General features: G+C 45.9%; 3 protein-coding genes across 3 annotated transcripts in view; 1 reads left to right on the top strand and 2 right to left on the bottom strand.

Moving 5' to 3' along the window:
* Positions 1-18,090: 18,090 nt before the first annotated feature.
* On the top strand, positions 18,091-19,117 carry LOC119353217 (calmodulin-binding protein 25-like). The gene has a single exon (XM_037619814.1). It carries the CDS (start codon positions 18,227-18,229, stop codon positions 18,983-18,985), a length of 759 nt encoding a protein of 252 aa, XP_037475711.1. The 5' UTR covers positions 18,091-18,226; the 3' UTR covers positions 18,986-19,117.
* Positions 19,118-52,901: 33,784 nt separating this feature from the next.
* On the bottom strand, positions 52,902-54,555 carry LOC119353216 (probable serine/threonine-protein kinase PBL18). Its single transcript, XM_037619812.1, has 2 exons — positions 54,268-54,555; positions 52,902-54,151 (listed from the first exon to the last, which is right to left on the bottom strand). Exons 1-2 carry the CDS (start codon positions 54,335-54,337, stop codon positions 52,992-52,994), a joined length of 1,230 nt encoding a protein of 409 aa, XP_037475709.1. The 5' UTR covers positions 54,338-54,555; the 3' UTR covers positions 52,902-52,991.
* A 3,117-nt stretch (positions 54,556-57,672) lies between these two features.
* The window catches only part of LOC119353215 (RINT1-like protein MAG2L), a 4,265-nt gene continuing 152 nt past the window's right edge, over positions 57,673-61,785 (bottom strand). Inside the window, exons 1-4 of the mRNA XM_037619811.1 lie at positions 61,673-61,785; positions 61,454-61,561; positions 60,516-60,628; positions 57,673-60,388 (exon numbers count right to left, since the gene is read on the bottom strand). The exon at positions 61,673-61,785 is cut by the window's right edge and continues 152 nt beyond it. Of these exons, the coding sequence (XP_037475708.1) occupies positions 58,367-60,388; positions 60,516-60,628; positions 61,454-61,561; positions 61,673-61,785 (2,356 nt within the window). The 3' untranslated portion in view covers positions 57,673-58,366. The remainder of the gene's footprint in view (positions 60,389-60,515; positions 60,629-61,453; positions 61,562-61,672) is intronic.

The following is a 61,785-nucleotide window of genomic DNA, read 5'->3' as shown; positions in this document are numbered from 1 at the left end:
CGGGGCGGGGCGCGGCGACGGGGACAGGGACGGTTGGGGCGGCGACGACGGGGACGGGGACGGGGCGGTGACAGGGGCGCCGACGAGGGGTGGCGACGGGGGCGTCAAAGGGGGAAGCGACGGGGGCGGCGGGCGACGGGACAGAGCAGAAGAAGCAGATGAGAAACTGAATTTTTTGAAGTGTTTTTTTATATAGGATGGGCCTTTAGTACCGGTTGGAGCCACCAACCGATACTAAAGGCTAACTTTGGCCAGGCCAAGAGGCGGGAAGAGCACCCTTTAGTACCGGTTGGAGCCACCAAACGGTACTAAAGACCACCCTTTAGTACCGGTTGGAGCCACCAACCGGTACTAAAGGTTGTGCGCTGCCACCCGCGGTGCACAAAGTTTAGTCCCACCTCGCCGGGCGAAGGGCAGCCGCACTGGTTTATAAACCCAGCCGTGGCTGCCCTTTCGAACTCCTCTATAAAGCAGGCTTCTGGGCCTAACTACGGTGCGCTGCCCTGTGAGTCTGCTAGGCCTTGTGGGCCTGAAATTGCACGCTCGTGGTCTAGCAGGCCCATAGGACAGCGCCCCAAATTTTTTTATATAGTTTTTTCTTTCTTTTCTGCTTTATTTTTTCTTCTATTTATTTCTGAGTAGTTTTTCCTTTTGTGCTATATTTATTTTCTTCTATTTATTTCTGAGTAGTTTTTGTTGGAAATATGCCCTAGAGGCAATAATAAATTGGTTATTATTATATTTCCTTGTTCATGATAATCGTTTATTGTCCATGCTAGAATTGTATTGATAGGAAACTCGGATACATGTGTGGATACATAGACAACACCATGTCCCTAGTAAGCCTCTAGTTGACTAGCTCGTTAATCAATAGATGGTTACGGTTTCCTGACCATGGACATTAGATGTCGTTGATAACGGGATCACATCATTGGGAGAATGATGTGATGGACAAGACCCAATCCTAAGCCTAGCACAAAGATCGTGTAGTTCGTATGCTAAAGCTTTTCTAATGTCAAGTATCATTTCCTTAGACCATGAGATTGTGCAACTCCCGGATACCGTAGGAATGCTTTGGGTGTACCAAACGTCACAACGTAACTAGGTGGCTATAAAGGTACACTACAGGTATCTCCGAAAGTATCTGTTGGGTTGGCACGAATCGAGACTGGGATTTGTCACTTCGTGTAACGGAGAGGTATCTCTGGGCCCATTCGGTAGGACATCATCATAATGTGCACAATGTGACCAAGGATTTGATCACGGGATGATGTGTTATGGAACAAGTAAAGAGACTTGCCGGTAACAAGATTGAACAAGGTATCGGGATACCGACGATCGAATCTCGGGCAAGTACTATACCGGTAGACAAAGGGAATTGTATACGGGATTGATTGAATCCTTGACATCGTGGTTCATCCAATGAGATCATCGTGGAACATGTGGGAGCCAACATGGGTATCCAGATCCCGCTGTTGGTTATTGGCCGGAGAGGTGTCTCGGTCATGTCTACATGTCTCCCGAACCCGTAGGGTCTACACACTTAAGGTTTGATGACGCTAGGGTTATAGGGAATAGATATACGTGGTTACCCAATGTTGTTTGGAGTCCCGGATGAGATCCCGGACGTCACAAGGAGTTCTGGAATGGTCCGGAGGTAAAGATTTATATATGGGAAGTCCTGTTTTGGTCGCCGGAAAAGTTTTGGGTTTATCGGTAATGTACCGGGACCACCGGGAGGGTCCCGGTGGTCCACCAAGTGGGGCCACCAGCCCCGAAGGGCTGCATGGGCCAGGTGTAGGAGGGGACCAGCCCCAGGTGGGCTGGTGCGCCCCCCCCCCCCCCCCAAGGCCCAAGGCGCAAGGGAGAGTGGAAGGGGGTAAACCCTAGGCTCAGATGGGCCTAAGGCCCACCTAGTGGTGCGCCCCCCTCTCTCCCCCTTGGCCGCCCCCCTAGATGGGATCTAGGGCTGGCCGCCACCCCTAGGGGTGGAAACCTAGGTGGGGGCGCAGCCCCTCCCCTCCCCCTATATATACTTGAGGTTTTGGGCTGCCATACACACGAGAACATCTCCTTCTTGGCGCAGCCCTACCCCTCTCCCTCCTCGTCTCTTGCGGTGCTTGGCGAAGCCCTACTGGAGTATCACGCTCCTCCACCACCACCACGCCGTCATGCTGCTGCTGGATGGAGTCTTCCCCAACCTCTCCTTCTCCCCTTGCTGGATCAAGACATAGGAGACGTCACCGGGCTGCACGTGTGTTGAACACGAAGGTGCCGTCCGTTCGGCACTAGGATCATCGGTGATTTGGATCACGACGAGTACAACTCCATCAACCCCGTTCACTTGAACGCTTCCTCTTAGCGATCTAAAAGGGTATGTAGATGCACTCTTCTTCCCCTCATTGCTAGATTACTCCATAGGTTGATCTTGGTGATGCGTAGAAAATTTTGAATTTCTGCTACGTTCCCCAACAGTGGTATCAGAGCCAGGTTTATGCATAGTTTCTATGCACGAGTAGAACACAAAGCAGTTGTGGGCGTTGATTTTGTCAATTTACTTGCCGTTACTAGTCTTATCTTGATTCGGCGGCATCGTGGGATGAAACGGCCCGGACCGACCTTACACGTACTCTTACGTGAGACTGGTTCCACCGACTGACATGCACTAGTTGCATAAGGTGGCTAGCGGGTGTCTGTATCTCCCACTTTAGTCGGATCGGATTCGATGAAAAGGGTCCTTATGAAGGGTAAATAGAAATTGGCATATCACGTTGTGGTTTTCGCATAGGTAAGAAACGTTCTTGCTAGAAACCTATAGCAGCCACGTAGAAACTTGCAACAACAATTAGAGGACGTCTAACTTGTTTTTGCAGCATATGCCTTCTGATGTGATATGGCCAAAAGGATATGATGAATGATATATGTGATGTATGAGATTGATCATGTTCTTGTAATAGGAATCACGACTTGCATGTCGATGAGTATGACAACCGGCAGGAGCCATAGGAGTTGTCTTAATTTATTTATGACCTGCGTGTCAACATAAACGTCATGTAATTACTTTACTTTATTGCTAAAGCGTTAGCCATAGTAGTAGAAGTAATAGATGACGAGATAACTTCAAGAAGACACAATGATGGAGATCATGGTGTCATGCCGGTGACAACGATGATCATGGAGCCCCGAAGATGGAGATCAAAAGGAGCAAAATGATATATTGGCTATATCATGTCACTATTTGATTGCATGTGATGTTTATCATGTTTTACATCTTATTTGCTTAGAACGACGGTAGCTTAAATAAGATGATCCCTCACTAAAATTTCAAGAAAGACGTTCCCCCTAACTGTGCACCATTGCGAAGGTTCGTTGTTTCCAAGCACCACGTGATGATCGGGTGTGATAGATTCTAACGTTCGAATACAACGGGTGTAAGCCAGATTTACACAGCAAAAACACTTAGGTTGACTTGACGAGCCTAGCATGTATAGACATGGCCTCAGAACACGGAAGACCGAAAGGTCGAGCATGAGTCGTATAGAAGATACGATCAACATGAAGATGTTCACCGATGTTGACTAGTCCGTCTCACGTGATGATCGGACACGGCCTAGTTGACTCGCATCATGTTTCACTTAGATGACTAGAGGGATGTCTATCTGAGTGGGAGTTCATTAAATGAACTCAATTATCATGAACATAGTCTAAATTGTCTTTGCAAATATGTTGTAGATAAATAGCTCACGTTGTAGCTCCCTGTTTCAATATGTTCCTAGAGAAAGACCAAGTTGAAAGATATTGTAAGCACTAATGCGGACTAGGTCCGTAGTCCGAGGAGTGTCCTCACTGCTACACAGAAGTCTTACGTCTTTGATGCACCGCTCGATGTGCAAACCCCTACAACGTCGTCTGTGGATGTTGTGAACACCTGACAGACACATCCTGATGACTACTTGATAGTTTAGTGCACCATACTTTACGGCTTAGAATCGGGATTCGAATGACGTTTTGAACGCCATAAGACATATGAGATGTTCAAAGAGCTGAAATTGGGATTTCAGGCTCATGCCCGTGTTGAGAGGTATGAGACCTCTAACAAGTTCTTTTGCCAACAAGATGGAGGAGAATAGCTCAGCTAGTGAGCTTGTGCTCAGAATGTCTGGGTGCAACAATCACTTAAATCAAATGGGAGTTAAACTTCCAGATAAGATAGTGATTGATAGAGTTCTCTAGACACTATCACTAAGCTACTAGATCTTCGTGATGAACTATGACATGCAAGGGATGGAATTGATCCCGGAGCTGTTCGCGGTGCTTAAGACCGCAAAAGGTAGAAATCAAAGAAGGAGCATCAAGTGTTGATGGTTTAACAAGACCACTGGTTTCAAGAAGGGAAAGGGCTAGAAGGGAAACTTCATGGATGGCAAACCAGTTGCCGCTCCAGTGAAGGAACCCAAGGTTGAACCCAAACCCGAGACTAAGTGCTTCTATTGTAAGGGGAACGGTCACTGGTAGCGGAATTACCCCAAATGCATGGTAGATAAGAAGGCTGGTAACTTCAAAAAAGTATATATGTGTTATTAATGTGTACCTCGCTAGTACTCCTGGTAGCACCTGGGTATTGGATACCGGTTCAGTTGCTATTATTGGTGACTTGAAGCAAAAGCTATGGACTAAACGGAGACTGGCTAAGGGCGAGGTGACGATGTGTGTTGGAAGTGTTTCCAAAGTTGATGAGATCACCATCGCACGCTCCATCTGCCTTCGGGATTAGTATTGAACCTAGATACATGTTATCAGGTGTCTACGTTGAGCATGAATATGATTAGATCATGTTCATTTCAATACGGTCATTCATTTAAGTTAGAGAATAATGGTTATTTTGTTTTACATGAATGATACCTTTCATGGTCATGCACCCTATGTGAATGGTTCATTGAATCTCGGTCGTGGTAATACACATGTTCACGCCAAAAGATGTAGAGTTAATAATGATAGTACCACTTTCTTGTGGCACTGCCGCTTAGGTCATATTGGCGTAAGATGCATGAAGAAACTCCATATCGATGGATGTTTGGAGTCACTTGATTTTGAATCGCTTGACACATGCGAGCCATGCCTCATGGGCAGGATGACTAAGACCCCGTTTTCTGGTACCATGAAACGGGCAAGTGACTTGTTGGAAATCATACATGCTGATGCGTGTGATCCAATGAGAATTGAAGCGTGCGGTGGATACCGCTATTTTCTCATCTTCACTAACGATTTGAGTAGATATAGGTATATTTACTTAATGAAGCACAAGTCTAAAATGTTTGAAAAGTTCAAGCGATTTCAGAGTTAAGTTAAGAATCATCATAACAAGAAGATCAAATTCCTACGATCTGATCAATGAGAATATCTGAGTTATGAGTTTGGCAAACACTTAAGACATTGTGGAATTGTTTCACAGTTGAAGCCACCTGGAAGACCACTAGGTTATGGTGTGTCCGGACATCGTAATCGAATCTTATGAGATATGGTGCGATCTATGATGTCTCTTATCAATCTACCGTTTTCATTTTGAGGTTATGCGTTAGAGACAGCTGCATTCACTTTAGATAGGACACCATCTAAGTCCGTTGAGACGACGTCATAAGAACATTGGTTTGGCAAGAAACCAAAGTTGTCATTTCTTAACGTTTGGGGATGCGATGCTTAAGGCTTCAGCCAGAGAAGCTCGAACCCAAAGCGGACAAACACATCTTCATAGGATACCCAAAGGTGAAAGTAGGGTATACCTTCTATCTCAGATCCGAGGGCAAATTGTTTGTCGCTAAGAACGGGTCCTTTCTCGAGAAGGAGTTTCTCTCGAAAGAATTGAGTGGGAGGAAGATAGAACTTGATGAGGTTGTCGAACCTTTATTTCAACCAGAGAATGATGCAACACAGAAAGATGTTTTCTGTGGCACCTACGTCTGTTGAATAGGAAGTTAATGATAGTGATCATGAAGCTTCGGATCAAGTTGCTATCGAACATCGTAGGTCGACAAGGATATGTACTACTCCTGAGTGGTACGGTAATCCTGTCAAAGATATCATGTTGTTAGACAACAATGAACCTACGAGTTGTGGAGAAGCGATGGTGGGCCCGCATTCCGACAAATGGTTAGAAGCCATGAAAGCCGAGATAGGATCCATGTATGGACTCTGGTGGACTTGCCCGATGATCGTCAAGCCATTGAGATAAATGGATCTTTAAGAAGAAGACGGACGTGGGCGGTAATATTACCGTCTATGAAGCTCGACTTGTGGGAAAGAGTCTTTTTCACAAGTTCAAGGAGTTGACTACGATGAGAATTTCTCACCCGTAGCGATGCTTAAGTCCGTCGGAATCATGTTAGCATTAGATGTATTTTTCGATTATGAAATCTTACAATGGATGTCAAAACAAGTTTTCTTACCAGTTTTTGTAAGAAAAGTTGTATGGGATACAATAAAAGGTTTTGTCAATCCTAAGGATGCTAAAAGGTATGTTGGCTCCAGCAATCCTTCTATGGACTAGAGCAAGCATCTCGGAATCGGAATATATGTTTTGATGGAGTGATCAAAGCTTTTAGGTTTATACAATGTTTGCTAGAAACTTGTATTTACAAGAAAGTGAGTGGGAGCACTACAACATTTCTGATAAGTATATGTGGATGACATATTGTTGATCCGGAATAATGTAGAATTTCTGGAAAGCATAAACGGTTGTTTGAAGAATGATTTACAAAGGAAGACCTGGATAAAGCTGCTTACATATTGGGCATCAAGATCTATAGAAATAGATCAAGACGCCTGATGATACTTTCAAAGAACACACACCTTGACATGTTTTTGAAAGAGTTCAAAATAGATTAGTCGAAGAAGGGGTTCTTACCTGAGTTGTAAGGTGTGAAGTTGAGTAAGACTCAAAGCTTGACCATGGCAGAAGAAAGAGAAAGGACGAAGGTCGTCCCCTATGCTTTTGTCATAGGCTCTATACGGTATGCCATGCTGAGTACCGCACCTGATGTGTGCCTTGCCACATGTCTGGCAAGAGGGTACAAAGGTGATCTAGGAGTAGATCACTAGATAGCGGTCAAAATTATCCTTAGAGGAATAAGGAAATGTTTCTCGGTTATGGAGGTGATAAAGAGTTCAACATAAAGATTTACGTCGATGCAAGCTTAACACCTATCCGGATAGCTCTGAGTAGAGATACTGGATACGTATAATGGAGCAATAATTTGGAATAGCTCCAAGTAGAACGTGGTAGTAGCATCTACGATATAAAGTTTTGTGAAATACAGAGGGATCTGAATATGGCAAGACCCGTTGACTACAACCTCTCTCACAAGCATAACATGATCAAACCCAGAACTCTTTGAGTGTTTATCACATAGTGATGTGAACTAGATCATTGAGTCTAGTAGACTCTTGGATGTTGGTCACATGGCGATGTGACATGTGAGTGTTAATCACATGGCGATGTGAACTAGATTATTGACTCTAGTGCAAGTGGGAGACTGTTGGAAATATGCCCTAGAGGCAATAATAAATTGGTTATTATTATATTTCCTTGTTCATGATAATCGTTTATTATCCATGCTAGAATTGTATTGATAGGAAACTCAGATACATGTGTGGATACATAGACAACACCATGTCCCTAGTAAGCCTCTAGTTGACTAGCTCGTTAATCAATAGATGGTTACGGTTTCCTGACCATGGACATTAGATGTCGTTGATAACGCGATCACATCATTAGGAGAATGATGTGATGGACAAGACCCAATCCTAAGCCTAGCACAAAGATCGTGTAGTTCGCATGCTAAAGCTTTTCTAGTGTCAAGTATCATTTCCTTAGACCATGAGATTGTGCAACTCCCGGATACCGTAGGAATGCTTTGGGTGTACCAAACGTCACAACGTAACTGGGTGGCTATAATGGTACACTACAGGTATCTCCAAAAGTATCTGTTGGGTTGGCACGAATCGAGACTGGGATTTGTCACTTCGTGTAATGGAGAGGTATCTCTGGGCCCACTCGGTAGGACATCATCATAATGTGCACAATGTGATCAAGGAGTTGATCACGGGATGATGTGTTACGAAATGAGTAAAGAGACTTGCCGGTAACGAGATTGAACAAGGTATCAGGATACCGACGATCGAATCTCGGGCAAGTATCGTACCGCTAGACAAAGGGAATTGTATACGGGATTGATTAAGTCCTTAACATCGTGGTTCATCCGATGAGATCATCGTGGAACATGTGGGAGCCAACATGGGTATCCAGATCCCGTTGTTGGTTATTGACCGAAGAGTCATCTCGGTCATGTCTGCATGTCTCCCGAACCCGTAGGGTCTACACACTTAAGGTTCGGTGATGCTAGGGTTATAGGGAATAGATATATGTGGTTACCCAATGTTGTTCGGAGTCCCGGATGAGATCCCGGACGTCACGAGGAGTTCCGGAATGGTCTGGAGGTAAAGATTTATATATGGGAAGTCCTGTTTTGGTCGCCGGAAAAGTTTTGGGTTTATCGGTAATGTACCGGGACCACCGGGAGGGTCCCGGTGGTCCACCAAGTGGGGCCACCAGCCCCGGAGGGCTGCATGGGCCAAGTGTGGGAGGGGACCAGCCCCAGGTGGGCTGGTGCCCCCCCCCCCCACCAAGGCCCAAGGCGCAAGGGAGAGTGGAAGGGGGCAAACCCTAGGCTCAGATGGGCCTAAGGCCCACCTAGTGGTGCGCCCCCCTCTCTCCCCCCTTGGCCACCCCTCTAGATGGGATCTAGGGCTGGCCGCCACCCCTAGGGGTGGAAACCTAGGTGGGGGCGCTGCCCCTCCCCTCCCCCTATATATACTTGAGGTTTTGGGCTGCCATACACACGAGAACATCTCCTTCTTGGCGCAGCCCTACCCCTCTCCCTCCTCGTCTCTTGCGGTGCTTGGCGAAGCCCTGTTGGAGTACCACGCTCCTCCACCACCACCATGCCGCCGTGCTGCTGCTGGATAGAGTCTTCCCCAACCTCTCCTTCTCCCCTTGCTGGATCAAGGCGTAGGAGACGTCACCGGGCTGTACATATGTTGAACACAGAGGTGCCGTCCGTTCGGCACTAGGATCATCGGTGATTTGGATCACGACGAGTACGACTCCATCAACCCCGTTCACTTGAACGCTTCCGCTTAGCGATCTACAAGGGTATGTAGATGCACTCTCCTTCCCCTCGTTCCTAGATTACTCCATAGATTGATCTTGGTGATGCGTAGAAAATTTTGAATTTCTGCTACTTTCCCCAATAGTTTTTATATAGTTTTTTTTTCTTTTCTGCTATAGTTTTTTTCTTTTCTGCTATTTTTTTTCTTTTCTGCTTTTTTCTTTTCTGCTTTATTTATTTTCTTCTGTTCATTTATTTTTATATACCATGCCAAGTTGATGGTTGAAAGTTGATGGCGTGGATTTCAATGTTGCATACTGAATGCACAAAAAGTCTGGAGTTATAATAAGTTTAAAAAAATGAAGTGCTGCTGTAGCAGATGAGTTCTCGTCCGAAACCGTGATACTCCGAAAGAGATTGTCCAGTTTGTACACGAAGTGCGTCCAGTTTTTGTCGTGACCCTCTCTACTTTTTCACACATGCTATACGGGTGAAATGATGATACCATGCCAAGTTTCAACATTTTCACAGTTCATTTTGTAGTGATTTTCAATTTCACGGTCATTTAGCTCTCTAAACAATTAGGTAAATCACTGAAAAACAGCAAATGATGTCAGAACATGTTGGAAATTGATGATGTCACTTTGAATGCTGCATACTGAATGCAAAAGAAGTCCGGAGTTCAAATAAGTTTGAAAAACATTGAAGTGCCCGTGTAATAGATGAGTTCTCGTCCGAAACCCTGATACTCCGAAAGAGATTGTCCAGTTTGTACACGAAGTGCGTCCAGTTTTTTCCGTGACCCTCTCTACTCTTTCGCACATGCTATGCGGGTGAAATGATGATACCATGCCAAGTTTCAACATTTTCACAGTTTATTTTGTAGTGATTTTCAATTTCACGGTCATTTAGCTCTCTAAACAATTAGGTAAATGACTGAAAACAGCAAATGATGTCAGAACATGTTGGAAATTGATGATGTCGCTTTGAATGCTGCATACCGAATGCAAAAGAAGTGCGGAGTTCAAATAAGTTTAAAAAACATTGAAGTGCCCATGTAACAGATGAGTTCTTGTCCGAAACCCTGATACTCCGAAAGAGATTGTCCAGTTTGTACACGAAGTGCGTCCAGTTTTTGCCGTGACCCTCTCTACTCTTTCGCATATGCTATGCGGGTGAAATGATGATACCATGCCAAGTTTCAACATTTTCACAGTTCATTTTGTGGTGATTTTCAATTTCACGGTCATTTAGCTCTCTAAACAATTAGGTAAATGACTGAAAAACAGCAAATGATGTCAGAACATGTTGGAAATTGATGACGTTGCTTTGAATGTTTCATACTGAACACACAAGAAGTCCGGAGTCCAAATAAGTTTAAAAAACATTGAAGTGCCCATGTAACAGATGAGTTCTCATCCGAAACCCTGATACTCCGAAAGAGATTATCCAGTTTGTACACAAAGTGCGTCCAGTTTTTGCCGTGACCCTCTCTACTCTTTGGCACATGCTATGCGGGTGAAATGATGATACCATGCCAAGTTTCAACATTTTCACAGTTTATTTTGTAGTGATTTTCAATTTCACGGTCATTTAGCTCTCTAAACAATTAGGTAAATGACTGAAAAACATCAAATGATGTCAGAACATGTTGGAAATTGATGACGTCGCTTTGAATGCTGCATACTGAACACACAAGAAGTCTGGAGTTCAAATAAGTTATTAAAAATAAAAAAGAGGTGCAATGTTGGTTAATTTGCTTCAAGCCTTTCGGAATAGTGTAGACTGCACTGCACATAGCTCAGTGCAATCTATGCTATTCTGAAAGGCTTGAAACTAATCAACATGCAGATGAGCATTGCGCCTGTTCGTCATTGTCTCTGCACTCACGGCTTATAAACCGCTCATACTGCCTCTCCCTTGGCGAGGTGGGACTAAAAATCAGCTAACTAAGAAACTCTAGTATCGGTTCATGCCATGAACCGGTACTAAAGGTCTTCGTGGGGGCCCAGCCTGACCACAGCCGCACTGGCCTCATTGGTACCAGTTCGTGGCATGAACCGGTACTAAAGGTTGCCCACGAACAGGTACTAATGATGTCCGCCTGCCTAACCGTTGGAACCGGCACTAATGGTCACATTAGTGCCGGCTCAAATTCAAACCGGCACTAATGTGCTTCACATTTGACCCTTTTTCTACTAGTGAATCCTCCCGCAATACCTCGAGCACGTGTGTCCTTTGCTCTCGCCTTTTCTTCCACATCAAGAGTGCAATGAGATCCAGGACAGAAAACTCCTGTCTCTTATGCTTCAGTAAGGTAGCAAAGTTCCTCCACGAAGGAGGAAGCTTAATGATGATACCTCTGGCAACAAACTTGTCTGGTAGCATACAACTGAAGTGCTCATGTTCTCTAGCAAATGACTGTATCTCATGAGCTTGCTCAACCACGGAGCGCTCTTCAGTCATCATGTAATCATAGAACTGCTCCATGATGTACAGCTCAGTGCCAGCATCCGAGACCCCAAACTTGGCCTCGAGTGCATCCCACATATCTTTTCCATTATCAATTGACGCATAAGAATCATCTACGTTCTCACCAAGAACACTCAAGAGAGCAGGCTTAAACAGAGTATCCATTTTCTGAAAAGCTTGAGCCTGTTGAGTATCAAACTCTCCTTCAGGTTTGCCAAGAGTGGCGTCATAGCAACTCATGGTTTGAAACCATAAAACTGCTCTCACGCGCCACCTCTTATAGTGGATACCCTCAAACATAGGAGGTCTCATGGAAGCAGCAAAACCACTCAGGGTAAATTGCCTATAATAAGGTTTTTGGATTGTTGGAAATATGAGCAATTTACCGAATGATTTTATTGACAGAAATATTAGATAAAGCATGACTAATATAGCAGAGATAAAACAAGTCATGCAATTCGACAGAGAGAAGGTAAATAGCATCTGTATATATGAACTAGAACCGAACACATCTAGAACAGAAACTAGAGCAAGAAGTTGTGACAGAACCTCTAACAGAAAGAGTATGAGAACATACGGAACGGGAGCATATGCACCGGTCTTGGGGTCGGTCTCCTTGCCAGCGATGTCGTCGAGGAGGTTGTCGACGTTGGGGAAGAAGTCGTCGGAGTCTGGGGCGTCTGTGACAAAGAAGTCAGTAGTCGCGCTGAGCGCTCCCCAAAAACCTTATCACCCTTCTTCCGTACATGACTCAAAAGGTGCGGTTTCGGAGGCCTACTGTCCCGACCTGCGGTGCACGCCGCAAGTCTGGATGGGGAAGATCTTAGCAGCAACGTAGTGCTCCGGACTCTCTGGAGAGGAGCGAGGAGAAGGAGGCTAACAGGCTGCGACGGGAGGTGAAGCGAACAGACTTCAGCTGAAGAGGCGAGCCGTTAGACATCGGCTCTGCTCATTCCCGCAACCCGCGAGAGTCACAGTTAACAGGCTGCGTTTCTTTTTTTCTTTCGTGGAAGTCACAGTTTTTTTTCGCAAGAGGCACGGTTGTGCTTTAGCGAGAGTCACGGCCGTGCCTTTCAGAAACGAAAAAAGCGCATTTTTTGTTTTTTTCTTTCGCGAGAATCACTGTTTTGCTTCCGCGAGATGCACGGTTGTGCTTTCGCGAGAGTCACGGCCGTGCCTATCGGAAAGGGAAAAACAAAACGCGTTTTCTGTTTTTTTTTCTTTCGCGAGAGTCACGGTTTTGCTTCCGCGAGAGACACGGTTGTGCTTTCGTGAGAGTCACGGCCGTGCCTCTCAGAAAGGGAAAAAATACGCGTTTTCTGTTTTTTTTCTTTCGCGAGAGTCACGGTTTTGCTTCCGCGAGAGGCACGATTGTGCTTTCGCGAGAGTCACGGTCGTGCCTCTCGGAAACGAAAAAAACACGTTTTTTTGTTTTTTTTCCTTCTACGAGTGTTACGGTTTTGCTTCCACAAAAGGCACGGGTGTGATTTCGTGAAAGGCATGAACGTGCCTTTTTCGGAAAGAGAAAAAGCCGTGCTCCCGGTTCGGTTTTTTTTGCCAGGTTTTTTCGTCCGGTTTTTTTTATAAAAAAAAAGTTCGTCAAAACCCATCAACATGGGATCTAGTTTTGAAGATCTCGACCCGAGGAATCCAATGATGAAAACGGTTCGAGATTTAGACGCACGGTTTAAAAGATAAAACGTTTTGAATAAATGGATCTACGAAAAAAAGGAAAACTCACAGGTTGCGACAAGTGGCGCGCTGCATGTGCGCCACTTGTCGCAACCTGGGAAAGTGGAGTGTTCTTTGCAACGAGTACTCCTTAATTAGTGATTTCGTAAACTTTAGTAGTATCTCTTGCCTTGCATAAATGGGCTAAGTGGGTCTTTAAGATTTATTTAGGAATTTCTAAAATAATTATTGGGTTGGCCCATAAATAAATAAAATTCCCGCACTATCTGTTATGTTTTTCTAGAAGAATAAAAACTCGGCACCCTAAAAAAAAGAATAAAAACTCGGCACAAATGTTGTGCAGTGCAATCTTATCTCTTTGGGGATGGCGTGGCACACAGTATCCGTCAGATGGGGTAGGCTGAAACGTTCAACCCGTTGACACTTGACACTGACAGACTGACAGCACACGCATGCATGCATGCATAAAAGCAACCAAGCCTCGCCCTCACCCCCACCGTTTTGGTCCTTAGCTACGCTCGCGACTATTCTAATGGAACATACAGTAAAATTATGGGAGGAATCATCGGCACGCATCTGACCTCCGGGAAACCAACAAGCACGTCCAGCTACTAGCACCAGATTCCTGACGTGCACACACACACGCACACGCTGGCCCCTCCACGAGGTACGACAACCAGCCGTCCAGCTCCATGGCCAAAGTCAAAACCCATGGCAATATACTCTCACAAATACAGTATACCTTGTAGTATTCCATTGCACTCACCATGATGCACTCACCTGCCTTGACCTGTCGGCTGCATAGTTTATCATGGCCAAAGGAAGAAAAAAAAACCATGCTTCCCTCTACACAGTGGAGTGGATGCACATAATTTAATCGCCGTACCTTCGTATCAGAATTTGAAATTTGAACACTAGCTCAGACAGAAGGAATATAGAGAGGAGGGGGTTTGAAGTTTGAACACTGAATATAGACAGCGGCATCCATGAAAACTTGAGCTCTCGGACATACCCTACCCAGGCCCAGAGAGCGAGCATTGACCTGGCTATAGCTAGGGGCAGGGATCGATGGGGATGTTGTTCCCCGTGATGTCAAAGGGAATTACTGTAAGCGACAAGGAGACGGTCCAAGCTGATCAGCATGGTGCAGTGCATGCAGCTCATTAATCTATTCCATGAGCAGATAAATAATGTCCACTTAGTTAATTACAACGTACCTGCTTAGCTAATCTCAGCCCAACTGCGTCGTTGTCCTTGGACCTTAGCCAGACCGGTTCGTAGTATATCTATTCCGGGGTCGTGTACGACCGGTGCCATGCTAGTGGATGAGGGCGGAGCAGGTGAGGTAAGTCAAACGGCGTAGTATCACATGAAGAGTTCTATTATTATTGTATCATGGAGTCGATCTGGTGTTTCATGAGTCTGCAAGTGTTAAACAATGCACGGGGGCTGCTTACGGCGAGGTGAGATCAGCATGCCATCATAAATACGTTTGCATGCCAAACAAATTGCCACCTACTGTACATACTAGCTTGTATGTATGTATGTATATGTTGCGGCTGCGTGGCCAGCAGACTGACCTGAAGACGTACGTACAATTTCAGCTAGAGTACGTAGATGCTGCCAAAACCGTTGAAACGTCAGAAACAAAATTGTTATTCTGTGCATTAGCATAGTTGAAGTTTACTACTTTCTCCTCTGTGTGAAAAGTGCTGCTGACTGTCTACGTGATCAGAAACACGATCCAAGTGCTGCTTCATTATGCGGACTGCGTCCTGGGTGCATGACTGGGTTAGAAAGATCACTTCCCCTAAAACTGAAAGAAAGATCATTTGAATGAAGAGGCATAAACTTTCAAGCGCTTTTCAGCGTTTCAGTGGACCCTGACCTAGCCAGGCGAGAACAGTTCAAAGATCTACCTATCCATCAAATCCATGATCCATCCATACATGATCCATAGATTATTACTGCCCGTAGATAGATAGAGTAAGCAAAAGTAGTACGAGCGTTAGTGGAGGCAATTGAGTGGCGGCTGGACCCCATCCCCATGGGCGTCACGGGAAGTCGTCGCTCGCGGGTATACCTGGCCATACCTCGGGCCGGACCTAGCGAAGACCGACGCAAAAAAACCCAGACCCGGGCCCGGCCCGGCCATCGGGCCTGTTTTTGGGCCCGAGCCCGGCCTGAACATGTAAAAATCCGTTGGGCTTTGGGCCGGACCGATCTTCAAAAAAGTGCAAGAACAATGGGCCCGGGCCCGGCCTGGCCCGGCCATCAGGCCTAAAATCTAGTCTCGAGCCTGGCCCGGGAGCAGCGTCGGGCTGGGCTTTCCATGGCCAGGTGTACTCGCGGGCACTCGATTACTACGAGGGAATGCCTCATGGGATGTCGTCTCGTCCCGATTAAACAAAACCCCATGCCGAACTGCCGATGGTATATACACTATCATATGTGCATGTCGTCGTCTCGATCGCTGCCACTGCACGTACTAGTAGTTTAATCGATCGGTACAGTCAGTCAGTCGGCTTGCGTTCGATTTGCATAACCCAGTTGTAGCGAATAGCAATGCGGTTGGAGTTTAAATGGGGGTGGTTGGGTTGGCCCGGGTGTGGCAGCTGCTTGCTCGTGTATTTTTCAGCGCTGACAAACCGGCCGAATCCGTCAACCTCGCTCAGCTCTCGCGTGGCCATCGATCTGGTGGCAGGAGTATAGTATGATCGAGTCGCCGGATCGCTGCGTGCTCTCTGTCTCTGTGTACGACTGATGAGCCCGTGTAGATGGATCGACCGGTCGAGCGCAGCGGCGGCCACCGGAGCGGGCGGCGTGGAAGATCCGGATGCCGCGCGGTGGGTCGTGTTTGGAATACGCATTTGGACGGACCCGTGCTCGGGGTCAACGGGCGGTACGTCCGTCGTCGTCGTCGTCGAGGAGGGGGTGCGTTGGAGCGCAGCGTTGTCGCCTACGATCCGTACTGGCTCCGTGACAGCGAGAAGATATGTAGTGTGGAAATTAGTAGTACTACTACTGAAAGAATATGTTCTTACCCTTTTTTTTTCCCTTTTGCGGATAAAATATGTTCTTACCTCGTCGGTGAAAAGAGACCAGAAGACGGTGACGGTAAGAAAGTGTGTCGCCCGTTGTCTGAACAAAAACAAGGAACAAATCTCGAGGAGATCGATCGCTCGGTATCGCGAGCACTAATTAGGAACCGTTCGCCGGCCCGTCATTTTCGGTCCATCATCAGCCTCGGTGATAAAAAGATATATATTCGTAATTGCATTCCCTCGCGGTGAAGGAAGAGAAGCAGGATCACTTGCGATCGAAGCAGAATCTCCACTAGAGCAGAGGAATAAAACACAGAGGAGATAAATCACAAATCCGGGCCTAAAAAGCAGGCACCCGGCGACGAGCCGACGGCGATCTCTTCTAGATTTCCCTCCGATTAAACTAAACTAAGCCGCTAATCAGACTGCGCCGGTGACGGCAGCCACCGCGAAAACTACGAATTAAAGAGCGGTGCTAGTTAATTAGTCAGCTGATGTTGGCTTGAGTGCTTGGCGTGTGCTGCTGAGAGCATCAGAGCGAGCGAGCGAGCGAGCGAGCAAGCAGCGTAGGTGACTAGGCGTAGATTAGATGGACGGGACAGGTCGATGGGATCCTGCGCTCTGTTGCCCGTCCGTTTCAGGATCTTAGCCTCGGCTAATTCTGGCGGTGAGATCTTCGGCGAGAGCGACGGCGAGCCCACCCCGAGCGCGCCATTCCCGCGAGCTGCTCGTCTGATTGACCGCACAGCACACGGATGAAACGGATGGATGGATATCCGGGAGTAGTAATGACTTGGTTGGCTTTCCACTTTTGTTGGTGCCGGTCTGTTTGGGAGGGCAGGGCAGACCCCCGCTAATCACGCTAGCTTGCTCGTGCGTGCATTAATCTAGCACTCTCGCATTACACACAGTGGCACTGTACTGTGTGATTTGTTTACTTGTGTTGAAAAGTTCGTGATAGTGTTGAGCCAAGCAGTGGGCGGCGGCCTAGAGTGTGTACATCAGTCTGAGCGGCAGCCCGTCGGAATCTCAGGAGCGGCTGCCCGTGCCGTACGCGAGGGGAACGAGCTCGACCCGTCTCCTGTACGGCTGGGATGGGACGGGTTGGTGGCACCAGTCAGTCAGCGGAGGCATGGCCGTGGCGGGCCACCGCGTGCAGCGCACCGTCAAGCCCATCATTCGGTGTGCGAACCCAGATAGCTCCGTATGCACTGCGCGTACATACTGCACGACGTACGTACGGGCGTCCGTGCGGGGTTAGCGAAAAGCGCGGCATGGGCAGCCACCTGCATGCTTTGCGGCCGTTGGCCTTGCTCCGCGCCGAACGTGCGCGCCACTCGCCGGCGCCGATCGGTCGCCCCGTCTGTCTGTAGTACATGCGTGCGTGCCACCGCCGGGCTCGCACGCATGGCGCGTGCCGGCTCGCGGCGCTGGGAGCGCGCGGGCGCGCCACATGGGTCTGCTCGATGTCTGTGTGCGTGCCGGGGTTGGGTTGACTCCAGCTCGATGTGGTGCAGGGACGGGGGCCACGCGGGTGGCGGTGGAGTCCGACACCGGGGCATGCCGAGGCCGCGCGCGCGGCCCGGCCATCACTCGCGCACGCCGACACCGCCGATGCCGATGCCGATGCGCCCACGCGTTTTCCCGCGGGACCCCGTGCATCCACCACCCCCGTCCCCGCCTATATACACCTACCTCGCTACCCCATTCCCACTCCCCCAACAACACCCTTCCTTCCCAAACCGCTCAGACGCACCCTCCTCCTCCTCCCCGTGTACTAAACTCACGCTACCTGCACGGACGCCGGCGTTCAAACTTCCAAGGTGCTCCACTTCTCACCTGATCATCATCCTCATGGACGCCATGTCGTGCCTAGCGCCGCCGCCGGCGGCGGCGTCGTTCCTCTCGGCCTCCTCCTCGCTCGGCCCTGCCTACTACACCGACGCCGCCCTCGCGCGCGCGCTCAACTTCTCCGCCATGCCCGACTACGAGTACGACTACTCGCCGGCCGCATCCTCGCCCTCCAACTCCGCCTCCGCCTCCGCGCTCTCCTCGTCGTCCCTTCTCGCGGACTTCCCCTGCAGCGCGGGCGGCAGCAACTGGTTCACCTCCACGTCCGCGCCGCCCACGGGCTCGCTCTCCTGCGACTCCGTGCTGGTCGCGTCGGACGCGGCGCCGCGGCCGCCGTCCACCCCCGTGGGCGCCGCGACGAACAAGAGGCGGGCGGGCCTGGGGCCGAACACAGCGGGCGCCGGGCGGGCCGGGAAGCGGCGCGCGCGGGCGTCGAAGCGCGCGCCGACCACGTACATCAGCACCGACCCCGCCAACTTCCGGCTCATGGTGCAGCACGTGACCGGCGTCCAGGCCGAGCCGGGCACCGACGACGGCAGCGTCCTGCACGCCTCGTTCGACGCGTCCTCCGCCGCGGCGCTGCTGGACTGCCGCCCGTTCGACGGCGCGTCGTTCGGGGACGCGCTGCGGATGCCGGGCGACGCCGACGCGGCGGCGCTCCATCGCCACCACCAGCAACAGCAGCTGGCGCAGCAGCAGCAGCCGTGCTACCCGACGCTGGACTCGTGGAGCGTCATGTACGAGAGCAGCCAGCTGCTGTAGCTCCATGTCCTCCATGCATTATTAACCATGAGCAGTCCAGTCAGGACCTTCACTCGTAGATTTCTCATCACTTACACCTCTTGTAGTTCTTTTGCCCGGTCCCTAATTAATGTACGTATTTTTCCACTTTTTCGTCGCTCGCTCGATCTATCCATCTCTGCATCCAGCCAAAAAAACTGTCGGGATAACGTACAGCGCCGATCGACCGGCGTGCATGTCGCCGTCTGCACTCTGGACTGGAGCTACGTGTACGCAGTCGGACGACGACTACTGTGGGTAGACGGCGACCCGGCCTGGCTTCCGGTCCGTACGTTTTGGTGCTGAAAATGGTACGCAGGCAGAGCTGTCGGTCTCAGTCGTGCCGTTCCAGCGTCGTTCTAAAAAGCGGCCGGGCGAGACGGGCGACCCGGTCCGCCGTGCCGATTTATTCGGCTCGCACCGCACTCGCCGCCCGACGACACGTACGTACGTACGCACCGGCCCGGCCGGTCGCAGATGGTGATGCTGTGGGCTGCTCGCGGTGGACTGTCGAGATTTTGGTTTGGTTTCAGATCCGAAAACATCATGGCGGCTTTTGCCTTTTTTAGGCTTTCTTTTTGGTTGCTCGTTCACTGTGTGTGAAGATTTGATTTGAGCTCCACTGACGTACGTACCAATCTAAATAAACTTGGGGAGCTTGATGGCGGCCGGCCTCTTTCCCCTGCCCTTTTAGCTTTTCTTTCCATCGATAGGAAATGCGTTGGGCTCCACTGACGGTTACGGAGAGATCGAGATCGATGAGTACGTCAGTGGGCAAATTCACTTTCAGGCACCGATCAAAGAGCAAAACTGAATTCAGTTCCAGTTTCAGGCACCAGTCAAACTGGAAACTGCAAACTATTTGAACATCTTGTTTGATCGTCGCTTGATATTCAGTGCTCTGAGACGAAATGGTGATTAAAATACACCATGGTGGTATAACAGCCGCCAACATATTTTAGCTGTCAGGACATCTGGCTTACTTGCAGAGGTTCAGCACGTCTGGAGCTATATCTAATACTCCGTATAAGCCACTTACTACTGTACTTGCAAAAGTTATATGGGAGTACATACTAGAACTAGAGAAAACATCACGTTCGTCTCCCAACCAGAGAAAACATTGTACAGTGGTGCTCTACTCTTTCTGTATAGTTGGGATCAAGCTGCTGAGCTCAATATAGATGCATGAAACCCAAAGTTATCCCTGACACTCAACAATACAGGAGGCTGCTGGCTGTCCAATTGCCTGCTGAGAAATGCAGAAAAAATCGGGAAGCTCTCTTCTTAGCAAAACGCTCTCCAGAATCACCTAAAACACCAGTGTACAAGCATCTAGAGAAAGTTCTTGGTCCTTCAAATCTGCCAAAGAACTGAAGCTATTCGGTCCTAATGATAGGGAAGATCCAGCAGATCCTCCTGACTTTGTATTAGATGTAGCTAGAGAAAAGAAGATAACAAAGATATATATTGTAAAAACTTCACATGAAAGAGGGGCACTTCATTTTTGCCATGCTTCTCTAACGCGTAACGGTGTTCAATTCACCTTAGATAGCCATCCAAATTAAGAAATAAGCCTAACATAATGATTGCCTAACATTTAGTATATGGGAAATTTGAATTTCTGCCGCTGCCAAGATGACACTCTGAAAAATGCACATCCAAAGATTGTAACAAGATATTTGCCATTCTAATCCTGTAAATGTTCCTCAAAAGGATGCGCTAGCCATATTTGAATAATTTCCTCACATTGCGTCGCCTGAACTGTCTCATTAGTCTCTGGCTCTTGGGAATTACTTTCTCTTCATATACGTTCAACAATCACTGTTCCTGCATATTGACCCTGGCTTGTTAATTAAATGAGTGGCTAAATGCTTGGTTTGCTGATTCGGGCCAAATCCCAGGTTATGTTCGTACATGCAGTTACATGTGAGTGCATACATGGAATTAAACCAGGCCACGAGATGATAGTACTATATGATAATTATCCTGCATTTTCTGCTCAAAGCCTGAATGTTTGCAACAAGTGTTATTTGGCTGTAGGAGGGAAGGTAACCATATTACCGGTCTTCCGTTTAGGACTAATTTTATGAGTGTTACTGAAGTGTAGTTAAGTGGCAAGTCTCACAAATTCAACGGTGTCTTTCATGCTGCAATTGTGTTTTCTTTATGGAAACTTTGAAATGATATCTGCTATAACAAGCCTCTCTGGTCGGGGTTTCAGGTTGTATGGTTGGGCATCACCAAGACAATGAAGAACTGGACTGACTTTCCTAAATCCAACTGAAAGATAAGTCGTATTCTGCAGTATCCTACTGTGTGGTACTGCATAATACTAGCATTATAAACTACTAAACGGCATGCTTTTTGTCGCCCTTGAGAGAAAAATAATAAGAATGTTGGAAAGGTACACTTAATTTTGAAAAATACGGGAAGTTCGACCAAATAACTTAGAAAAAGTAACAAACAGAACTCTTCACAGAATAGTGAATTGAAGTTGTTTAATGGAATCACTCTAAAAGCAAAAAAAGTCGGATCCAGTTGCAAAACCAAAGAAACATCGAGAATCAAGAGAATCAAGAGAATCCTTTTTTGTGTTTTTTTTACTTTCTATTGAGAGAAGAAAGTCAGCAACGCGCCGCCTGAGACGTTTCCGCTGGTGGGTCGGCTCGGTAACGTGGTGATCACCTTTTTTTTGGTTCTCCTAATCCTAACTGGCGCTTTAAGCGCCGCCGAGGTAAACCGGCGCGCACGCGCGGTGCCTAGCGGGCCGGCCCACCACGAGGAATCTGTACTATTTAACCCTTGCTGGAAAAACAAACGCAAACAAAAAATTCCGTGCACACGAGGAATCGATCCCGGCACCCATAGAGTAATACTCCGCCATGGTAGCCAGTAGACCAGACACGACGTTTTATTTGCTACCAGGAATCTGTACTATTTAACCCATTCAATACTGCAGATAACATATATATGCTGTATAGATATTTTTAAAATATAAATTCCGAAAAAGAACTCATAAATAGTGCAGATTGAAAAAAGTTCATTGATGTGGAAAAAGGTTCATCCGTATAGAAAAAAGTTCACAAAATTGAAAATAGTTCATCGAATTTGAAAAAAGTTCATCAAAATTGAAAAAAGTTCATCATATTTTAAAAAAGTTCATTGAATTTGAAAAAAGTTCACCAAATTTAAAGAAAAAGTTCATTGAATTTGAAAAACGTTCACTGAATTTGAAAAAAGTTCATTGAATTTTAAAAAAAGTTCATTGAATTTGAAAAAGTTCATCAAAATTTTAAAAAGCCCATTGATTCTGACAAAAAAGTTCATCGGATTTGCAAAAAGTTCATCGATGGTGAAAAAAGTTCACGAATTCAAAAAAGGTTCACAAAAAAAAGTTCATCAATTTGGAAAAAAGTTGATCAATTTCAAAAAAAGTTCATCACATTTTGAAAGGAGTTCATTGATTTTCAAAAAAAGTTCATCGGATTTGAAAAAAGATTCACAAAAAAATGTTCGTGAACTCGAGAAAAGTTCGCGAAATTGAAAAAAGAAAAAATACAGAAGAAAACCGGCCAAAAAAACAGAATCACGTCAGTTAATTGAAGAACAATAAAAGATGCTATCAATCATAAAATGGACGCTGTCCCTGTTGGTTAGCGCGGTTGACGTATTGTACGGAACCTGTTTGGTGGAGGGTTCGAATCTCCTCGTTGCACTATTTTTGAAACATTTTACAAAAAAGGGAAGAAAAGAGTAAGGCGGGCCGGCCCAGGTACGAAACGTGGGTGTGCACCCGATTGCACATACAACAGTAACGGGCGCAGAGGGCGCCGTTTAGGAAATGCCAGCGTTGTGAGCGCCGTTGCCGATACTGGCGCTCACACGCGCATGATCATGGGCCGGCCCATGTAAAAAATCGCTCAATCGCATCTAGACTGATCGCGGTTGACCAGTTGACCGGTCAACCGTTAAATTTGGAAAACACGATAAAAATAATTGAACATATCATAAAAACTGAAAACAAATCATGATTTCATTTTTTACAAATTTCAGAAAAAATCAATGATTTTTAAAATTTTATCGAATTTGATTAAAAAGTTCACAAAAGTTGAAGAAAAGTTCATCCATTTGGAAAGAAAGTTCATTGAATTTGAAAAAAAAGGTTCATTGATTTTTTAAAAATGTCATCAAATTTAAAATAATTTGTGCGCTTAGAAAAAATAAGTAATGAACAAGGAAAAAGATTAAAGAAAAGAAAAAACCACATAAAATGGTCCAGGAAAAAAACCGCAATGAAAAAAAGAAAAGTAACCCCAGCTAGAAGCTTTGCAAAACCGGGGCTTCCGGGAACTGGTGAAAATATAAATAGAAAAAGGGAAGTTTCTATGCATGGGTGATTTGATGTCCTGGTGGTTAGCTTGTTTCTCTCTGAAGTCTGAACATAGAGATCACAAGTTTGAAACCTGCATGTGCACCTTTTTTTTGGTTCAAAACAGAAAAAAGGTTAATGGTCCAGCCCAGCTCGGAGAGGGGGTGTGCGCGTGTTGGGGAAACGTCTATAACTAGCGCATAAGGCGCCAAATAGGGTTTGCCCTCTTTCCCCCTATATACTTTTTTGGGGGTTTTTTTGCGGAAAGAGTTGGAAGCTCACAATTAATAATCCAGCATTACAATAGTACCCCTGACAAGAAGGAAAGAACAACAAGGATTAAGGGGAACAACACGAACACCACCTCTAGGATGGGTTGATGGCGCACCGCCAGTATCGTCTCTCTCCGCAATTGGAGCCAAACCAAGCATGTATGAACTGTTTGACGGTAAGTCGCAGGACGGGAAGTCATCAAGCCGGCGTTGAAGGACCAGCATCCCAAAGAAGGAGACGTCGCTGCATCTGGACCATCATGAACGCACACAAATCTGGAATGCTTCTGAGCGACAACAGAGCCCGAACCGGTGAAGCAGGGAAGAAGCCTTGGAATCAAAATACTCTAACATTGTGTTCTTTCCAAATGGACCAAGCGAATAGGACGACCAGTGGCGGACCTAGGAAAAAGTCGAGCCCCAGGCCGACCCAGGCATCCTTCGGAGCACTGTAGCTATAGTGCTGTACTGTAGCTACAGTCAACGAAGTAAGTCGCCGTCACGCCCCAGGCAGCCGCCTGGGGCCTAAATCCGCCTCTGAGGACGACCATACCGTTCAACTTGTTTTTCTTGACGACTAGGATGCCAATTCTAGCCAAGGACTACACTTCCAAGAGAGGTGCGTTAATGGCGAGGGAGACCGGCCCAGTCGAGTGGTTTGCTCCATATGATGTTAGAGATTGAGCATCCGACTAGCAGGTTGTTTACTGCGTCGAAAACTTTAGGATTTAGGGTTAGGATGGAGGCACACAAGGAAGGACCTGCATAGTCCCTCAAAGACACGTGGTTGCATTGGAAGGCGGCTGATGCACGTCATTGATCAGTTGGTTGATTTCAATGGTTTTCCTTTGCCTAAGGGAGGCATCGGCCTTTTTTCAAGAATTATAATATCTTTTTCCCTTTTCTTTTGTAAAAATATATTTTTCTTGAGAGAGAACGTTGGCCACGTGCCGCCTGAAACGTTTCCGCTGGTGGGTTGGCCAGGTAACATGGTGGTTACCTTCTTTTTTTGTTCTTTTTTTCGTGTCTTCTATTTTGCTTTGTTGTTTTCTTTATGTGTGGGTGGGTGCAGTGACGGACCCAGAAATAAAATCGAGGATGTACACACTTCAAAGAAACCACATATATTTTAATTGCCTTGAATGGACCTTGAAAATCAGATAGTTATTACATGGGAAAAAATATTTCTCAAAATTCTGGGTCTCCCATGGCACACCGTCAAGATACGCCAGTGGGTGGGTGGGGGTAAGCGTAAACCTTTAAAATCCCATTAATATGTATTACAGAATGACTAAAACTCAGTCGACTGATTTCTTACGAAGTCTCAGTCGATCCCTCAGTTGATTTTTTTATGCTAGTTGCTTATCACGTTTAATCGACCTGCTACGATGATGCGGCCGGCCGGCCTGTTTCTTCTTTTTTTTGTCTGTTGGGTTGTGGATGGAAATAGACCATGCAAAGTGCAAAGTGTGTTGTCTTGTTTTTTTAGTAGATCAACATGTCTGTCCTATCTTCCCCTATATCTTTTAGCATGTCTTAATAAATAAACATTTTTATTTTCCTCCATGATGTGGGTCAAGGTTTGCTTATATAATATTTGGTAATGCGATAAACCATTTAATCTATGTGCCAAGATTCGTGCAAATTTGTGTTGCATTTTCTTTTTCCCGGTCACAACATTGTGTAATATATTTTTCAAAATGGATTGAGCCAATTCATTTTGGATTTGCAGGTTAGTTTTCCTTTTGATTTTGTTTGTTCTTTTAAAATTATTAGCTATTTTCATTCTTCTCATTCTTTTCTTGTTCTCTTTTTCTCTCATAATTCCTTCCTTGAAATATGTTCGTGTGCTTTTTTCATTTTTTCTTTTTGGCTTTTATTAATTCTTAATTGTTCACATTTATTCTCGTCAATTTTGTAACCATACTATCAGCTACATGTACATCTATCCACATGCGACTGCACACATCATATCCACGTGTAACTATGTTTTTTATTTATTCGTTATTCTTTAGCCTCGAAGGAAAACTTTACAGTATGCATGTTGGTTAATCCATGCACAAGTAAACACGTCTTACTACACATGCAATTGGTGAAGGAGTGGCCTTTGCGTATATTTCTCTTTTTTTTTCCTTTTTTCGTCTGAAGAGGGGGTAGTTGCATGTTTGTCAATAGGCACACAACTGCAAGGGTCGTCCCCGACTACAATTGAATGTCTTCGACGCAACCGCAACTCAACGGTTTGTTTGTCGGAAGAGGGGGATAGCTGCATGTCTATCAACAGGCATGCAACTACAAGTGTCGTCCCCGAGTGCAATTGCATGCGTTTTAATGCGACTGCAACTTTGTGATGTTTTATCAGGAAGGGAGAAGTTGCATGTTTGCCACTAGGCACGTAACTGCAAGTGTCACTTCCGCTGCAACTCTCCGTTGTTTTGTTCAGGGAGGAAGTTGCATGTCTGTCATTAGGCACGCAACTCCATGCCCACACCCCCAATCGAAATGGACCTTTGTTTTTTCTTTTGTAAGTGGGTTATGCAAGAGGGGTACAGTTGCATGTCCGACACTAGGCTTTGCAGCTACAAGTGTCGCCCCATCTACAACTGCATGTCTCCCTCCTGGCTGCAATTGGTCTTGTGTTTTTGTTGGAGGACGGCGGGAGAGGGATGGCAGTTGCATGTCCGATACTAGGCGCCGGGAGATATGGGGCCCAATTGCATGTCCCATGTTAGGCATGCAACTGCATGTCTTCTACCTTGGTCGCAACTGCATGTCTTATAACTTGGTTGCAACTTGACTTCCATTTCTTGTTGTACGGAGAGAGACACCAGTTGCGTGTCCCACACTAGATATGCAATTGCATGTCTTCTAACTTGGTCGCAACTAGGGACCTTTATTTTCTAAAAGAGAGAGAGAGAGGCCCAGTTACATGGCCCACACCAGGCACACAACTGCATGTCTTCGAGCATGGTCGCAACTGCATGTCTTATAATTTGGCTACAACTTGATCTTTTTTGTTTATCGGATAAGGTGAGGGACCAGTTGCATGTCGCAGAATAGGCACATAACTACATGTCTTTTCTAACCTGGTTGCATTTTTGTAAGCGCCTTTATTTTGTTGGAGGTGGCGGCGGCAAGAGAGTGGGGGGGGGGGCAATTGTAGTCATGCAATTGCATGTCTTCCAACATGTTCGCAATTGCATGTCTTCAAACTTGGTTGCAACCCGTCTAGTTTTTGTCGGATCACGAGAGGGAGCAGTTTGCATGTCCCACTCTAGGCACGCAACTGCATATCTTCTGACTTGGTTGCAATTGGGGCCTTTGTTTGTCAGAGGGGCGGTATCAAGAGAGAGGGGAGGGCACTTGCATGCTCAAATGTAGTCATGAAATTGCATGTCTTCTAACTTTGGTCGCAACTTGACTTTTTCTTCTGTCGGGTAAGGAGAGGGGACAATCGCATGTGTAAGTGCATCTAGTGCTACCCCTAGTGGTTTTGGAGCATTAACGACAAACCTAGTTGAGGGACTAATGTGTTTGTGAGAATTGCAGGAAAACACAGGTAGAAGTCCCTCATTGATTCGGTTTTACTACCAGAGATGACCCCTAAAAATGTATGAAGACATTGAAGACAAATGTGGTTTATGAAGATATTCACATTGAAGACTATGACAAAAGAAGACACGTTATGAAGCCTATGGAACTCAAAGACTTAGATCTTTCGTAGTTCTTTTTCTTTTGTGTTGTGTCATAGGAACCACCGTACTGTTAAGTGGGGTCCAGGAGAACCAGTCAGAATGACTGAAGTGATGCCTAAATCAAAAACCTATGTCTTCGAACGAAGACAATGAGAGCGAATCTTGTCCAGAGCCGGACAAGTCAGCTTTGCTTGTAGCCCAAGCAAAGTTGCCATGAGAGTTTGAAATCTGACCGTTGAGACACGTGTCAGTTCCTTAGTGACCCAGGGTCATTTTGGACAAATCAGGTCGGGTTGCCAAGTGGTAATAAATAGCTCACCCCCACAACCATAAACGGTTGGCTGCTCAGATTTCAGTGCACGACTTTTGTCGTTTGAGAGCAACCCACCTCGAAGCCTTTGAGAGAAAATTTCTAGTGAGGAGAAAAGCCCTAACCACCCAGAGCCAGAGCAAATTGGGCATCACCTAAGTCTTCTTGTCTGTGTGATCTGAAGACTTATTACACTTGAGGACTGTGAATCCTCCAAACGGTTAGGTGTCGCGTTTAGAGCATCCAAGAGACATTGTGGATTGCCAGTGAATGAAGTTTGTGAAGGTTTGGGAGTCTACCTTGAAGACTTACCAGAGTGATTGGGCGAGGACTAAGTGACCTTAGCTCAAGGAGAATACGGTGAGGACTTGGTGTCCTGAACTGTGTGTTCAGGACTGGGTGTCCGGGACTGTGTGTCCTAAGGTTTAAATACCTAGCCGCTCCAACCAGACGTACAGTTGTCACAGCAACTGGAACTGGTCCAACATATCATTGTCTTCAACGAGTCACTGGTTTCATCTTCACTTCCTTTTCTTACTGTTACACATTGTGAAGCCATTGCATGCTTGCTTTATCTCTTGTCTTCACAACGTGTATGTTTAAACTGTTTGGCTTCATAACTTCTTCCTACCTGATCCTTATTACACTGCAGTTGTTTGTCATTGTACTTTCACTCTATTGAATACATGACCATGGCTGGCCTAGTGTAATCTAACTTCCGCTGCATAGTAAAAGGCATAATCTTTGCTGTTTGTCTTCATAACTCTCACGTTTTGAAGACTTTCATAAAAATCGCCTATTCACCCCCCCTCTAGTCGATATAACGCACTTTTAATTGGTATCAGAGCAAGGTGCTCCCTTGTTCTGTGTGATTCGGTTTAACCACCTGGAGTTTTAGCTATGTCGACTGCAGGGATAATCAAGGTCTCCGCTGCGTGCCCCATCTTCGATGGAACTGAATATCCCTACTGGAAGAATAAGATGCACATGCATCTTGAAGCCATTGACGTCGACCTATGGTATGTTGTCGAGAACGGCGTTCCCAAGGCTGGAGAAGGTGTCACTGCTGCTGATGTCAAGAAGTTCACTCAACTGGACTCTACCGCCAAAAATATCATCTGTGGCCATCTGATAAAAGGACAGTATGGCCGTGTGAGTGCCTTGAAGACATCCAAGCTGGTCTGGGACTGGCTCTCCAAGGTCAATGAAGGCGTCTCAACCCAGAGAGATCAAAGAATCAGTGTCCTTCGCAACCTCTTCAACCGCTTCAAGCGAAATGACAATGAGAATGTCCAACACACATTTGATCGGCTCACTGACATCACAAATGAGCTTCAAGCCCTCGGCGCCACTGAGATCATCAAACATGAAATCGTCAAGACGCTGCTGAGATCACTTGATAGTTCATTTGACATCCTAGCCCTGATGATTCAAGAACGTCCTGATTTCAAGACACTCGATCCATCTGACATACTTGAGAGGCTCAACACACATGAGTTTTAGCTTTATGAAAAAAGAGATATCTACGGTCCAAACTATGGGCGAACTCGTGCCTTGAAGGAAAAAGCTGTTTCCTCATCTGAAGAAGAATCTGACATCAGTTCTGATGATCCTGAAGACATTGGAAGGGAACTTGCAATGCTAGTGAAGAAGTTCCAAAAATTCACCAAGAAGAAAGGCTTCAGAAGATCTTCACGATCAAGCTCAAGGAATGATGAAACTTCTGCTCATGACTACAAGAAGAAAACATGTCACAAGTGCAAGAAAACTGGACACTTCATCTCTGAGTGTCCACAGTGGGACAATGAGAACAGAAGGAAGAAGAAGAGTAAGGAATATGATTCTGACGACAAAAAGAAGAAGAAATACTCAAAGTCTTCTTCCAAGTCTTCCTCAAAGTCTTCATCACACAAGAAGAGCTCATCTGGCAAGGCACGTGCGTTTGTTGGCAAGGAAATGGATTCAGAGGAGGAGTCCGCTTCTGAGGAGGCAGAGGTGGAGTCTGAGGAGGAGTCTGATTCTGGCATTGCGAGTCTGGCTACAGCATACGTCGCCAAGTCCATCTTCAACACTGAAGACAATGACTTCATCACCGACACCAATGCAAGTGACAAGAACGACTCCACTCCTACCTACTGCTTCGTGGCACGCGGTGCCAAGGTAAACACACGCACTACTCGCTATCAAACATCTAGTGACGATGACTCTGACTGTGATTCAAAACCCAGCTACAAAACACTTGCTAAAATTGCAACTGAACAACAGAAGGCTATGGAACATATTCAAAAACTATTAGACAGAAGCGATGATCTGTTGGGTGCTGAAATGACTCGATCTGAATCCTTAATTGAAGACATAAAAAATCTTCACGTTAAGTATCAGGAACTTGAAGATCATCTTGATACTCTCTCAACAACTCATGAGAAGCTTTCCTATGATTATCTTCAAAGAAAGCAAGAACTTGAGAAATTGAGAGTGGCTCATGAAGATCTTCAAAAGGAAAACGAGTCACTTCGCGCCGAACAGATCAGTTCCGCTCAAGAAGGATTTGAACCACCATGTCTTAAATGCATTGAGCGTGATAATGCTACTTCTGTTGCTGAATGTTCCACTGCTACTGCTGTTCCAATATCTTCAACTGTTGATGTGGTAACTAACCCCTCAGCTGAGGATACCACTGCTATTGCTGATGAGAATGCTAGGTTGAAGACATTGCTTGAAACAGGGATGTACAAAAGTCTTAAAGGACATCAGACATTATGTGATGTCCTCAAGAAGCAGATTCTGAATCGAAACCCTAGGAAAGAGGGTGTTGGGTTCGTGAGGAAAATAAATGCAGATGGCTCTTACTGGAAACCTGAGCAGTACCCCAAAACCACATGGGTTGCTGCAAAGGAACTTTCAGCAGATCCATTCAATTTATCTGGCTTCACTTGTGCTAAACCCATTATCATTGATGAATCCTTTGATGCAAACTATAAATTGTTTAAGAATCAGAACGGTGAAGTGTTTGCCAGGTACATTGGTACTAACTGCAGGAATGGACCACCTATGAAGAAGATCTGGGTTTCGAAAAAATGTCTGGAAAATCTTCCTGTGAATGTCTTCATAACACCTCACTTGAAGAAGACAAACCTCAGACCAAAGGCTTCATATGGTCCAAAGGCTTCACACCAACAGAGGACTCACCTGAGTCACACTAATGCAAATGTTTTGCAGGGAAACCATACTCAGGCATATGAATATGAGAGCAGTTCTTTGAATCGTCATGTTCATATGACCAAAAATTATTCTGCCTATTCCTATGAGTACTATTGTCCACCTGCTAGACTGTTTGCTAAGGCTTCAAAGCCAAAATTCTCAGATGCTGCACTTAGACTTATTGCTTCTAAGCCACCCTTGAAGATGTGGGTGGTTAAGAAAGCTTAACTCTCTCTTGCAGGGAAAGGTCTCCAGCACAAAAACAAAATCTTCTGATGCTATTGCTGGGGGCCTAAAAAAACTTGTAGGGCGCAAGATAAAATGCCCGAATGGCATCATTATGTACTTCGTTCCTGAATCGCATGCTACTCTCCCTATTAGTCCTAATCTGGATCTAAGTTTTCATAACCCACTGGTTCGTCAAATGTTTATGCTTCACAATTCTCTTCGTGAAGCCTATCCCCCTAACTGCACTGTAGGGTACGACACCAGCGACTTCAAAGTCTTCAGAATGGATTATTGACAGTGGGTGTACAAATCACATGACTGGCAAAAGAAGCCTTCTTATGGACTCAACATTACGTCCATCCGACAAGAGCCACATCACATTTGCTGACACTGGTAAAAGTAAGGTATTGGGTCTAGGTAGAGTTGCAATCTCAAAGGATCAACACATGGATAAAGTCATGCTTGTTGAATCCCTTGGCTTCAACTTAATGTCTGTCTCAATGCTTTGCGATTTGAATATGATCTTAATGTTTGGAAAATATCGTTGCCTGGTACTGATGGAATCTGACAAGTCTCTAGTGTTTGAAGGGTATCGGAAAGGTGATCTATACGTGGTAGATTTCTCAGCAGGACCACAACTTGCAGTATGTCTTCTTGCAAAAGCTTCAGAATGCTGGCTTTGGCATCGGAGGCTTGGGCATGCTGGCATGAGGAACCTCCACACCCTTGCGAAGAAGAAGCATGTCATAGGCATCGAGGGCGTCAAGTTCAAGAAAGATCACTTATGCGGTGCCTGTGAAGCAGGGAAGATGACAAGGGCAAAACATCCTTCGAAGACAATCATGACTACTACACAACCCTTCGAACTGCTCCACATGGATCTTTTCGGTCCCACTCACTACTCAACTTTTACTACTTCTGCTTGCCTCTATGGCTTCGTGATTGTTGATGATTACTCTAGATATACTTGGGTGCACATAATCCTTTACAAGACTGAAGTGCAGGATGTCTTCAGACGCTTCGCCAATCGAGCTATGAACAATTTTGGCGCCAAGATAAAGCACATCAGAAGTGACAATGGCACTAAATTCAAGAACACTGGCCTTGATACATATCTTGATACCTTGGGCATCACACATGAATTCTCAGCATCGTACACGCCATAGCAGAATGGCGTCGTCGAACGCAAGAACAGAACACTCATTGAGATGGCCAGAACGATGCTAGATGAATACAAGACTCCAAGAAAATTCTGGACTGAAGCCATTGACACTGCATGCCATACAATCAATCGTGTTTATCTTCACAAGCTTCTGAACAAGACATCTTATGAAATCCTAACTGGCAAGAAGCCAAATGTCAGTTACTTCAGAGTATTTGGCTCAAGGTGCTCGATCAAGGACCCACATCACACTTCAAAATTTGCACCTAAAGCACATGAGGGCTTTATGCTTGGATATGGAAAGGACTCGCACTCCTACAGAGTCTTCAATCTCTTTCATTACAAAGTGGTTGAAACAGTGGATGTGCGGTTCGATGAGACAAATGGTTCACAAAGAGAGCAACTGCCAAATGTGCTAGATGAAGTTCCAGCTAGTGAATCAATCAAGCTTATGGAAACTGGAGAGATTATACCTTCTGAGGCTCATCCTGAAGAAGAACTTATCATCTCAGCACCTGATCAACATGAAGACAATGCTCAGCCTGGAGACATTCCTCCCTACAACAACACAGATCAGCAAGAGCAAAGTCTTCGCCCTATACATCCTCGTGTTGCAAATGAAGTGCAGATTGACAGAATAATTGACAGCATCAATGCACCTGGTCCACTCACTCGTTTAAGGGCAACTCAGCTAGCAAATTTCTGTGGGCACTTCGCATTCATATCAATATCAGAACCCAAGAAAGTTGAAGAAGCCTTCATGGAACCTGAATGGATTCAAGCTATGCAAGAAGAGCTTCAACAATTTGAGCTGAATAATGTATGGGAACTAATTAAGCGTCCTGATCCACGGAAGCACAACATAATAGGCACCAAATGGATATACCGCAACAAGCAAGATGAGCATGGTCAAGTTGTCAGAAACAAAGCTCGTCTCGTTGCTCAAGGATATACTCAAGTGGAGGGCATTGACTTCGATGAAATATTTGCTCCTGTGGCAAGGCTTGAAGCTATACGCATACTGCTGGCCTATGCAAATCATCATAACATACTTCTATATCAAATGGATGTGAAAAGTGCCTTTCTCAATGGCAAGATTGAAGAAGAAGTGTATGTTGCACAGCCACCTGGCTTTGAAAATCCAAAACATCCTAACATGGTATACAAGCTCAACAAGGCACTGTATGGCCTCAAACAAGCCCCTAGGGCCTGGTATGACACACTCAAATACATCCTGAAGAGCAAAGGCTTCATACCTGGTTCCCTGGATCCCACTCTTTTCACGAAGACATATGATGGTGAACTGTTTGTGTGCCAAATATATGTGGATGACATTATCTTCGGCTGCACCAATCAGAAGTACAGTGAAGAGTTTGGATATATGATGCAAGAGCAATATCAGATGTCCATGATGGGGGAACTGAAGTTCTTCCTTGGTCTTCAAATACGACAACAACGCAATGGCATCTTCATATCTCAAGAGAAGTATCTCAAAGATTGCCTGAAGAAGTTCGGTATGCAAGACTGCAAAGGCTTCACAACACCAATGCCAGCCAAACATCATCTAGGTCCTAACGACAATGGTAAAGAGTTCGATCAAAAGGTATACCGCTCCATGATTGGTTCTTTGCTTTATTTATGTGCATCTAGGCCAGATATCATGCTTAGTGTTTGCATGTGTGCTCGATTTCAAGCAGCACCAAAGGAGTCGCATCACTTAGCTGTGAAGCGAATCCTTCGATATTTGGCTCACACCCCAACTCTAGGATTATGGTATCCAAAGGGCTCAGAGTTTGATTTGGTTGGATTTTCGGATGCTGATTATGCCAGTGACAAGGTTGATCGGAAGTCTACATCAGGCACATGTCACTTTCTGGGACGATCACTTGTATGTTGGTCTTCAAAGAAGCAGAACTGTGTATCTCTCTCCACTATTGAATCTGAATACATTGCTGCTGGATCTTGCTGCGCTCAGCTTCTGTGGATGAAGCAAACACTCAAGGACTATGGCATTCATCTGAAGCAAGTGCCACTTTACTGCGATAACGAAAGCGCCATCAAGATTGCCAACAACCCAGTTCAGCACTCGAAGACAAAGCACATTGAAATTCGTCATCACTTTCTCAGAGATCATGTTGTGAAGGAAGACATTGATATTATACACATCAACACTGAAGAGCAATTGGCGGATATCTTCACCAAGCCCTTGGATGAGAAGAGATTTTGCAAGTTACGATGTGAGCTAAATATCTTGGAATCCTCAAATGTCCTGTGATCAGGCACACATCCTAACACTTATGCATATTGATGACTTAGATGTGCGACACACAAAGTAAAGTATATCTTTAATCAATGAAGACATACATTCTAAGTGTGAATACATTAATGTGGAATTTGACTTCGGAGCGCCACGATAATTATGCGCCGTGTCTGGGTCTAATACTTCCTATACGGTGGGTAACGCCACCACCAAACATTCCATTTGAAGTGTTTCACTCATGGCGTTACCTTGCAATATCTTCACATTTGGTTTGGCTTCGAACTCAACATGTCTTCATGATTATCTTCACTACGTTGATTATATAGATATATACTCTAGTGTTCTGTCCTCTACAGCATTCACTTATAGCTATGTCTTCTTGGTTGAATCTTTTGAACTAAGTGAATATGATCGGACCCTAATCTCTCTATGCTTTCTATCTCAAATTCTATCTCTCCAAGTCATATGCATTCTATTGAAACTGTCGAATGTCTTCGCTGTGTCCTTGTCAGCTGAAGATATAGAGACAACCATAAAGTCCGTTTTTAATGCTCATTCCTCCACATAAAATCCGTAGAAGCAGGAACGACCGCCCGACAATTTAGGCGTGCGTGGGACGTGGAACAAACCCCAAACTTCCGCTAACTGGCCACGCGTTCCTCAAATGCGAACCGCCAGAGGCACCTGTGTAATAGCACAGTGCCGCCCCTGAGCCTATAAATTCACACTTACCGCAGTCATTATCTCCTTCTTCCACCCTCGCAAGAACCCTAGCGCCACCGCTAGCACTCGGCGACGCCGGAGACGAAGCGCTTCGCTGCCACAACCTCTCCAACGCCATCCTCACGCCGACCACGGACATCGTCCTCTCCGCCGTCGCTGTAGGTGTTTTCCGTCGCTAAGTTAGGGCACGGAGGACTGAACTGCTCGGCATCAACTCCCTTCCGTCTAGCAGTTCCAGTGTGGTAAATAAAACTTCTTTTTACAGCCTCTTTTGATCTCACGGTTCTGTCACTTTCTACCATAAGAAGTTTCTCTTCACTCTAGTTAGATCTCTCGCTGCATCTCATAACATGCTTAGTATATTCACTTGTGCTTCATAAAGTAGTTAGATTCCTCACTTGTACTGATCTGTGGGTTCGTACAAATCTGGAACCAACTTCTTATCTATGAGTGAATGTCTTCGCACGATAAGGTCAATGTCTTCTAAACTAATTAATCTTCAAAACCTTCTGAGAATGCATATGACCTCTTCCCCTTCCCTCGCACCTTAATGCTGTCACAGGTACATGTCCGTGGGAGAATCCTTCGGTTCTCATAGTCTGCATTCATTTGCAGAATTCCTACAGCATCACATAAACTCTCCTGAAGCCAGTTCCTGTTGGTCTAGAAAAAGAAAGCCTTTGAAGCCTTTGAAAGCTTTGAAGCCTTTCAAGTTAAAATTTATGGCTTCAGAAGCAGCAGCAAGAAAGGGGGGCAGACAGAGACGTGAGGGAACTTCCAAGGATCTGCCTGAAGACTTGGCAGAAATGTACAAAACAGATCCAGAAGAGAGCTATGGGCAGCGCAAGACACGAATCCAATGGATTCGACGCTATTGGGCAGAACAGTGGTTCAAAAACCGCTTCGTCACCGAGGAGTATGCTAAGAAAAGTGCCATCAGGAGACCATGGGGGGACATCCGCTTCAAGAATCTCTTACCCAGGACCAGAGATGAAGCCATTGCTCAAGGCTTCTACCCATGCATGGTCCGAGGACCACAGCCTGATGATGCGCATCCGTCGTCACTCCTCTGGTGTCGTGACGACAGTCTATTAAAGAGAAACTACCAGTTTGCCCAACAGTCAGCTAAGCAGGACAAGAAGAAATATGGGTTAGACTTCAACCCTGGCCCCGCCGCACCAAGGGCAGATGGCACACGCGACGCGGAACCCAATGTCATCGGTCCGTTTGCCAATCTTGAGGGCCTGATCACTCACATCTTAGTCCAAGGGACTGCCGTAAATGACCCTCCAGCTGACTCTGAGTTTGATGAAGCTCCTGCTGTGCCGAAGCCAAAGCAGACGAAGAAACCAAAAGCTTCAAAACCGGCCCCTGCCTCAAAAATCTCAAGGGCGAAGCCATTGAAAACTGCACCTCCTGAAGTCAGTGTGCAGTCTGAAGACGTATCCCGCGTCTCCAAGCCCCGGAAGGAAAAGGAGCCCCAACAACAAACAGGTAAAGAGCTCACTGCTGCTTCCATTCTGCGGAGCGAAGCCATTGATCTATCAAGCGATGAAGATCTGGGAGATGACGCTCTCGAGCAGCTTATCAAAAGCAAAGAAGAAGCTGAAATCTTCAATAATTTACCTCTCTTTGATGTCGCCATCATCCACAACTTCATCGATGAATGGTTTGCCTCTCCAGACATCAGCTTCGACGATCTGCAGCTGCCTGTCGGTCTCAGCGTCGCCTTCCAAGGCGCAATTGCTTCAGAACTTGCCATAGTTGAGCTGAAGCAGAAAATTGATCATGAAAAGGCTCAGTTCAAGAAGCACATGGCCAGGCTCAGCGTGCAGGAAGTGAAGAGCTTCAAAACCATGTTGCATGAGCTCAAGGAAAATTTCCTGAAGAAGCATGCTGAAGCTCAGGGCTCGCGTGAGCGGATGAAGTCTCTGGCAGAACGATGTGTGCAGGCCTACAATGAGGCCGAGAAGCGCAAGGCACTTGGGCGTCCTGGCATCGACCCCAAGATGGCCTCGAAGAAGAAGAAGCAGCCTGCTGTGACTGAACCAGAGGCACCAAGACAAGAAGCTATTCCGATTGTCTTCCCAACCGCCACGACTGGCTCGAAGCCAAAGAGCCGATCAATCGCTTCAGAGCTTAAGAAGACACGGAATGCAGAGGCTGAAGCCAGGAAAAGGAAAAGCTCTGAAGCCTCTCCTACTGCCCCCAGCAAAAAGAAATGCAAGATCAAGAAATCTCGGGCTGCTCCCACAGAGCCCTTGATAGTTGAACCTCTCTCTGTCCTTCACCCCAATACAGAAAGAAGACTGACAGTTCATGAGCCTGCTCCCACAGAGGCTCCTGAAGCTGAAGATATTCCAGCAGCCGAACCCATCGCTGCTGAAGACATTGGTCATCAAGACAATGTACAAGATGATGCAGCCCTTCCTCAGCTTGAAACAAGCGAACTCATCAGTATTGGTCGTCCTCTGACGCCAATGGCACAAGATGAGTCATGGGCGGATCGCCCTCAGGAGGAAGAAGACTTTGAGGTCCAGCCCACTCTGACCCCACAAGCGTCGTCTGCATTCCGTAGGCTTCGCAAAGGTCCACGGCCTCAAGTCCATACTGCAGAAATTCCGGCTGCATCAGCCGAAGACAATGAAGAAGCACCACCAGAACCCACTTCCCCGCTCCATCAAGATGCAGTTCTCCATGAGAACGTGCCTGAGGTTGTCCCTCCAACTACACAAGTGGAGGAAGAAAATGTTGCGGCTGCCACCACAAACACTGAAGCCAATGTGGAGCCCGCCCCACCAAATGCTTCAGCGGACAGCGAAGCTACCGAGCCAGACACTTATGTTCCTGAGTCTGCTGCAGGTCCTCAATTCGATTATCGTATTGAGCACAGGCCTCATGTTCAGAAGCCAGTCCCAAGGCTGCCAAGGTTCCCAGGTCCTGCATCAGCACCTGGTTCCTTTGACATCAACAGCTTCAAGGCAGACAATACATTTTTCAATAGCTCCAAGAACCCCTATTCAAGGGAAAGGATTGTATCAGACAGGTTCTGGAGCTATTCTCAACACAACTATTATTCATGCATCTTATACAATCAAGGCCACATCTTTCCGCACAAGCGCCTTGAGGTTGAAGCCATTGCTGGTTTGCCATGTCTTGAGGAAGCTTTGGATTGCTTCAAGCAAGTGGGTCTGCTGCCGTTTGTGACTGATGAAGAGCACTGGAATGAAGAGCTTCTTCTTCAGTTCTATGCCACTCTCCATATAAAAGGATACAACAGAGATCCGAAGATTTGGGTCCTGGAGTGGATGACCGGCAATGTCCATCATGAAGCCAATGCATTTGATATCATTGAGCTCACCGGCCTGCCCACTCCTGGCGAATTCTTCGAGGAAGGTTGTCAATTACATTCTGAAGCTATTGAAAGCATATTCCAAAGACCTGAACCAAACATGAGTCAGATGCTCTCAATGATGAAGCCATTGCCTCAGGATGCACCCTATCCAACTGAGTTCTTCATTGAAGACCTAGAGTACCTGCCCAGGACCATATATCACATCATCCGGCGGACTCTCTGTCCCATTAAGGGACACTCACCACATGCCAAGATCGAGGGTGCAATGAAGACTCTCATATTCTATATCCTGCATGGCAAATGCTTCAACGCACAGGATCTCTTCATATGCCAACTTGCAGCGTCAGGCTCAGAATTATTTGGTTTGAAGTTCTATGCTCCTTGGGTGATGAGGCTAATCAAACTGCACTCTACGATCTCGTATCAGCCCTCTGCCCGAAACCATCGGATCTTCTTGCCAGATGTGGATACCTCTGCTGAAGCAATATACCCTGAGCCTGCCAAGCAACTGATAAGTCTTCAGAATGCAGAACACCAGAGCTTCACGCAGAATGTTGAAGGTGTTGAAGCCATATCCAGAGTATATCCGTTGGCTGGCACTACACGTGCACCAGCATCTACTGAAGCCACAGACAGCACAAATGCTCCAAGACCCAAGAAGAGTGCTCATGTCCTCACTGACCGAGAGCTTCTTGTGGCCCTTCACCGAAAGCAAGATAGGCATCACGACTGGCTAAAACGTCAGATGAAGAGCCTCTTGGTGGATGTCAATCGTCTTCGAAACCTTGCCACCAAGAATGCCTTCGTTACACACGAAACCTGCCGTCGTACATGGAAAGGGCTCTCAATGATATGTACTGAAGCTGAACTTGAAGAGGATGGCTTCACAGAGCGTTTCAAGTTTGACACCACACCTCCTAGAAGGGCTGTGATGCGCAACACACCATCACTAGAAGACTCTGAGTTCTCTTCATCTGCTGCCACAGTTACTGCAAGGATCATTGATGAAGACGACGATGCTACATCACCGCCACCTGCTTCAACACATCCCAGCTCTGCACCACCAAACAACTCCACCGACCCTGCTGCGCCTGGGAACGCATAGCAAACTCTATGTCTTCAAACCTTTTTGGTCATTACTGATAAAAGGGGGAGAAGCGTATGATGTTTATAGTCTTCAAGCGGGTCAATATGGGCGGGTGCCTTATGTTTTGTCATATTTTGCTTCGTGTTTACAACTCTTGTTTTTGCTTCATTGGGCTCTTTAAGTTGTAAACACTAAAACTTGATGGTCGTCTGCTACTTGTTTGCCACTCTGTTTGCGAAGATAAATTCCGCACTTATCTCATTCTGCAGACGTCCATTTTCCATTATGCATGTCATTATCTTCATATACTTTCACATGCATAGTGTATTGTCATCATAAGCTGAAGAGGATCTCCACAAGTACAACCTGCCATGTGCATTTGCATTCCAAAAGCAAATTAACTTATATGCACATCTTCAGGGGGAGCCTTTGCAACTTATGAAGACAATTCCCTGTCCTTTACAAACTTCACACATTATATTCCCCGTTGAAAACCTCAACTAGTTTGTCATCAATCACCAAAAAGGGGGAGATTGTAAGTGCATCTAGTGCCACCCCTAGTGGTTTTGGAGCATTGACGACAAACCTAGTTGAGGGACTAATGTGTTTGTGAGAATTGCAGGAAAACACAGGTAGAAGTCCCTCATTGATTCGGTTTTACTACCAGAGATGACCCCTAAAAATGTATGAAGACATTGAAGACAAAGGTGGTTTATGAAGATATTCACATTGAAGACTATGACAAAAGAAGACACGTTATGAAGCCTATGGAACTCGAAGACTTAGATCTTGTTGGAAATATGCCCTAGAGGCAATAATAAATTGACCATTATTAAATTTCCTTGTTCATAATAATCGTTTATTATCCATGCTAGAATTGTATTGATAAGAAACTCAGATACATGTGTGGATACATAGACAACACCATGTCCCTAGTAAGCCTCTAGTTGACTAGCTCGTTGATCAATAGATGGTTACGGTTTCCTGACCATGGACATTGGATGTCGTTGATAACGGGATCACATCATTATGAGAATGATGTGATGGACAAGACCCAATCCTAAGCATAGCACTAGATCGTGTAGTTCGTATGCTAAAGCTTTTCTAGTGTCAAGTATCATTTACTTAGACCATGAGATTGTGCAACTCCCGGATACCGTAGGAGTGCTTTGGGTGTGCCAAAAGTCACAACGTAACTGGGTGGCTATAAAGGTACACTACGGGTATCTCTGAAAGTGTCTGTTGGGTTGGCACGAATCGAGACTGGGATTTGTCACTCCGTGTAAACGGAGAGGTACCTCTGGGCCCACTCGATAGGACATCATCATAATGTGCACAATGTGATCAAGGAGTTTATCACGGGATGATGTGTTACGGAACGAGTAAAGAGACTTGCCGGTAACGAGATTGAACAAGGTATCGGGATACCGACGATCGAATCTCGGGCAAGTGTCGTACCGATAGACAAAGGGAATTGTATACGGGATTGATTAAGTCCTTGACATCGTGGTTCATCCAATGAGATCATCGTGGAACATGTGGGAGCCAACATGGGTATCCAGATCCCGCTGTTGGTTATTGACCGGAGAGTCATCTCGGTCATGTCTGCATGTCTCCCGAACCTGTAGGGTCTACACACTTAAGGTTCGGTGACGCTAGGGTTATAGAGATATTAGTATGCGGTAACCCGAAAGTTGTTCGGAGTCCCAGATGAGATCCCGGACGTCACGAAGAGTTACGGAATGGTCTGGAGGTAAAGAATTATATATAGTAAGTGCTATTTCGGCCATCGGGACAAGTTTCGGGGTCACCGGTATTGTACCGGGACCACCGGAAGGGTCCCGGGGGTCCACCGGGTGGGGCCACCTGCCCCGGGGGCCACATGGGCTGTAGGGGGTGCACCTTGGCTTACATGGGCCAAGGGTACCAGCCCCTAGAGGCCCATGCGCCAAAGGGACAAGAGGAGGGGAGAGTCCTAAAGGGGGAAGGCACCTCCGAGGTGCCTTGGGGAGGATGGACTCCTCCCCCCCTTGGCCGCACCCTTCCTTGGAGGAAGGGGCAAGGCTGCGCCCTCCCCCTCTCCCTTGGCCCTATATATAGTGGGGGGAAGGGAAGGCAACCATACCTAAGCCCTGGCGCCTCCCTCTCCCTCCCATGACACATCTCCCTCCTCCCGCAGTGCTTGGCGAAGCCCTGTTGGAATCCCGCTACTTCCACCACCACGTCGTCGTGCTGCTGGATCTTCATCAACCTCTCCTCCCCCCTTGCTGGATCAAGAAGGAGGAGACGTCGCTGATCCGTACGTGTGTTGAACGCGGAGGTGCCGTCCGTTCGGCGCTAGGATCATCGGTGATTTGAATCACGACGAGTACGACTCCATCAACCCCGTTCTCTTGAACGCTTCCGCGCGCGATCTACAAGGGTATGTAGATCCACTCCTCCCTCGTTGCTAGATGACTCCATAGATTGATCTTGGTGACACGTAGGAAAATTTTGATTTTATGCTACGTTCCCCAACAGTGGCATCATGAGCTAGGTCTATGCGTAGTTTCTATGCACGAGTAGAAGACAAAGTAGTTGTGGGCGTTGATTTTGTTCAATATGCTTGCCGTTACTAGTCTTATCTTGATTCGGCGGCATCGTGGGATGAAGCGGCCCGGACCGACCTTACACGTACTCTTACGTGAGACTGGTTCCACCGACTGATATGCACTAGTTGCATAAGGTGGCTAGCGGGTGTCTGTCTCTCCCACTTTAGTCGGATCGGATTCGATGAAAAGGGTCCTTATGAAGGGTAAATAGCAATTGGCATATCACGTTGTGGTTTTTGCGTAGGTAAGAAACGTTCTTGCTAGAAACCCATAGCAGCCACGTAAAACATGCAACAACAATTAGAGGACGTCTAACTTGTTTTTGCAGGGTATGCTATGTGATGTGATATGGCCAAAGGATATGATGAATGATATATGTGATGTATGAGATTGAACATGTTCTTGTAATAGGAATCACGACTTGCATGTCGATGAGTATGACAACCGGCAGGAGCCATAGGAGTTGTCTTAATTCATTTATGACCTGCGTGTCAACATAAATGTCATGTAATTACTTTACTTTATTGCTAACCGTTAGCTGTAGTAGTAGAAGTAATAGTTGGCGAGACAACTTCATGGAGACACAATGATGGAGATCATGATGATGGAGATCATGGTGTCATGCCGGTGACGATGATGATCATGGAGCCCCGAAGATGGAGATCAAAAGGACCAATATGATATTGGCCATATCATGTCACTATTTGATTGCATGTGATGTTTATCATGTTTATACATCTTATTTGCTTAGAACGACGGTAGTAAATAAGATGATCTCTCATTAAAATTTCAAGAAAGTGTTCCCCCTAACTGTGCACCGTTGCGACAGTTCGTAGTTTCAAAGCACCACGTGATGATCGGGTGTATAGATTCTTACGTTCGAATACAACGGGTGTTGACGAGCCTAGCATGTACAGACATGGCCTCGGAACACATGCAAACACTTAGGTTGACTTGACGAGCCTAGCATGTACAGACATGGCCTCGGAACACAGAAGACCGAAAGGTCGAGCATGAGTCGTATGGTAGATACGATCAACATGAAGATGTTCACCGATGTTGACTAGTCCGTCTCACGTGATGATCGGACACGGCCTAGTTGACTCGGATCATGTAATCACTTAGACGACTAGAGGGATGTCTATCTGAGTGGGAGTTCATAAGATGAACTTGATTATCCTGAACATAGTCAAAAAGGATTTTGCAAATTATGTCGTAGCTCGTGCTTTAGTTCTACTGTTTAGATATGTTCCTAGAGAAAATTTAGTTGAAAGTTGATAGTAGCAATTATGCGGACTAGGTCCGTAAACTAAGGATTGTCCTCATTGCTTCATAGAAGGCTTATGTCCTTAATGCAACGCTCAGTGTGCTGAACCTCGAACGTCGTTTGTGGATGTTGCGAACATCTGACATACACATTTTGATAACTACGTGATAGTTCAATTAAACGGTTTAGAGTTGAGGCACCGAAGACGGTTTTGAAACGTCGCAAAACATATGAGATGTTTTGAGGGTTGAAATTGGGATTTCAGGCTCGTGCCCACGTCAAGAGGTATAAGACCTCCGACGATTTTCTTAGCCTGCAAACTAAGGGAGGAAAGCTCAATTGTTGAGCTTGTGCTCAGACTGTCTGAATACAACAATCATTTGAATCAAGTGGGAGTTGATCTTCCAGATGAAATAGTGATGGTTCTCCGAAGTCATTACCACCAGGCTGCTTGAGCTTCGTGTTGAACTATAATATATCGGGGACATATATGATGATCCTTGAGCTATTCGCGACACCGGGAAAGTAGAAATCAAAAGGGAGCATCAATCATTGATGATTGGTGAAACCACTAGTTTCAAGAAGGGCAAGAGCAAGAAGGGATACTTCATGAAACGGCAAATCAGTTGCTGCTCTAGTGAAGAAACCCAAGGTTGAACCCAAACCCAAGACTAAGTGCTTCTGTAATAAAGGGAACAGCCACTGGAGCAGAATTACCCTAGATACTTGGTAGATGAGAAGGCTGGCAAGGTCGATAGAAGTATATTGGATATACATTGTGTTGATGTGTACTTTACTAGTACTCCTAGTAGCACTAGGGTATTAGATACCGGTTCGGTTGCTAAGTGTTAGTAACTCGAAATAAAAGCTACGGAATAAACGGAGACTAGCTAAAGGTGAGCTGACGATATGTGTTGGAAGTGTTTCCAATGTTGATATGATCAAGCATCGCACGCTCCCTCTACCATCGAGATTGGTGTTTGCGTTGAGCATAGACATGATTGGATTATGTCTATCGCAATACGGTTATTCATTTAAGGAGAATAATGGTTACTCTGTTTATTTGAATAATACCTTCAATGGTCTTGCACCTAAAATGAATGGTTCATTGAATCTCGATCATAGTGATACACATGTTCATGCCAAAAGATATAAGATAGTAATGATAGTACCACCTACTTGTGGCACTGCCACTTAAGTCATATCGGTATAAAACACATGAAGAGGCTCCATGTTGATGGATCTTTGGACTCACTCGTTTTTGAAAAGTTTGAGGCATGCGAACCATGTCTATTGGTGTATATGCATGAAGAAACTCCATGCAAATGGACCGTTTGGACACACTAGATTTTGAATCACTTGAGACATGCAAATCATACCACATGGGCAAGATGACTGAAAGCCTCGTTTTCAGTAAAATGGAACTAGAAAGCAACTTGTTGGAAGTAATACATTTTGATGTGTGCAGTCCAATGAGTGCTGAGGCATGTAGTGGATATCGTTATGTTCTTACTTCACAGATGATTTGAGTAGATGTTGAGTATATTTACTTGATGAATCACGAGTCTGAATTATTGAAAGGTTCAAGTAATTTTAGGGTGAAGTTGAAAGATCGTCGTGACAAGAGGATAAGATATCTATGATATGATCATAGAGATGAATATCTGAATTACGAGTTTGGCATAGAATTAAGACATTGTGGAAATTGTTTCACAACTAATACAGCCTGGAACACCATAGTGTGATGGTGTGTCCGAACATCATAACTGCACCCTATTGGATATGATGCATACCATGATGTCTCTTATTGAATTACCACAATAGTTTATGGGTTAGGCATTAGAGACAACCACATTCACTTTAAATAAGGCACCACGTAATTCCGATGAGATGACACCGTATGAACTATGGTTTAGAGAAACCTAAGCTGTCATTTCTTAAAAGTTTGGGGCTGCGACGCTTATGCGAAAAAGTTTCAGGCTGATAAGCTCGAACCCAAAGCGGATAAATGCATCTTCATAGGACACCCAAAACAGTTGGGTATACCTCCTGTCTCAGAACCGAAAGCAATAAGGGATTGTTTCTAGAATCGGGTCCTTTCTCGAGGAAAAGTTTCTCTCGAAAGAATTGAGTGGGAGGATGGTGGAGACTTGATGAGGTTATTGAACCGTCTCTTCAACTAGTGTGTGGCAGGGCACAGGAAGTTGTTCCTGTGGCACCTACACCAATTGAAGTGGAAGCTTATGATAGTGATCATGAAACTTCAGATCAAGTCACTACCAAACCTCATAGGATGACAAGGATGCGTACTACTTCAGAGTGGTACGTAATCCTATCTTGGAAGTCATGTTGCTAGACAACAATGAACCTACGAGCTATGGAGAAGCGATGGTGGGCCCAGATTCCAATAAATGGCTCGAGGCCATATAATCCGAGAGAGGATCCATATATGAAAACAAAGTGTAGACTTTGGAAGAACTACTTGATGGTCGTAAGGCTGTTAGGTACATATGGATTTTAAAAGGAAGACGGACAATGATGGTAAATATCACCATTAAGAAAGCTCGACTTGTCGTTAAGAAGTTTCCCGACAAGTTCAAGGAGTTGACTATGGTGAGACTTTCTCACTCGTAGCGATGCTAAGAGTCTGTTGGAATTATATTAGCAATTACTGCATTATTTATGAAATCTTGCAGATAGGATGTCAAAACATTGTTTCCTCGACGATTTTCTTGAGGAAAGGTTGTATGTGATACAACCGGAAGGTTTTGTTAATCCTGAAAGATGCTAATAAGTATGCAAAGCTCCAGCAATCCTTCTAAGGACTGGAGTAAGCACCTCGGAGTTGGAATGTATGCTTTGATAAGATGATCAAAGTTTTGGGTGTATACAAAGTTTATAAGAAACTTGTATTTCCAAAGAAGTGAGTGGGAGCACTATAGAATTTCTGATAAATATATGTTGACATATTGTTGATCAGAAATGACGTAGAATTTCTGGAAAGCTATAGGGTTATTTGGAAAGTATTTTTCAATGGAAATCCTGGATTAAGCTACTTGAACATTGAGCATCAAGATCTATAAGGATAGATCAAAACGCTTAATGGTACTTTCAAATGAGCACATACCTTGACATGATCTTGAAGGTGTTCAAGATGGATCAGTCAAAGGAGTTTTTGCCTGAGTTGTAAGGTATGAAGTTAAGACTTAAAACTCGACCACGACAGAATAGAGAGAAAGGACGAAGGTCGTCCCCTATGCTTAAGACATAGGCTCTACAGTATGCTATGCTATGTACCGCACCTGAAATGTGCCTTGCCATGAGTCAGTCAAGGGGTACAAGAGTGATCTAAGAATGGATCACAGGACAGCGGTCAAAGTTATCCTTAGTAACTAGTGGACTAAGGAATTTTCTCGATTATGGAGGTGGTAAAAGAGTTCATCATAAAGGGTTATGCCAATGCAAACTTTGACACTAATCCAGATTATTCTGAGTAATAAACTAGATTCGTATAGTCGAACAGTTATTTGGAATAGCTCCAAATGTAGCGTAGTAGTTGCATCTACAAGATGACATAAGAAATTTGCGAAGTACATACGGATCTGAAAGATTCAGACCCTTGACTATAACATCTCTCACAAGCATAACATGATCAAACCCAGAACTCATCGAGTGTTAATCACATGGTAATGTGAACTAGATTATTGACTCTAGTAAACTCTTTGGGTGTTAGTCATATGGGGATGTGACCTTGAGTGTTAATCACATATCGATGTGAACTAGATTATTGACTCTAGTGCAAGTGGGAGACTGTTGGAAATATGCCCTAGAGGCAATAATAAATTGATTATTATTATATTTCCTTGTTCATAATAATCGTTTATTATCCATGCTACAATTGTATTGATAAGAAACTCAGATACATGTGTGGATACATAGACAACACCATGTCCCTAGTAAGCCTCTAGTTGACTAGCTCGTTGATCAATAGATGGTTACGCCTGACCATGGACATTGGATGTCGTTGATAACGGGATCACATCATTAGGAGAATGATGTGATGGACAAGACCCAATCCTAAGCATAGCACTAGATCGTGTAGTTCGTATGCTAAAGCTTTTCTAATGTCAAGTATCATTTCCTTAGACCATGAGATTGTGCAACTCCCGGATACCGTAGGAGTGCTTTGGGTGTGCCAAACGTCACAACGTAACTGGGTGGCTATAAAGGTACACTACGGGTATCTCCGAAAGTGTCTTTTGGGTTGGCACGAATCGAGACTGGGATTTGTCACTCCGTGTAAACGGAGAGGTATCTCTGGGCCCACTCGGTAGGACATCATCATAATATGCACAATGTGATCAAGGAGTTTATCACGGGATGATGTGTTACGGAACGAGTAAAGAGACTTGCCAGTAACGAGATTGAACAAGGTATCGGGATACCGACGATCGAATCTCGGGCAAGTGTCGTACCGATAGACAAAGGGAATTGTATACGGGATTGATTAAGTCCTTGACATCGTGGTTCATCTGATGAGATCATCGTGGAACATGTGGGAGCCAACATGGGTATCCAGATCCCGCTGTTGGTTATTGACCGGAGAGTCATCTCGGTCATGTCTGCATGTCTCCCGAACCCGTAGGGTCTACACACTTAAGGTTCGGTGATGCTAGGGTTATAGAGATATTAGTATGCGGTAACCCAAAAGTTGTTCGGAGTCCCGGATGAGATCCCGGACGTCACGAGGAGTTCCGGAATGGTCCGGAGGTAAAGAATTATATATAAGAAGTGCTATTTCGGCCATCGGGACAAGTTTCGGGGTCACCGGTATTGTACCGGGACCACCGGAAGGGTCCCGGGGGTCCACCGGGTGGGGCCACCTGCCCCGGGGGCCACATGGGCTGTAGGGGGTGCGCCTTGGCTTACATGGGCCAAGGGCACCAGCCCCTAGAGGCCCATGCGCCAAAGGGACAAGAGGAGGGGAGAGTCCTAAAGGGGGAAGGCACCTCCAAGGTGCCTTGGGGAGGATGGACTCCTCCCCCCTTGTCCGCACCCTTCCTTGGAGGAAGGGGCAAGGCTGCGCCCTCCCCCTCTCCCTTGGCCCTATATATAGTGGGGGGGAGGGAAGGCAACCATACCTAAGCCCTGGCGCCTCCCTCTCCCTCCCATGACACATCTCCCTCCTCCCGCAGCGCTTGGCGAAGCCCTGTTGGAATCCCGCTACTTCCACCACCACGCCGTCGTGCTGCTGGATCTCCATCAACCTCTCCTCCCCCCCCCCTTGCTGGATCAAGAAGGAGGAGACGTCGCTGCTGCGTACGTGTGTTGAACGCGAAGGTGCCGTCCGTTCGGCGCTAGGATCATCGGTGATTTGAATCACGACGAGTACGACTCCATCAACCCCGTTCTCTTGAACGCTTCCGCGCGCGATCTACAAGGGTATGTAGATCCACTCCTCCCTCGTTGCTAGATGACTCCATAGATTGATCTTGGTGACACGTAGGAAAATTTTGATTTTATGCTACGTTCCCCAACAGATCTTTCGTAGTTCTTTTTCTTTTGTGTTGTGTCATAGGAACCACCGTACTGTTAAGTGGGGTCCAGGAGAACCAGTCAGAATGACTGAAGTGATGCCTAAATCAAAAACCTATGTCTTCGAACGAAGACAATGAGAGCGAATCTTGTCCAGAGCCGGACAAGTCAGCTTTGCTTGTAGCCCAAGCAAAGTTGCCATGAGAGTTTGAAATCTGACCGTTGAGACACGTGTCAGTTCCTTAGTGACCCAGGGTCATTTCGGGCAAATCAGGTCGGGTTGCCAAGTGGCTATAAATAGCTCACCCCCACAACCATAAACGGTTGGCTGCTCAGATTTCAGTGCACGGCTTTTGTCGTTTGAGAGCAACCCACCTCGAAGCCTTTGAGAGAAAATTTCTAGTGAGGAGAAAAGCCCTAACCACCCAGAGCCAGAGCAAATTGGGCATCACCTAAGTCTTCTTGTCCGTGTGATCTGAAGACTTATTACACTTGAGGACTGTGAATCCTCCAGACGGTTAGGCGTCGCGTTCAGAGCATCCAAGAGACATTGTGGATTGCCAGTGAACGAAGTTTGTGAAGGTTTGGGAGTCTACCTTGAAGACTTACAAGAGTGATTGGGCGAGGACTAAGTGACCTTAGCTCAAGGAGAATACGGTGAGGACTTGGTGTCCTGAACTGTGTGTTCAGGACTGGGTGTCCGGGACTGTGTGCCCTAAGGTTTAAATACCTAGCCGCTCCAACCAGACGTACAGTTGTCACAGCAACTGGAACTGGTCCAACATATCATTGTCTTCAACGAGTCACTGGTTTCATCTTCACTTCCTTTTCTTACTGTTACACATTGTGAAGCCATTGCATGCTTGCTTTATCTCTTGTCTTCACAACGTGTATGTTTGAACTGTTTGGCTTCATAACTTCTTCCTACCTGATCCTTATTACACTGCAGTTGTTTGTCATTGTACTTTCACTCTATTGAATACATGACCATGGCTGGCCTAGTGTAATCTAACTTCCGCTGCATAGTAAAAGGCATAATCTTCGCTGTTTGTCTTCATAACTCTCACGTTTTGAAGACTTTCATAAAAATCGCCTATTCACCCCCCCCCCTCTAGTTGATATAACGCACTTTCAGCATGTCTTTCAACATGGTCGCAACTTGACATTTTTTATTTTTATTTTTGTCGGATGAGGAGATGGGTCAGCTGCATGTCCCGCGCTAGGCACGCAACTGCATGTCTTCTAACTTGGTTCCAACTGTAAGCGGCTTCCATTGTTTTGTCGGAGGGGGCGATAACAAGTGGCAGGGGGCACTTGCATGCTTAAATGTAGTCATGCAACTGCATGTCTTCCAATATGGTCGCAACTACGTGTCTTCTAACTTGGTTGCAACATGACCTTTTTTGTTTTTTTATCGGATGAGGTGAGAGGCCAGTTGCATGTCGCATAATAGGCACGCAACTGCATGTCTTCTAACCTGGTTGCATTTGGTAAGCGCCTTTGTTTTGTCGGAGAGGGCGGAGACAAGAGAGAAGCATGCCCAACTATAGCCACACAACTAATCTCACAACTAGCTTTGTTATTTTCTCACAGTGGGGAGTGGGCATTTTTCAAGATATATTGGTCATTTTGTTATTTTTTAAAAATCATATACACATTTTTTTTGCATTGAATTTTTTCCCAAGGAACCAGAACAAAAAATTAATTTGTTTTTGTGGAAAAAGAGCATATTAAAGCTGAAATAGTTACTTTTGTCTAGATCCAGGGACACATAAATGTTTGTTGTGGTGGAATGGAGTATCTATAGACGGTGTCTTGTTCTTTTTTCTGTTTGAAGTCTCTGGAACGTGGACCGAGCCTCAACATCTTTCTAGAGGCCACCCCAACGGTATTGTTTGAACTGAGAGATGAGCGGGGACAGCGGAATAGCTGCACAGACGACCTTTTATGCACGACAGGTGGACGATGGTAGGATCTGACGTTGCTTAGGTATGGAGTGATTCAATCCAACGATTATTAGCCTGTGTCGTCCATGCATCGTCCGCAAAATCATCGGTTGTGTAGCATTGCTCCGGGAACAGAGAGAGAACGGGCGAGGAAGGAAGCCGCATCACCGAGGTGGGCACATCGAAGGTTTCCGCGGCGAAAGTCGCCGGTGACAAGATGCTCAGCGACGCGAGCGCCCCTCCAGACTCCAGTATGTGAATTTATTTTCAATTTTCAATTTTTATTTTTTATTTTGTAGTTTCTGTTTTTATTTCTATTTATATTTTATGTTTTAGATTTGTGTTATTGTTTCTTTTCTAATTTAGTGATGTTTTGGATATTTATCTAAAAAATAATGCCACTCAATTTTGTGCACACATGGACCACACATTTTTTTCTTAATTTATTTTTCTTCTTTTTTGTGGCAACAATATGTGCTCAAAGAAATACAAACACAATACATTTTTTTTAGAACAACTACACTTTTTGTATGCATTATGTTTGTTTGAGACACACTACAGTGCAAATCGACTGGGAGAGCTGACACAAACACCCATATATTTGACAGCCCAAATACAAACAAAGAAAATAAATAAATAAACCAATCTAAAAGAAAGAGAACAAAAAACAATAGGAAGGCTGCCCACGTACAAGCAAGAAAAAAAAAAGCCCAACACAAGACAAGCAATTTGGAAGAACAAAACAAAGGACAAAAGCAGTCCACCTAAGAAGACAAGAAAAAAAAGAACAAAAAAAAAAGCCCTGTACACATTAAACAAGCCCAAAGGGAAACGAAGGAATGACAAGGAAATCGAACGGGGCATCGCTGACTTCAGTGTCGACTGAGTTCTAGACAGACCCTATGTATTATGACATGCATGAACAGATCTTCTAAAATTGACTAAGTTTCTAAAGAATATATTAGTATTCATTTCTATATGCGGGGACTTCTTTCAAATATAAGATGAACTTTTGTGGAATCATGTAGGCGAGTTGCATGTGATCATAACAGAAGAAGAGAAAACCAAAGTGCAAAGTCCGAGGGGTACAAGGGCTAGAACCCAACAAGCAGAAACAACACCCCACAAGCATAAGCAAAACAAACCCTAGCGACCAGCGACTCGGGACACTTAACCCCAACGGTGTACTAGTAAATAGCACCACAGTTTACCTGGTGTATAACAAGATCGAGCTAATTGAACCTATTCTTAAACACTTTGCGCCAGTGGCGGAGACAGGGGGGACCAGCAGGGGCCCTGGCCCCCCCTAACACTACTGATTTGAGTCTAGTATTAGTGTAAACTTTGATGTTTTTGCTGCTAAAATGATGTATTTTTATGAACTGGCCCTCTCTAACAAGACATAACAATACTTGGCCCTCCTCATTCGAATTCCCTGGCTCCGCCACTGCTTTGCGCTGTGTTCTTTCCAGATGGACCAAGACAACCATACCAGTCAGCTTGTTAATGGCGAGGGAGATCGACCCGGCCGCCGAGCGATTTTAGAGATTGAGCACCCGAGGTGTGTGGTCAGCATCTTCAGCACGTCAGAGCAAAGGACGTAGCGCTCGTTATGGGGAAGCCCGCGTTTGGCAAAACGAACGGCAGTCCAGATCCTCTTGCGCACCACAAGATGAACTTTTATATTCATGCATGTATATCATTTTTTTTTTTGACGGTGTATATGGGGCTAGGAAGTGTTCACAGGTCAGTTAACCTGTAAACGTTGATAAAAATACGCAACTTGCAAGCCAGTCAATGGATAGTCGCCGTCAGCAATCTCTGTGCAATCCGGAGCTACTTCTATAATAATAATACTCCAATATTCCAAACGGCTGAAACGAGAGAGAAAATGATGTCCAATTTCCAATCTACAAATTCCATTCTACTGCACAGACGAACACACTAATTGAACACAGTAATTAAATGAACCGAGTCTCCTAGCTAGCTAGGCTTTGTTTCGACGGTGGCCTCTGTGCACCGGTGCCGCCGACGCGGCCGGCGATCTGGATGACGTCGTTGTCGAGGAGGAGGAGGAGGACTTGGCGGCGCTTGGCTGCAGCAGGAGCTCGAGGGAGGGGAGGACGTCGTCGGCCATGGAGGGGCGGGACTTGGGGTCGTTCTGCAGGCAGCGGAGCGCGAGCGCGGCCATGTCCTCCGCCTGCCTCTTAGGGTACTGCCCGCCGAGCCTGGTGTCCATGACCCGTATCACCTTGCGCCGCTCCCCTTGCAGCATCGGCATCGCCCAGTCCACCAGCAGCTCCGACGCCACCCCGCGGGCCTCGTCCAGCGCACGCCGCCCGGTCATCAGCTCCAGGAGCACCACGCCGAAGCCGTAGACGTCGCTCTTGGCCGAGAGGTGGCCGGTGGCGACGTACTCGGGCGCGGCGTAGCCGCGCGTGCCGACGACGCGGGTGGAGACGTGGCTCTTGCCGCCGGTGGGGCCGGCGCGGGCGAGGCCGAAGTCGGAGAGCTTGGCGCGGTGGTCGGGGCCGAGGAGCACGTTGGAGGACTTGAGGTCCCGGAAGATGACGTCGCGGGAGTGGAGGAAGGCGAGCCCGCGGGCGACGTCGACGGCGACGGACACGCGCGTGGACCACGGCAGCGGCGGCTGGCTGCCCCGCCGGAAGAGGTGGTTCTCGAGGCTGCCGCGCGGCATGTACTCGTACACCAGCAGCTTGTTGCTGTCGGCGTCGGAGCAGTAGCCCACCAGCTTGACGAGGTTGTCGTGGTGGAGGTCGCCGAGGTAGGTGACCTCGGTGAGCCACTCCCGGTGGCCCTGGAAGCTCTCCTTCTTGAGCTTCTTGATGGCCACCATCATGGCGTTGGTGGCGCCGGGCCTGGCGGGGGCGAGCGTGGTCTCGTCGATCCACCCCTTGTATACGCACCCGAACCCGCCCTCCCCCAGGTAGGACGTGGAGCCGAAGTTCTTGGTGGCCGCCCGCAGGTCCGCCATGGTGAACGACTTGAGCGACGCCGGCGGCACCGCCTGCGCCTCCCCCGCCGCCGTCGGCGCCTCCGCCGGCTGCGGCGGCTTCTCCGGGCCGGAGCTGCTCCGGCGCGACGCCTTGGAGTTTGAGTTGGAGGTGCTGCTCCTCGGGTTCACCTCTGAACGAAACACAATCGACGCATCCACACGATTAATTCCCTCCCTTGATTGATGATCTCTCAACAAAAGAAAAATCAAGAAACAAAGATATCGAGGACGGCGGCGAGCGGCTTACTTGATTGGAAGGGAGTGGAGGCGCTGGCGCACTTGGCGGAGCCGCCCATGCACACGCAAAAGTTCCCCATGCCCGCCGAAGCTTAGCTTATCCGCTCTGCTCCCCGGCTAGGTGGCGCAGAGCTCCGGCCGATTGATCCAAATGGAGTAACAAGTCACAGTACGGAGGTGGAAGAAGAGGAAGAAGGATATAGGGAGGGGGGGAAGCGACCGGACAGGCTCGTTGGGTTGGCGCCTCTGATGACTTCTCGAGAGTGATATGCGGCAGCACCGGCAGCAGCTTGCTTGGATCGATCACTCCGTTGACTGACCACGGCCACGCCCGCCTGCCTTCTCCACGGAGTCAAGCACGAGCCGCCCTACACGTCGATTTCCAGCCTCTTGTCTTGATTAAAACGTGTAGGGTATTTTATACCAGATGTATTTCATAATTTCCACCGCTAGAAACCATGGCGTACGTACGTATTTTTGTTGTGTTCCGCTAGCTGCTGTCAAAGGCCTGTCCACGTCTCCAAGTTAGCAGTTTTGGGAGGGTTTCGCCTTTTGGGGCGTGGAAAGGTAAGTGGCATGGGGAGAAAATTGTCCGGGGGAAGGAGAAAGGAACCTGCAACAAATTACGGTTGCTTCGAAATTTGTTTTGCGTCAAAATCCCAATGTTGATTTCCCATGTCCTCAAGCTATGAGAACAACCATTCTTTCATAATAGACTGGATGGACAAATCATTACAACATGGGTGAGCACGTTTTTAGATTGTTACAGGCTTTTCGATTACTATTATTATTATTTTTTCTCTCAAAAAAACTATTTATTATTATTTTGCGGGGAATATGCGAGGTTTTTATATTTATATAAATGTATGAATAAACTTGTAAATCAACTCGCAATTAGTTAATTTGCAAATTTGAAAAATCAAGTTCGAGTTCTCAGTCAACTAAGAAGTAAGAATACATGTGCGCAAGCCATCGTATTCTCGGCCACATGTACCCACGCCTGCGTCATCACGGGATGGTAAGGTCCTCTTTGATTCATAGAGAAATGGAGGTAAATCATAAAAAACAGGAAATTTGGCTTTGGTGGAACAATGTATCCATTTGATTCAGAAAAAAAGGCATATACAAAAGAGGATGATTTTTTCTTTGGTTTTACTTTCAGAAAAAAAGAAATTTTACGATCCATTCAATCTTCTATTTTGGCATTTCTATGCACTACGGCCACGGCAAAGTTCATAAGTTGCACAATGACAACCTACCTTTACCTTTTGCATATGCTTTAAAGTTGATTTGAGTGTTGAGCATGCTTTTTTAGGATTATAAAGTGTTCGTCATATTCCTGCTAATCAAACCCTCAGTTCTGTAAAATGCTCGTGTTTTCACAAATCTCTGTTTTGCACATGCAACCCTATAATATTCGTGTGGTTTCACTATTCGTACATTTTCGAAACCCTCCACAGCGAAGAACCCAAAAAGAAAAAGAAAAGGAAACCTGGAATGATAAGTTGGTGTCCCTCATGCTTCCATGGCAAATTGGTACCCGGAAGGACAAGAGCGAACAAGTGTGAGGCGGACGGTACTGTTGTGGTTCACGTGACATCTCGCGGGATCCATCTTTTTTTCTTTTGAAAGACCCAGCAAGCTGCTGGCATTTCATTGATTTAGCAGAGGAGAGCGGAAACAAGGTTGATCAAGTGATCGGGTGGATGAAAGAGTTCAAGAAAGAGAGGAAGAATGTCCATAGGCTCTACCCTAGGCTAATCTCTCGCATCACTTGTCCCAAAGGGGTGCTCAAAACACTTTGCTCCGGCCAAAACGCCATAGCTCTATGCTTAGCCTGATTTTCTTGATGACATCCTCTCCATTGGCTTCTTTTCCTCTGAATGTGCAGCAATTTCTTTCGTGCCAAATTTCCCAACAGACAAGAATCAGCATGGGCAGGATGGCCATCTCACATTGAGTTTTTTCTACTAGTGTTTGGATATGGCGCTCTTGTTAGTTAACATTTCAAATGATATTTCGTACGTTCTACGGTGTCTGACTATTGACATTTGGATACCGTCAATGGCTTGCCTGCGTACAGCTCACCGCCATACACTGACCTCTTCTTCATTTTCCTAACACATCACGCATTGAGGACGACCGAGGCGATACAATAATGAATCTACAAGTTTATGTGTACGAATATATTTGTAAATTGTAAAATGGACCGGCAATTAGTTAATTCTCAATTAGTGAGATTATATTTTTTCAGTAGATTTATACTATTTTTTCCCTTCTTCGCTAGAATATTTTTTAGCCTTTTCACTAGATTTTTTTTTAACAAAACCGATTTGTCAGTCAACTAAGACATAAGCATATTAACACAAATCCAATTCATTTGCAGTTATGTGTATTCATGTGCGGGTCATCCTTGAATTGTAAGGGCCTATATGTTTCATAGGGAAATGGAGAAAAAACATAGACATAGGGAAAAAATTGGTGACACAATTTATCTATTTGGTTCAAAGAAATTGATTATATAAAAATTGAGATTTTCTTCTTTGCTTTGAGTTTCACAAGAAAAAAAATACAATCCACTCAAACTTCTATTTTTCTTCGATGGCTATTTTACATACTCTTGTAAATGCTCTTTTTAGATCTTAATACAAATGACAAACATGACTTGTGCGTGTTCCGGGGAAATGCAGTAAGAACAAGGCAAAGGTCACAAATTAGATAACAACAAACTAACCTTACTTTTTCATATGTTTTATCTTGGTTTGACTATGCTTTTATGATTAAAGTGTTTTTTCGTATTCTTGCAGATTAAACACTGGATTCTACAAAATTCTCGTGTTTCCACTAACCTCTGTTCTGCGCATGCAACCCTATAATATTCCTATGTACTCCCTTCATTCCTGCCAAAACGTCTTACATTTACTATTCATACATTTTTGAAACCCTATAACATTCCGATGTTCTCACAATTCGTACATATTTTCGTAGGACGGTCCTGATCAATGAAGCTAAAGAAACAGAGAGGGCGGTGGAAGAAGAAAAACCTGGAATTGCCGAAGCTGGTGCATATTGCAGAAGTTGGTTCCATGGCAATTAAGAACCGGGCATGTGTGAAAAGCGGACAGTATCACCGTGGTTCAAGTGACATCTCTTAGGATTGACTACCACTAGTATTTGTACACTTCGTACGTTCTACGGCGTCTGCTCCAAACAGTCGCCATTTGGATACCGTCAATGGCTCCGCCTGTGCACAGCTCACCCCCATTACACACATTGACCTCTATTTGCCCCCCTATCGACGCATCACGCATACAGCGAAAATTGAATGGAAGTCAAGCCGGCGAGGCGATCCGATGATGGACCTGCATGCAGTTTTATATGCCGATTCCTGAATTCTCAACAAACGGAGCAGACGTAAGCGGTTGAACTGGTCTACCCACTGGATGACAGGACAACGAATCAAATACCATAAAACAATCCACCGATTAGATATGGTCCTAATTTCGTCGGATCTGATGAATACACGACGCAACAGCCAACGGAACCGTCCTACATGGCTCTGACTTTTTTGGGCTGTATAGCCAGAGAAAGTAAGTAAGCTGACGAAATCTTCATCAGTGACGTAGGCGTCTGAATAATTCAATCTATGTTTGCGGTGCACCACGATCACGATGACGACGACGACGACGTGCTTAGATTGACCGTGATCAGGTCAGTCAAAGCAGGAAGCAGGATAGTACGCCGACAGATGGCGGAAATCTGTCACCCGGTCGTGTTGTCATTACCTCCAATTTGTCACAGACGTCGTCACGTCAATCCAGTGAGTAGCACGTAAGAAAGTTGTTTGCCTCCTCCTTTATCATCAGCTTCCTGGAAGCAGGGTGCGGGCACAGGTTGATCTTGAAATGCAGCACGCTTTAGTCTGTGTACATCTTTTTCTGCAGAAGAAGATGGTGGTGTTGTGTTGTCAGTCAAGTCGGTCATCAGGGTAGGGTTCCCATTATGCTTCCTGGAAGGAGGACATCGGGACAGTCTGCACCGGCACGGCAAGATCAGCTTCTTTCTTGTCTGTCACCTACAGGTCTCAGCAACGTGTTATACTAACAAGATTATCCACCAGACTTCCTGCTTCTCAGGACTTTCACGGCCTGGCTAGCATCCACATGGTGCAACCCATGCTGCCTCAGGCCAGACTTGCCGTTGTCCTTCCCCTTCTTGAGCGCTTCCAGAAAATACTGGGCGTCTGTCTCTCGCATGGTCAGCAGCTTCAGAGAGTCGGTTACAAACGGGAAGAAGGCCTCAGGTCTGGAACAGTAGGGCCTGAAGATGCGGAGGAGGGCCTTGGTATCGACTCTCAGCTGCACGACTGCGGGGTCAGAGAACTTCACTTGGCCCCACCGTATGCTGCTGTACACGAAGTAGTCGAGACCTTCTGCTATGCTCCTCCACAGGTCAAGGAAATCCTTGGAGTTGAGATACAGCTTCAGCTTCGTGGTTCGCTCTCTCAGGACTTCTAGGCTGGCGACGAATCCAGGCAATACCTCTAGGTTTTCTTCATCAGGAACCTGATCATCTGGTTGGTTTTGTTCATTTGATGATCCAATGCTTTGGACGTAGTCCCAGGACAGGTCTTCAAACTCAATCAGGATGGAGGACATGATCTGTTCCAGAAAATCAGTCCCTAGCTTAACCAAAAAGGCAATCTCGTCTGCAAAGAAAGAACACTGACGTTGGGCACTGTGTTTGTGGATTTGTTCTTGGTTTCCATCAACATAATTCCCATGCGCACCCAGCTCCATGAAGGCGGTATCTTCACCCCATTCCCGAACAACATATTCACAATATCTAGCTGCATTAATTGCATAGGAAGCTTTCAACAGAGACTCATCTTGTAAAGCTGTATTTGGCAACTGCAATGCCTCACATCCCTCATGCAACAAAACAAAGAAGTCATTCAAGAACTGGACTGAAGTGGATCTGCAATACTGCATCTTCGTCCCCTTAGTTGGCAGAGCATGACTTCTTTCAATCATCGTTGATGCAGTTTTGACGACAAATTCAGAAACAGGTGGAGCTTTGTAATCTTCTCTCGTAGACAGAAGAAATCTAGCAGTGGTTTCCTGGTGACCAAGCTCATCCTGAGGATCAATACTACATAACCAACATGCCTCATCCTCTAATTCAGACTTGAGCTTATTCTGTGCAGAATTAAGCTCTATATCAGCCCATATCCGAAGCCAATCAGAATGTCCAACGTATATTGAAAAGACAGATAATGACCTTGAGAGCCCTTCAGAAACCAATGCAACTTTCTGAATTCCTGAATCTGCAAGCAGCTGCATCCTTTTATCAAAAGTAATCATCTGGTCATTCAAATGCATCCAAGATGAATGTACTTCAAGTTTGTCATCAGTACGATGATAAGCGGTGACAAGGGGTGGGAAAATTTGCGTCTCAAGGTATCCTAGAAGCATTTTTACCATTCCAGTTACCCAAGATTCTTTGGCACTTAAGCCCACAAGTCTTGCTTTGTCAATCAAAGGCTGCAGTACATCATCCACTCCATCCATGAAATCCTTTGTTATCTTGTAAACAAGAGCAAAAATAAACTCTGGTTGTTCAGACCATTTAGAAAAATGATATTCCATCCTTGACACAATAGGGTGGACCAATTCATCAATTGCCCAAAGTCCATTATCGAGGCACGCAGTTTTATCAAAGTACTTCCAATCTGACAGGCTAGGAGTAGTTGCCGCTGGCATCTGGCATTGACGCACTTCACGGTTGGCTTGCACATGTTGTAGAGCACACAGTGCTAGAAAGCTTTCAGAATACTTCTCTTTATTTGCCTCATTCATCAAGATAAGGGGATTTGGAACTTGGGAGTACTTATCCTTCTCCATGTCAGGTGAAGACAAGGAAGGTGGCCAGCCTAGTGCAGCAAGTAGAGCTCGATAATCTGTAAGTGCTTGAGGCCTCAAAATGGCTAGAGTCTTGTCCACTCTTGAATCAACCGCCACTATAAGATTTGTCCACTGTGGCCTACTTGTGCTGATCCTTACCAATTCTCGCTCAATATCTCTCACAGCATCAACAGCCTGGAGCAACTTTTCTTGCTTCCGTTCCACCCCCTACATTACAGAAAAGAAAGAGTAACACTTAATGAAGGATTACTGCTGAGAGGCCTATATGAGCATAATCTATTATTAGTTTCATCCAGAACGGCGAAAGGAGAAAGGGAAGACAAAAGGTTCTTACGTTTGATGCCCGGCGAAGTACTGATGACAGGTTCAACTTTGAGGCCTGTCTAACAATGGAATATGCTGCATCTTCTAGGTTACCAACCAGAGCTTCCAACTGTAGAGTAGCTTCTGGAATGTCAGCACAGCAAAGTTATAGAAAGCACTATAAAATCCTACATCATACTAGGAGGACATGGAAGGAGAAATAATAATACAATAGGGACATCTACCACACCAAAGAGGTTCTCTTTTTGCAGAAAAGGACAAATTACTTGTGGTCATGCACATTGCAGGAAGGTAAACTGATCACACCAAATTTAAGCAGTTAAAACTGTTATAACTGGTACAACCAGTTTTATGATCTGTGGAAGACGACATTTATTCAGGAAATTCTGAATGCTGGTACTAGTTTATTTGGCGAGGAACTACTCAACTGAGTAAGAGCTTTACATGGATTGCCCCCTCAGTTCACATGGTCAGTCCCTCAGTTGGACGTTCGGTTGGGAATTAATGCATTCCTTTTGGTGTTAGATCAAGTCATCAAAGTAGTGTGAGGTATGAGCAAACCATATTGCAAGCACTATCTTTGGACAGAGAAACTGTTGACATGCCCCCTTGTGAGTTGTGATCCAATCAAGCATAACTTGCTAACATACAAGATTCAGAGCGAAATTTGACAGGTAAAACCACTTGTGAGTTGTGATCCAATCAAGCATAACTGGCTAACATACCAGATTCAGAGCGAAATTTGACAGGTAAAACCACTCACAATCTAATTTTTTCCCACAGCTACTGTTTTCTGAAAAGCTAAACGATTAATCATCTAAAACATTCCTCATTATATCAAAAAAAATCTAAAACATTCCCTTCGGGAAATGTAGGATCCCCAATTAGTCAGATCGTGCAACTTCACAGTTAGGAGAGCATGACACGAAGAGAGGAACAAACGCTCACCCGCGTAGAGACGAATGGTGTCGATCCGCTGGATCTCCCGCACGATCGCCGGCAGCTCCACGCCCGGAGCGCTCGCGTCCCCTTGGTCCCCGGCAGGGATGTCTCCTCCTACGAACAGAACAAGGAACCCCCATTGAGACCCCGAGCCAAATCCGCGACAGGGAACCGAATGAGTCGGAACAGGGGCAAAACCCTAGGGTTTAGTTTAGGGGAGCGGACCTCCGGAGCGGATGCGGCGGAGGCCCGACCGGGCCTCGGCCGAGCGGGCGAGCCAGGAGGCGGAGCCGGAGGCGAGCTGCGCCTCGAGGCGGCGGAGGGACGCCTCGAGCCCC

Source organism: Triticum dicoccoides, chromosome 2A (genome assembly GCF_002162155.2).
Source record: "Triticum dicoccoides isolate Atlit2015 ecotype Zavitan chromosome 2A, WEW_v2.0, whole genome shotgun sequence".
Taxonomy (NCBI): Eukaryota; Viridiplantae; Streptophyta; class Magnoliopsida; order Poales; family Poaceae; genus Triticum; species Triticum dicoccoides.
Note: the sequence above shows the minus strand (reverse complement) of the source record. Positions and strands in the feature narration are given on the sequence as shown.

Excerpts from the sequence above, each read along its gene's own strand:
- LOC119353217 (XM_037619814.1), top strand. The coding sequence starts at position 18,227 with ATGGACGCCATGTCGTGCCTAGCGCCGCCGCCGGCGGCGGCGTCGTTC.
- LOC119353216 (XM_037619812.1), bottom strand. The coding sequence starts at position 54,337 with ATGGGGAACTTTTGCGTGTGCATGGGCGGCTCCGCCAAGTGCGCCAGC. Across the intron at positions 54,152-54,267 it reads CTCCACTCCCTTCCAATCAA|AGGTGAACCCGAGGAGCAGC; the intron begins GTAAGCCGCTCG and ends TGTTTCGTTCAG.